General features: G+C 42.4%; 1 protein-coding gene across 1 annotated transcript; it reads right to left on the bottom strand.

The window, feature by feature from the left end:
* Positions 1-36,042: 36,042 nt before the first annotated feature.
* On the bottom strand, positions 36,043-48,700 carry RBP3 (retinol binding protein 3). The gene is made up of 4 exons (XM_018567449.1): positions 45,701-48,700; positions 42,085-42,275; positions 40,879-41,021; positions 36,043-36,371 (listed from the first exon to the last, which is right to left on the bottom strand). The coding sequence occupies exons 1-4, from the start codon at positions 48,698-48,700 to the stop codon at positions 36,043-36,045; spliced, it is 3,663 nt and encodes a 1,220-aa protein (XP_018422951.1).
* Positions 48,701-72,089: the final 23,389 nt, after the last annotated feature.

Below are 72,089 nucleotides of genomic sequence, written 5' to 3'. Positions count from 1 at the left end.
GCACTGCCGGTCAGAACGAGATCTCCCTCTGACAGGAAGTTCCGGTATTGGAGCATTTGGGTGAGTACGAGAACTCGCCCAAATACTCGGAATCTGCACCGATACTGATACTAGTATCTGTGCATCCCTAGTGCAAATCCATTTTATTGATAGTTGTCATTCAGGAGTCCCCTACATCAGGCTCAGAAATGATATTCTAGAATGTCTATATAAAGGTTGTGGTACATTTATACAATGTAATTTCTGAGCCTGATGAAGGGGACCCGGCACGGCCCTGAAAGCGCTTGTCGTTTGAATGACAACTATCAATAAAATGGATTTTGCACTAACATGGAATCTTAGTGCTGGTGACATCTGTATTGGACAATATGTACTATTGCACATAAAAGATGCCGCCACAAAAAATGTCACAAGTTACCTATGGCATTTTTGGGGGGACATGTTTTACGTGCAATATCCCCCCCCCTTCTTTTCAATTGATATTTAAATAAATGTAGTAAATACCTGTTAAGATGCAGTCCCAGATGAAAGCGCTTCACGCCAGCTGCCGGAGGATGAATTCTCCCTCTCTTCTCTCTCTATGATGTTACTTCCCCCGACTCACCCAGCTCCAGCAGCGGAGGAGAAACAGAGGAAGAGAGAGTCAAGGGACTGAAAACAACGGTACCCGGCGCCCGCCACGAGTTACTAGCCACAAGTCCGGTTTGTATAATGTGTCCGGCTGTGAGGTGGGCTCACACCCGGACACAGGTTTCCAAACCCGGACTGTCCGGGTGAATACCCTACTGTGGGAGGTTAACCCCTTGATGACCCATGGCAGGATAATTCCATCATGGGTCCCTAAGGGGTTAAACAGACTATGTTCATATTTGTAGAGCCGGCGACCGGCTTTACAGTAGAAGCGATTTTGGCAACTCAACTTCTATGGGCCGGTAAACTGTCCGCCCAACGCCCCCCCGGTGTCGGTGGGAAGCTAGGGAAGAGAGCGGAGAGCCTCGGTTCACCGATCTCCTCCCCGTACTATTGGACCGGGAGCGATGCAGATTACATCACTTCCGGGCCCTGAGCTGTCAGTGCTGGGCTCACGAAGTTCCCTTGCAATTGTTATTTTAAAAAAATAAATGTAATAGATACCTGTTAAGATGAAAGCGCTGCCCATGCCGAATGCTGGAGAATGACTTCTCCCTCTCTGCTCTCGGTGATGTCACTTCCTCTGACTCACACAGTTCCAGCCACGGAGGATCAAAGGAGTGAGAGAGAGGGAGAATCGAGGTACTGAAAACAGCGCCACCCGGTGCTCGCTGACTGCCGCTCTCTCCTTGCCACCCACCACTCATTATGGTGCCACCAAGTACGGGTGAGCGGCGGCCTCCCGCCCGTGCACAGTGTTCAAAACCCGTACTGTCCGGGTGATTCCCAGACGGGTGGCAGCCCTAGGGTATATTTGCATAAGTGCGTAAAAGATGTCCAAACAGGAAAATTGCATCTAAAACAGGAATGGAAAAGAAACTATATGCATTTAAACACATATGTGTTTACATGACCAGAAAAAATACATGGATATATACATTCTTACAGCCGTATGCATGTAGCCTAAAGCCCAGCTATGGCTTTTAGGCCCCCTCAGGTGCACTTCTGAGGGCCCTCAGGCAGTATTTTATATTTATTCATTCATACGTACCTTTTCCAGAGCATCCATGTCCCTTCCATCTACAGCTCAAAAGACATCAGTACATTAGTATATGCTGCTGCATTTCCAACACCTATGACTAACTTGCCCAGTAGGTCTCAGGTTGTGGGAGCTTACAAAGGTTTGAGCTTTACCTTTCAGGGTATATGCTCATAGGTCCTGTTAAGAGTTCAAGACGAACATTGTCAGGATTTTCTTCACGACCAGAGGATTAAGCGCCCAACGCACTCCAGTGAAGGCGGAAATTGCGGAAACATGGCTCTTCAGAGTACAAAGGCTCAAGTGCAGATCGAGACCACCTTGCAGAAAGTCCAGCACATGGCATACTTGAGGAAATGCCGGAGAAAAGGAGCGAAGGGCTGCAAAGTCCACGAATTTCACCCAGATTCGGTTATAGGTCCTGTTGGTGGTAGATTATCGGGCCTGCAATAGGGTACCAACAACAGCCCCTGAACACCCCAGTTCGGTCAACTGCCTCCTCTCAAGATCCAAGCCGTCAGACAGAGTTCCTCCGGGGCTGGATGCACCAGCGGGCCCTGGAACAGCAGATCTTTCGAGACCGGAAGTGGCAAGGGATCCACCACCGACATTCGGCACAGGAGAGGATACCAGGGACGCCGTGGCCAGCAGGGCAGGACTGCCAATACCGTCACCGGTTCCTGGGAGAGCTTCGTCAGAAAACCGAGGATCAGCGGAACAGGAGGAAAGGCATACGCCGTCCGGAAAGTCCAGTTCGAGGTTAGAGCGTCCATGGCTATCGCCTGGGGACACGGAAATCTGGTGACAAACCGTGGAAGCTTGGCATTCGTTGGGGAGGCAAAGAGGTCCACTTGCGGGAGAAAAGACCAGCTCGTCAGACTCCGAAAGGCCGACTGGGAGAGAGACCACTCGTTGTTGAAGTAGAACTTATTCAGCATTCCTCAAGATTACAGTATTTCATCTGAACACATAACCAACAAGATGTACCCTCAAAAGGACTTTTGCTTTTCTTGGGAGGGAGTAATCTTGGTTGTTTCAATGAACAAAGGAGGATTGTGAATTCTTCCGTCCCCGTGACATTAGATATTGGTGTGTGTGGTGAGATCTGTACCAACTCAAGGCAATAGCAGTCTCGGATGAGTGGCCTTCAATAACGCAGAGAGTGATGCTAATGTGATAACGTCAGTGTCGCTCCCTGCACCTATACACTGTGAGTGCAGATTGTGGATCCATTACACCCGCCACTTACAATATGTCTTCATTCTTCCAGGTTGAATGCCACTGCCAGAGTTTCTTTTTTCTTTTAAAACCTGCTGGGGAACATTTAGAAACTGTATCATGTGAAAATATCAGGAAGTCAGCCATTTCTGAGATTTTACAACCACAATGTCTGGTACCAATTAAGTCAATTAGCTCACAGATATATGTTTTGGTGATATATGTTTCTCTAATGTTTGGTCAAATAGCCAAAAAAGGACAACTTTGAATTCCTTGTTTCTCTACCTTACTATGTTACTCCTATAGAAGAATTAAAATTCATAAACCATTGTTTTTAATTGTATGTACAATATGCCTATTTTGAAAGGCCGTAGAGATTGTGTGACATTATAATATAAAATCAGGGCAGTGTCAACATAAAAGTGCCAGGGCCAGTGGTATGAATTCAACTCACCCTTACATTTATTTCTCCCTACAGAAAAAGATGGCATAACCTTTAAAGGCCTAAAACATGGAACCAACTTTCACAGCTTGGCAAGGGATATGGAGCAGGAGAGGACTAACTATTCAGACCATGAGAAAACAGTGTTGCTTGAGAAGACCAACCAGATGGATGAACCCAACAAGCGTGAAGAATCTTTAGCAGGATTAGAATGGAAAGGTGGGGTGTGGCGAAAAGTAAAGGCAGAAATGTCGGGACACAAACTGAGCGCGTTTAAAGAAGTTTATAGAACAAGTGGACTTCAGGGTACAGGTGGCACATGGATAAACTTGATGGGCAGCGCCTTCTCACCTGTTCCAGCAAGACTAGGAAATAGAACTAACACTTTCTTCAAATCTAGTAGGAGTTTAGGAGTCGAATCTTTTATATGTGATTCAATAAACACCACAGCAGTGAAGGTGGATCTTGCCCAGAATGATCTTCTCTTGTCTTATGATTTCTTGCGACTAGCCAATTCCTTTCTTCCCACACCTGAAATCTGGTCTAAATCTGAGGTGTCAAACCCTCCGCAGGTGCTTCCTCCTACCTTCACAACCCTTGGCTCTACAGCGCAAATATGGTGTGCGAAATGCAGACTTTCTTTCCGTATGACCTCAGATCTTGTCCTCCATATGCGATCACGACACAAGAAGGAGACTGGAGGTGCCATCGTGGGAAAAAGACCTAGGGAGCTGCAACTGTCCTGTCCCGTGTGTTATGCCTACTTTAGAGAACGTCACCACTTGTCCCGTCACATGACTTCCCACTGCTGAGGAAATACTTGCTTTATCTGTTAATTTGTAGATGGCATTCAAAGGGGTCAATAGGGGACATTTACAATGCAGTGCATACAGAGTGCTTTTACTTTTTGCATAATAATGCATAGATTTTGGACTACAAATACACAGTTACCTAGTTAACTAGGATGAAAATGAAATATATGTCTGTCAAAGAGAACCCCTCACCAACTTCAGACGTTTTGGTGCAGAGGAAGGCAGAACAACCCCTGCATTGGCAACTGTTGTCAATTTAAAGACAGAAAAATGCCTTCCTGACCCAAGTAGGCAGTCATATGCTATTCCCATATTAAAACTAAGCTAAACTTTTAGTTTAAATCAGCTGAAAACATTCAACATGCATCAAAACAAAAGGTGTGCAAAGTATTAGTTTGTTTTCCTTAGAAAGCAGTCACAGTAAAAAAGCTTGTCCCTTGGCAGCATGGTACAATGAAGGACCCTTGCTCTCTGTGTGAAAGCAGTGGTCTCTCTGCAGAGGTACAACATACCCTCCTGCTAAATCAGGCTTATAGCTCTGCAATTGATAAAGCTCATGCTCCCTGCTAATTGGGAAGCTGTAGGTTTGACTTCCATGGCAAGTGTTGGACCTCTGCAGATTTGATACAGAAAGCAAGGGTCTTTCAGCTGGCCATACACTGTTACATTTTCGTACAACAGTTCCTACAAAAAAAAAATCGTCAGAACATTCAATAATGTCATAATTTCATTTGATTTTAACATTCAGTTTTGGAATTAATTTTCCCAAATGAAAATCACAATTAATGTTAGATTTTTTTTTGTTTGACAAAAATTTTCCATACTGCTCCTGCGATTTTTTTCATCACAACAGTCAAAAATGATCGTTGATTTGACTTCATTAACTAATGGAAATTCAAATGAACATTCTGAGAATAAACATTTTCAAACAAAATATATTTGGCCAATTTAAAAGAAAAGTTCAGTTGGGCTTTAAAATAAAACCATACCATTCTTAGGAAATTTTTACTGGGAATTTAATTTGTTGCAAAGCAGTCATCAAGTCATTTTATTCAATTTTGTTATTGAATTTTGCATTACTACCACACGCAGGAGGGCAGCTTAAGCACTCTTTGTTCACATACTTATGGTTTAAACTCGTATGTAACTGATGTCCTAATGTCCTCAATAAAGCCCTTGGGATAATAGAAGATAACTTGGTAAATCTTTAAAGTGTATATATTGAAACTAATTAAGTTAGCTTTAACCCTTTCGCTGCCAAGCCCTCCGGAACGCTTTACACCTCAGCTGGCAACACCATTTTTGCAATTTTCCCTATTGTTTTGATTTTCTAACCCCCAAACCATATATGTTCTGAAAGCGCAGGCCCAAAAGAATAAAAAGATGGTGCTACTGAATTTGTAGGTAATTGCACAAATCTTTATCAAATCAATATTAAACTGATAGAAATACACAACTCAATTGATAAAGCACACTAAAATCATTATCAGTGCAAGAAAATACTTTTCAGACTAAATCTAAAAGATAAAACTATTGTGGTAATAAATAACAAATATTTGTACATTTTTAATTGCACCTTTTTGCGAAACGGTAAAAAAAATGAAGGAATGCAGAACTTATGTTAAAAATCCACAATGCACAAACACCAATACGGTTTGTGCACTGTCTTTGTGTTTGTGTTGTGATAAAATGATACAGGCGTACATTTATTGGCAACACAGCGTATCAACGCACTGAAATGAATCACAATGTTTTGCCATGCGCTGCCACAGTTATATTAATGTTATTTTAAAAATAAAAAAATCAAGCACTACGATGCGTTCTAACAACACAGCGCATATGCATGGTGTACACCACAATATGGTGCACATGTATGTTATGTGTGTGAGGGGGGACAGGGGGTTTGTGTTTTATTGTATTATTTTATTAATTCTTTAATTTTTTTAAAATGTTGTACTGTTGGGGGGGGTCGAGGAAATACTAGGGGTCTGAACAGGGTCTTTTTCTATTTTTGAAATAGAAAAAGAAAATGGGTACACAGAGTCCTTAATCTCTTTTATCTCTTTTTCTGCAGCCTCTGTTTTAAATGAATGGAAAGCACTCAGTACAGAGGCTTCCCATTCATTCAGAAACTGTTGATAGTAAAACATTTACTAACAACCAGTTTCTGAATGAGGAGAAGCCTCATGAATGAACAGGAAGTGATGTAAAACACTTCCTGTTCATTCATAACTGGGAACACAGTACTATGTGTCCCCAGTTGTTTACAAACATTGGAGTAATCAGATGATCACTCCAGTGTTTGCTCTGCACAGAGGATCGGTAAATATTGCACATATTTACCGATTATCCTGCTTAGCCATCCGAACCGCTCGGCCCCTCACAGATGACACAGCCGCCGGCGATCCTATGATTGACAGCCAGCAGCTCTAATCTCCTCACCGCCATCCTGAACTTTCGGCTCCCTCCTCTGCCAGCCGTTGATGACAGGTATTAATTTAAAGGGGACTGTCAGGGGAACCGTTCTGCTATAAGTTCATGGTCACTAAAGCGACCATGAGCTTATAGCAGAACGGTAAAGGCCACCGACGTATGGCATACTGATGTGGCCAGCTGGGAACAGTTGTGTTCCGCCGAATGCCATACGTCGGTGGCAGGGAAAGGGTTGATGTCCAATTCCAGGCAGGATTACCTTCACTGTTTTCAAGCAGGCACATCTCCTCATTCCTCAGTAGCACGCACTCACGAAGGCATATTCTATGTCTTGCAAATTATTTCATTTATATGCTGGATTCATTGTATTTTCTTTACTGCTTAAACTGTTAGACGTCAGCTTTGCGATCGTATTTCTTACCCCCTCTCATCTCTTACCATTTACAAAACACATAGCCCCAGGTCTATGAGACCTTTAATGCTATACCCTTTGTTACCAGAAGTAGCGGGAGATGGACTTCCCCCATCATATAACATAAATGATTTGCAGGACACAGAATATGCCTTCATGAGTGCCTCCCAATAGCCGGCCAAAAATGTGTTTCATTTCGGATTTTTCGTTATTTAATTTTTCGGGATTCAGGTGCGAAAGTCAATTAGTTTTGTTATTTGGATGTGGACAAATTAAAATTTTCGTTTTAATTTCGAATGAGTTAAGCGATAATTACGAGCAAACATTCGCTGCAGAAAAGTGACATTAAATGTTTACTTTTTTATTTGACATTTTTGACAGTCCATAGGTACAATTTTTTTAAAAAAACAGCGTGCACCCCCCCCCACACCAATTTTAGGGGGACACCCCACGCTTTTTTGTTTTTTTGCCATTGGGATCCCCCCTAAAATTCCTACCCGGTCTGGTATTATTTTTTATTTTTTTACTATGTTTTTTCACTATTGTACTGTTTTTTGGTAAATGAGTAGGGGGTAACAACTAACCCTTACTCATTCACAAGGTGGGGCGGTATCTGAGTGTCCCCTTTATGAAACAGAGAACCCAGATTCAGATAAGCCCCCTGCCCACAGACCCCCAACAACCACCGGGCCGGGGCTGTGGGGAAGACTCCCTTGTCCTCATCAACATAGGGACAAGGTTCTTTACAGGGACCCCCTTGTAAAGCACCCTCTCCATGTTGAGGGCATGTGGCCTGGTATGGTGCAGGGGGACACGACCCCCCCTTTCCTGCTCTGCCAGGCTGCTTGAATCAAGGGTCTGGTAAGGGATTTTAAGGGGGTAAAAAAGGGGGGGGGGATCAGAAGGGTCTGGCATGAATTGGGGAGGGGACTCCATGCTGTTTTTTGAACATCAGTTTATTCTGAATAGAATTCGGAAATCATTTTGGATATATCTGAATTTTCTAAATTCGGATATGTTCGGATTCATTATTTATTTCATTCAGAAATTTGGATGCATCTGAATATGCCGATATTTGTCCGAATTTCAATTCGGAACGACACTAATCTTACATGTCTACCTCCCAAGAAAAAAACAGTTTTTTCAAAAAGAAAACAAATCTAATTTTTCAAATATTACACATCATGTTGTTTAATGCCATTGCACATTTTCTGAAAGAAACCAAGTACCGGAATACTGAGGGGAAAAAAAACAAACATACGCATTTTTTCAGCAGCCGCTGTCAAAATACAGTGCAAACGGCATTCCTCCATCGACACACTCGTAGTATTGATGGAGGAATCTGCTCTATGTTACTTGTTGAATGAGAAAAATAGATCAGTGTATGGCCAGCTTTCCTCTGGGGATTTATCCAATTGACACTAGAGGTCAGGGAGGACTTTTTTTCTCTGTTTTAAAATCAGATCACACATTTGAAAAATGATCCTCTTCTTTCATTGTTAATTGGTTGGTGAGCATGAAAATATTTTTTGTCTTTTTCCAACTGAAATAGTTTTGAAACTGCAATGCAGTAGAGAGTGATTGTCTTACTGTACATAACCTTCCATTCTCAATTAAAATTGTTTAGTGCCAAGGATGAGGAGGGATAATAAAAAGAATATTTCAGACACTTATGCTGAGAGCATTTGAAAAAGGGTATCCCTTTCGCTTTGCTGGAACTCCATCCATTTTGCTCTAAAATGACGAGAGATTACATTTTTGACTTACTTTTAAATATAGTGGGAGATTATTTGGTACTACATTGCTCACAAGCAAGTCATTTAAAGGGTTTTATTGATGGACACTTGTTGCTAAATGTGTTTTTGAGAAATAGTTGAATATCAGTTTGTCCGCAGTTTAAGCCTAATTGTTTTATGTACAGTTTATGTAGTAGTAACCATGCTTGTCTAAACAGGAGTTTGATTTGAACACATGCTCGGATACATACATACATACATACATACATACTCGATAGAAGATGATCATGTACAAAAAGTGCTGTAACCATTATGAATATCTGCAATAAATCATCATATTGTAATATCCATATTCCTGTTTTAAGAAATATAAAACAAATCTTTTGCTAATAGTGTGTACAGTTGTTCTGTGTGTGTTAGTATAAGCGCCAATCTATAGGACTTGTTCAAAAAGGCAATGAAAGACCAGACCAGTAAATAGGTGCTAGTTTCCTGACTATGTCTTTTTTCAATACTTATGAGTCTCAGGCCTGAAATTAGCATGCAGCAAATTACATAGTTACAGTCAGGTTGAAAAAAGTTCAAACTATAGTGAAGAAAAAAAATAAGAATAAAAACTTCCAAAAAACAGAACGCTATGCCCACAGTTACCCACGCTTGATCCAGAGAAAGGCAAAACAAAACCCTATAAAGCATGCTTCAATTTTCTCCCAATGACTGGTACAAGACAACAGAAGGGCAACAGTGCAGTGTCAGATTCCTTGCATCACCTTTCAACATCTCATGGAGTCATTAGTGTGGATGGGAGCAATTTGCTAGTTTTTTCTTTCAGTCTACCACAAGCTAAAGGAAAAAAAAAACAATGAATGTATGGCCAGCTTAAAAACTAGCAATTTGAAAATTAGATGTCAGCAATGACAGCCTCCTTTTTTCTCTCACATGAGGTTTCCTACAATCTAGTATAGGGTTCCAATAAATCTAGTAAAAATAAAAAAAATGGTTGTTGCTTATCTGTAAAATTGTTTCATTTTCTTTGCTAATCTTTCTCGCTTCTAAAATGCCCTACATGATCCATAAGTGCATTGTTCTAAAGAGTGACCCCATATTTTCCGATCCTGCAATTTTTTTTATGTAGTTCATTCCCCACCTTCAAGAGCCACTCTAACTTGAAAAGTGAAATCACTCTTTTAAGCTGGGTAAACTCTCTATGAACTGTTGTTGCTTGTTTCTCTATGCAAGTGTAGCGCTCACCCTCGAAGAGGCCATTGGAATATGCCTGGTTCATCATCACTTGTCTATCTAGGGGTATGATCTTCAGCCGCCCCATTAGCATTAACTGTCCTTCCGCTAGTGCCCACAAAGCTGCTGTCCATTCCAGTAATGCAATGTTGAATAACTTTTATTAAACATCTTCACACTGGGAGAGAGGGTAAAGGGATCCCAGAATTTCAGCGTGTAACAGACATAGACTCCAGACTGAAATTGTATATCAAGAAGCGCCAGAGGCAATCATTCATTGTCCCTCATAGAGAACTGATGTTTAGGCATCTATGCAGGATGCAGCCCCAATACAGTCAAGGAGACTGAGACAACTGAAAGACAAAACAAGAAGGGGTGCCTTTCCTGGTGCAGATCAATTTATTCAACAAATAGGTAAATTGTAAGCTAACAGGTACTCACAAAAGTGGATTATCAACGAGCATTAGGACAGTAGAGAGACCGGACCGGAGATATACGTGTGATACGTCCTATGTACAGATCAGTATAGAGGAGTGTCGATGCGTTTCCGGGGCACGCCATCCCCATTATGGACTTGAGTTCCACCATGTTCCTTAGTGAACACAGAGTTGAAGAAAGTATTTAATAGATTTTCCTTCTCTTTGTCCCCAATTAACAACAGTTATCTTGCAAGGGAACTACATGCTTAGACCTGACCTTTTTACTATTAAAGGAGAACTATGAGGTGAGTGCTTTTCACTCACCTCATAGTTCTAGCCGACCTGTGACAATGAGACTGTCACAGGTCGGCTCAGTAGATCGGGAGGTGAGCGAACACATACCGGCGTTCGCTCACCTCTCGATCCTGTCATGGCTCTCTGCCGTGACAGGGGAGGGGCTGGATTCCCCCCCTCCCCGCTCCGATCCGCCAGCGCTGACTGGCGGAACGGACGGGGGAGGGGGTGGGTACAGCTGGCTCTGCCTCTAGATAGGCAGAGCCAGCTGTCAGTCACGCAGCTGGGCGGATCCCGGCATAATTGTCGGGATCCGCTTCAGCGGTGTCATCTTAGTATACCGCGAGCTACAGCTCGCAGTGTACTGAGCCTAGGGTGCCGGGAGGATGCTAGTTTGTGTCCTCCCGTTACCCTAAGGAGAACTATGGGGAAAAGCCTTAACCCCATAGTTCTCCTTTAATATACTTAAAGGATTTGTTTGGGTTTGTCATGCATTCTTTTGCAACCTGTCATTCGTTTTGAATCTTTGCAAATTTAGGTCCTTTTTACATATTTTGTTATATTCTTTGTGGCTTTCAAACGACGACAGTGTTCCTTTATTTTAATTTTTTTTAAATATTTTTAGATTCATGATTTTTTAAAATATTTTGTTTAGAATGACTGTTCCTTGGAATAGCCCAGATTCCCCTCCAGCTAAGGTCACCATGCAATTACCCAACTACCAACACCTATTATTCCTACTTTACGTGCAGGCTCATCACTATGCATGATGCTGCAAAGGAGTGCTATATATGAAAACTAGATCAGCTTTTGGGAGTATTACAATTACAGCTTGCAGATCTGGATAGGAACCTTGGCAATGTATCAGCTGCCTGCTAAGTTCCTTTAACAACATTATAATTAAGTATAAGAAAGATGGCATGTTTCATACTATTAGTAAAATAGCATCATGATTGTATTCCTGATTATCTAGCAATTTGGCCAGAAGCCAAAGCTATATGCTACATTAATCCACTGGTAATCTGCAGAAGCCTGTGTTTTAATAAAAAAAAAAAGATGAACTGTGCTTCCAACGCCTAATAACTTCAAAATTACACAACTGAAATCAATTTCGAAGACTGTCCATCAGAGAATTCCCCAACACCACTAAGGTAGTTACATAATTGTATTATAAATGGATGATAAGAAAATTATTCCTAACAAAGTAATGAACAGACAAATTAGAACTGTGCTTTGTTATATGAGGTAGTATGATGAATAAAGCATGATTATCTCAAAGTGAAATTCCAGTTATTTTATTTTGGATAGGTTGGAGAAGGATTGGAACTTCTATAAGTTTTTTATTGCTTGTTGTTTTACCATTTAGAAGATTTTTCCTTAACATCCATCAGCAAAGCCATTCATCATCTTATCAGTGTTGTCTTTGTTGATAATCACCATCCTTGAGCTTTTTTTGATACTGTAGGGAATATTTTCTTGGTGAAAAATGAAAATGTCCTGTTTCAGTGAATAGATTGTGTATTATATTCCAATAGGTGGACGGTAGAGAGCTACAATGCTAGAAGCAAGTGACAATACTAAATGTACCTCCAAAACAAAAAAAACATTGATATGTTAGACATGTAAGATTTATCTCGTTGCAAATCGATATTTGGACAAATATCAGCATATTTGGAAATTCGGATACATACACATTTCTGAATGGGAAAAAATAACAAATTAAAGTGCATACGAATTTTGCGCTACTGGTACATTCTAGAAAGGAGCTGTCAGTTGCGGCTGGTGTTAGTCGGGTGACATCACTGACTTGCTCCAAATTTACATTCTGGAGCACAGCTGTCACTTTCAGCAAGACTTTGTCGGGTGCGGACATGGTGTTGGGCAACAGGGATTTTTTTCTTTTGTTGAGTCAGCAAGTGGCAGGTATCATGATTGATGAGGATCTACATCGCTGAATGATGTGATTGACGATGGATTTACATTGTGGGACTTTTTCCTTTGTGTGCAAAGTCGTGACTAGCTAAAACAGCATCTTCAGGCAGTGATGGTGGTAGTTAAGGACTATGGAGTAAAATTTTTAGACTGGTGGATTTGGTCACATTCTAGGCCACATTATTTTCATAAAGGTCATCCTCTTAAATACTTTGGCATGCTTTTGGGTGATGATACAACCCATGGGAGCTGGGCACTGCCATGGGGGACATGTACCAATGCAAAAACTATTTTAAGAAATACCATTCAGCTGGAAGAGGGCTCTCTATTTATGAAATTTTAAGGGTGAATTAGGAAAAATATAAATCCTTCAAATTACATGCTTGGGAGATGCCTTGAGGTTGCATGTGGTGTATTGGAACAGTATGGTTCTTATGTGTACATTGTCAATAGTGTGGGAGGCTGCACTATTCAGAGTAAGAAACTTTTGTACTTCCCTAGCCAACCTACTAGGTTTGTTACTAGTGGTGCATGCTGGGAGAGAGTATTCACAGGAGTGAACTTGCAAAGTCAGTCTCCCCCTGGGCTGTGGCCTGGGGGCAGGGCCGGATTAAGAGCATCACGGGTGCTGAGGATTTTGGTGGGTGTTTTTATGGAAATGGCGACAGTCACCAGGGCCCTCTTCCTCCTGTCTGGGCTGTGATTTGTAGTCTCTCTAGAGCTTGGAGTCAGTGGTAGAGTGCCAGGGCACAGTTGCAACTGCGACCCTGGTAGATCTGCAAATGTCTCCAAGCTGCTACAAATCTACAGCAATACATTTCACAGAAATGCAGAATATCACCAGCTATAGAGGACTACAAATCCCAGCAATAAATTATACAGCAATGCAGAATAATGCCGCTAACTATAGAGGACTACAAATCCCAGTAATACATTACAGAGCAATGCAGAATACCTCCAACTATAGAGGTGGGTAATTACCAGGTAATAATGAAGGTGTAGGCCGGTGGGTAGGCCTTTAGAGTATTGATGTAGCGTGTTGACGGGACAGTTATGTTGAACCCCAAAAGGAGTGTTGCATCTCCCGACTTTCGAAGTTAGGAATCAAAAGGAGTAGAGAACGGTGGAACAATTAGATTTCATAATAAAGAAATTAAATAAAGAAATATATATATATATATATATATATATATATAAATATAATAAATGAATTGTTTACATGTGTGGTATGTGGAAACTCACAGTTATGTTAAGGGTGACGCAATGTTATCAGCGAAGGTTGGTGCGATTCTCTTGGGATCCTATGTGTTGTGATGAATAGATGCAAGGCCACTCTGATCAGTTAGAAATGGATGGGGTGATGTCCAATTAGGAAGGCTGTTTGGTGTCCGAGTGGCGAGTATACCTCAACAGCTTCGGCATGGCTGTGACCTGCTCATACAGACTAAGAACCATTTTCAAGAACCAACCACACATCAGAACTCGCCACTCGGAGTGCCTAGGAAGTGTAGCCATGTGCTTGGAATGGGGGCAAGTGACTTAAACTTGCCCCCAGGAGGAGGGGCAATGGAAGAACTTGAGTTAGAAAAAAAGAAGCTGAGGAGAAGTTTGTTCTTTTATTGAATCATGGCAATTCTTTTTCAAATGTACTGGTAGCTATAACACCAAGTATTATGCAGCCAGGAGCTAAAGTGACAGATTGCCTGATTGGCTCAAAGTTTCTCTATCTGTGAAGTTAGCAAATAATACATTCTCTAAATTCGGAGTCTGCAACATTCTGGGCAAAAAAATGCCTAAAGCAGATATGATTTTTCTTTTTTTTTGCTAAATCCCCAGTGCTTGATTTCTTTCTATATGTTCTTAAGGTTCCACATCTTTAATTCATTTAGTGATGGAGTTTTTAAATCTAAAGGCCAATAGACAGCATTTTAAGGCAAGATATACAAATATAGAACAAAGAGAGAGCCAGAGCAACAGTAAAGTCCAAGTAAAGTAGTTTAGTAATAAAATGTTTGTTAACAAACTAACATGTTTCAAGAGTTATAGGGAACCCCACTCATCAGCACTATAAAATAGAAGTACAGTACATATAAAATTGTAAAATATGAAATTTAAAAATATAGACATGTGGAGAGATCTAAAAAATACAGACATTAAAATCAGAGCCTGGTAGAATGAAAACCTTCAAAAACATAGAAAACATCACCACAATACCTGTATTTCTAATACAGTTTGTTGGAATTACTGTATTTTGTGCTCCATAACATGCACCTGACCATAAGACGCGTGTAGTTCCTGACAGCTGAGACAGGTGGCGACACCTGTCTCAGTGTGATGATTCCCCTTAGGGCCGGGCCGCCTCGGTCGTGCTCGCTTCCATGGCGGATGCTCCGCGTTTCACTGTGGAACACGGAAGCCGCTCGACTTCCTGGTTGTGACGCGAGCGGCGTGCGTTCCACGGTGGAACGCGGAAGTCACTCGTTCCGGCTGGCGCCTCCTCCCACATCCTGGGGCTATTTAAAGCCCCAGCTGTAGCAGCATGGCGTTCAACAATTGGGCTCTGAACGCCTACTGACTACTGAACCTGACATCACAGGACTGTGTCTCTTGAACTACAAGAGCATCTGCCAGCTGGACCCACACCCTGCACCTCGCTGCTCTGCCACCCCTCAAACAGCAAGTATCGCTCCCCTGGGAGCCTGTTACAAACTGTCAGCTGCTTAACCATACAAAATAGTGCTGCTGTTACCATTGATAACGTGGGGAGATTCTAGTGTTGATCGGTAGACCTGTTTAACCATACTGCTTCACCAAGAAGATACATCCACCATTGACCCCTATACTATACCTTTGCTGGTGCTATGAGGAAATAGCCCATTGATTATTTTTGTTTAAACATTAGCTATGATGCAAGAGTCTCAAACTCCCCCTTAAGACTGGGAGTGACGCCTGAGACTCACGCCTGAGAAGCCAACTATCCATATTACGATTAAAGTAGACGTGACACTCAGTGATCACACAGAGCAGACGGAGTATGGACATTCTTCGTCTGCTCTACGGGCTCTATGGTGAGGTAATCAGATCAGTTGTATGAAAACGAGCAGCGGCTCCACACTATACATTTAGCTCTGCACGTCAGGAGCAGAGCTAAATGTACAAAAAAACTACTCGCCCGGCGCCCAAAACTGCATGTCCTGGCTGTCTTAGCTCTCACACATTCGCTCCATAAGACGCACTGACATTTTTGCCTGCCTTTTGGGGGGAAAAAGTGTGTCTTATGGATCGAAAAATACGGTAAACTAAAGTTTAAAATTATTGTAGAAAAAATGGTTGCAGTGTACTGTATGTACAGGTATTATCCTCAATCTCTAGAGAATGTCCCACCATTATTTTTTTCTTTTAAAGAAGCAGATTTTTTACTCTGTAACATCCAGTTTGTCACTGAAGATGAGGAAAAATCTTACAGTGAGGACATTTCTATAGTCACAACTGTCTAAAAGAGTAAGATTTCCTCCTATTATGTCTGTTTGGGCCTATTCACACTGCTGTCCTGTGGTATGTTATGCGTACTGGTTGCTGGAGCGCCATTCATTTTGAATGGCACCCCAACAAACTGAGGCAAAAGCACAGGGCTGCTTTTTATTGCAACCTGTGTTGCATTCTATAAAAAGGGTCAGGTACAGTTTTTGCCAGAATTGGGAGGGTTGCCATTTAACATGCGAACACTTTTTTTTTTTGCATTATCACACCACATAAATGTAAACGCAGCCTTCAAACCTGAAACACTATTGCACAAGTAATAATTTGTTGTGGCCACACGAATTGTAAGCTCCAGTAATATAGAATTGTTAACACAGCAAAAATGGCTGTAAGAGTGGTACATTGTCACTCTCTATATTTCAAAAGCCTCCAATTTATAACATAGTAACATAGTAGGTAAGGTTAAGTAAAGACACGGGTCCATCTAGTTCAACCTATGTGTGTGTGTGGTGTTAAAAGTCTATAATTGTGCCTCTATATAGATCGTTGGTTCGGCCACATCTGGAGTATGCGGTCCAGTTTTGGTCGCCGGTACTGAGAAGGGATGTCCTTGAACTGGAGAGAGTCCAGCGGAGGGCAACAAAACTAATTAGGGGAATGGAGGACCAGAGCTATGAGACAAGGCTTCTGACCTTAAACATGTTTACGCTGGAATTTAGGAGATTAAGGGGGGAATATGATTTTCATGTACAAGATGTTCAATGGTGACAGAAACATTGGCAACAAACTGTTTGAGATTAACTCCATTACAAAGACTAGAGGCCACCACCTAAAGTTGGTGGAGAAAAAATTCCAGCACAATGGGCGAAGAGGGTTCTTTACAGTAAGAGCGGTTAAGGTCTGGAACTCACTGCCATCGGCAGTGATTTCAGCCAAGAGTGTAGATTTGTTCAAGAAACGTTTGGACAATTTCTTGAGGGACCGTAATATCCAGGGATACCAGTATCCCTAAGAATGAGATGATGCGTGGACCTATATGGGTTGGACTTGATGGACGTATGTCTTTATTCAACCCCAAATACTATGTAACTACGTGTGTGTGTGTGTGTGTGTACAGTACTTGGCTCTAGAAGTTCCCATATCCTTGTATATTTAGTGAACTAAGAAACTCATCTAAACGTTTCTTGAATTTATCATTGCTAACAGCTGATACCACTGACTGTGGCAGGAAATTCCAAATTTTTACAGTTGTGAACACAGTTAAAACCCCTTGCACAGTCTAAGATTAAACCGTCTCTATTCTAGCCTGAAAGTAAAAGAAAATCCCAAATTTTGGGTTGTCATCAGAACAGGAACAGATGGGAAATCTTCCAATGGTGACATTAGTTCTAAGATTTTTCTCTTTTTGGAGGGATTTCCTCTCAGTTTCTGTTGTAGATATCGGAAATGAAGTGAAGGGAAATCTCCCTAATAAAGCACAGATGGCAAAAAAAAATGACAGAGGTTATAACCCTCCCTCACTCTATCCAAAACTAAAAAAAGTTTGGCTTCAGTTTTACATCAATGCATTGCAGGGACGTGCGGTCAGGGGAGGCAGGTGAGGCAGAGCCTCACCAAGTATTATGAAGAAAAAAGGTGTCGGCTTCAAGTCTGAAGCTGACAGCTTTTTCTCCATTTAGAGCGGCTTGTTACAGGTTACACAGCAGGGAAATCCTCCCCGCTGTGTAACCTTGTGTCATGGACAGAGCACTGCCTGCTAATTACAGGCAGCGCTGCATCCAGCTTTTCACAGGTAGTTAGGGTACACAGCAGCGGGCTTCCCCACTGCTTGTGTAACCTAACTTGGTGAGGCAAGAGCTGTCACAGCCTCTACTCTGTTTTAGAGGTGATAGCTCTGTGGATGGCTTGGACCAATGGCAAAGCGCCATTGGTCCAAGCTGTCCAATAAAAAAAAAACAAAAAAAAAACCCAGCGAGGACATCAAACTCAATGCCTCACCAGTGACGAGCAAGTGAGGGACAGGGAGGCTCCTCCCCACACAGCTTGGTTACCGAGTTGGGGGTGGGGCTTCGGTGGGACGGGGCTGGAGCTTCGGGTGGCTGGGGGATGCCTCACCCAGCACAGAAGGCACGGCTCGTCACCGATGCATTGTCTGATCTATGCTAACAACCTTCTTACTAGGGAGAACTAAAGGTCATTATGTTGTTAAAGAGCTCTCATGGTCCATATATGCAAGGGATTATTTTTTTTACTTTACATACCAGGATAGCAAACAACTGATAATGCTGTATGCAAGGGCGTACCCAGCCGTGATGTCACCTGGAGCGGCCACTTACCTGCTGGTGCCCATCCTGGTGCTGGACGCCGGCAAAGAGAGGAGGGGACGTTCACCCGGCGGGATAAGGTATGCCGCCGGATCCCCTCCCCTATCATGCAACTGTCAGGCTCTCAGTCCATGACCAAGTGCCCAACTTTTCATACGGGGTGATACCAAAATGACTGCAAGTCATTTTGGTGTCACCCCCTCTGATGGTGTCAGCTGGTGCGGGCCACACCCCCCTTGTGATGCCGCTGATTGTATGCATACACAGGAGCTGAAATAGCATCCAACTGTTGACTTGCTAAACCAGAAGCAGTATTTTCCACAGCCATGTGCTAACCAATTATATGTGCTTACGCACAGATCTTTATTAAGACAATGTTATCCTCATCTCCTTTATGTTGCTAAGTTCATTAAGTGTGCGTGCCAGCCAAACCAATATTTTTCATCATCATGTAGACATACAACAGGGAAAACGCTGTGCTCACACGAATGCAATGCATGCAAAAAGAGCATCATTAAGAGCAGAAATAATAATTACTCCATGCTGCCATCACACTCTTTGTGTACTCTGAAAGTGTGTACCCTGTGCATGCTTTCCCACTTTGATATGTCTATTTTCTGCCTGTGTGTGCTGTGCCTGTGTGCAGTCTGTCTTTGTGTTGTTAGCATGTGGTCTCTGTGTGCTGTGTCTGTCTCAGTGTGTGTGGTCTGTGGGATGAGATTGAGTATATGGTCTGTCTGTGATGGCTGTGTGCTGTGCAAATTGTGTGATCTGTTTGTGTGAGGCTTCTTTGCCGTGACTGAGTGTGCAGTTAGTAATAGGTTTGTGTGCTTACTTGTTGCAGTGTGTGTGCTGTTGGTGTTTGTGTGCTGTGAACAAATGTGCAGTCTGTGTGCTGTGAGTGTGCAGACTATCTGTGTGCTGTGAGTGAGTGTGCAGACTATCTTTGTGCTGTGAGTGAGTGTGCAGACTATCTGTGTGCTGCTTGTAAAACAAAAGAAAATTTGGAAAGGATGAATAAAACACTGTCATGTACCCGGATGAGACTGAGCTGATGAGGGGGCTTCTTTTGCACCTCTTGACCAACACACCTGGCAATGGTGACAGGGAATGTGAGGATACAGAGTGGCACTAGCAGGGCCGTTGGAAGGGTAAGGCAAGTGAGGCAATCGCCTCAGGCGCAACTGTGAGGGGGCACAGCCAGGGCCAGACCTGTAATCAGTGAACACAGCACTGCACTCTCTTATTTAGTAGCGCTATTATAATAACGGAGCTCCACTCCCCCCTGTGAACAGCAAACACTCTGCACTATCTGCCGTCCCTCGCTCAGTCCAATGATTCTGGGCATTCCCTGCCAACCCGCCTCCACCGATATGCAGAACCCTCTCCGGTCCTTCAGCTTACGGGAAACAGCCAGAACACAGCTAGGAGAGCCACTCCCTGCTACCGCTTCCCTTCCACCACTGCGCTCACGCTTCTCTCTCCCCAGCTTCCTTCCGTCTCCTAGCAACCGGCTGTGCATAATGTCAGGGGCAAGGCAGTACTGAAAGGGGCGGGAGGTGCCACAAGGACCAGGGGCGTGACTGAGGGGAGAGCAGTGACTGGTGACAGGAGGCGTGGCTGTGGGCGGCTCCTATACAGATCCCCATGTGCTCACATGCCATTTGTAATGTGATGTTGTCACATCTGTGTCACCAATCGATGAGCCCCCTTAAAAAAAATCATTTTTGCCACATAAATTCTTAAAGTTGTACATAACTGGGGGCTTGGCCATTGCCTAAATAGCTTGTGCTGGACGGTGTCTGATTTTCTCATTTCATAAAGTTGGAAGGTAAGTACCTGTACTGTATGGTTCCCCCTACCTGTGCTGTGTGGCCTCCCAACATGTACTGCTTGGGCCCAACTTGTGCTGGATGATTCCTTCCCGCCCTCTTTAGTTGCATGGTCCCCTCCTAACATGTACTGCATGGTTTCCTTCCCCATCCACACCAACTGCCACATTGAACATCTGAAAGTTCCACAAAAATCTAAACCCAGAATAATTAAGGGGGATTTTCCTGCTGGCAGTCAGATCAGGGTGACACTCCTGAGGGTAAGGTGGGTACAATTGATCGTTCTTGCGTAAAAAGAGCTAGCCACGTCTTTGGGCACGAGGGCTGACGTTGCAGGCAGTACCTGCTGTCGGATGCTTGGCTCTGATGGCTTAAATCCATCAGGATAAAGCAACATAAAGGAACATAGCAGCACACAATCAGGAGGCAAGAACATAGTCAGGACATGAGCCCAGGGACGATAACAGTCAAACAGCAGGGTGCCAAATCAAATGGCAGAGACGGTGTCAGGATACAATCCATCGTCAGCAACAGCCCGTTGGCAAGGTACAGACTCATAAGGCAGCGATTGTGTCAGAATGCAGGCCAAGGCCAAATCAAGAAGAAGGAAGCAAAGTCTAAAACCCAGGTTGGGGTCACAAAGGGAGAACAATATTCAGAGACAGGTCATAGCGCAGGCTGGGTCGGAAAGGCAGGTCTGGTCACAGGTTAACAGGTAGAAGCTGAAGACCACTCTGCAATTTGTTCACGTTACACTCCAGTTTATATAGGCTGTTTCGTGCCAATAGCAGTGCTTTGCATGCATGCCCATGCACACACTGCATAGTGTGCATGCTAACGTGCACATCCATGCCTGCAGTGCATGTCTGGCAGTGACCATATACACAGAGTCAGATGCCACAGCATGTGCATGCACAAGTACCTGCACTGGTCTTCTCATACTGGGTGAAAGGGAAGAGAGAGATGGAGATTGCTCACTAAGGCTGGCCATACACTTGTCTATTTTTTGCGTTCCACCCGCTGGCTGAACGGAAAAAAAAATAGACCAGATTCCTCCATTAGCACACACAGTGTGTTGATCGTGGAATCCCGCTGTACACCGTATTGGCTGCCGCTTCTGATCGATCGAAGATTTTCCGACCGGCTCCTTGGTTCAGCTGATTGAGGGATGTTGATTGAGAGGGTGCCTACAGCACTATACACTGTGCGAATTTCTTCTGGTTCCTCAAACAACAGCCGAAGTTCGAGCAGTGTATGGGCACCTTAAGAATGTAAAGCTGAATGTGGGAAAAAAAGCCAACATAGCTTTGTGTACTGGAGGGGCCATCTCATTGCTGACATAGATGCAAGAAGTTGTGGAAGGGTACGGGGTGGAGACCAATAAGCTTAGTGGGGTTTGGGTCTCATAAGTAAGGCATGCTCTGTTCTACTAAATTCAGAACAGGAATATGATCTACCAGATTTTATCAACTGTAACTCAATTGACCCTAACGGTGCACTTTGTGTATGAACAATGTTCCTCTCCGGTTAATTCAGCAGTATTTTGCTGCCCTCTTGTGTTTACAACTGTCACTGTGTTTATATATCAAACGCTCATCTGTTCTCTGTTTTTACCTTGTTTAGATTTGGGTCAACCATATAAAATCTGCCCTAAAAAACTGATATATCCAAAAGAAACGTCTTATTTCATTAACATGGATGATAGTAACTTTATTGGTATATCACATTGTTTTCTAGCCACCTGTTTCTTAAAAATGTTATCTTTAACACCCTAACCTTAACACATGACTAAAAACCTTACACTAAAATGTATATATTTTCTTTGTTTAACCTGCAGGCTGAATGAAGAAAATATAACAGATTCCTCCATTCACACTAAACAGCTATTGCTATTATATTGTGACGGTGGCCGCCAGATAATTGGCTATGCAGCATTTGGCACCAAATTTTCCAACATGTTCCTTTAGCAAAAGTCGATCTAATTATCAACTTCTGCCGAGGAAATAGGGTCACCAATGCAGCAGGTGTGCCCAGCCTAACTGTAACCCTTATGTTTGAGCTAATACTTAACCCTTTTATATCCTAAACTAATCCCTAACATTAACATTTAAGGCTTTGTAATTATGTCAGCCAGTAAGGTAACCCCATGGTTTCTGTTACAAGGAAATTGCGGTGTCATCTGTAACAGTAGCGGCCGGTCCGAACCAACAGTATGTCACCACCACCTGACTATACACAGTCCCGATCCAACCTAACCGTCACAAGGGCATGATAATACCACTCTCAGCCTCACCCTGCACAGAGATTTTCCAGCCCGCAGGACAACAATCTCAGGCCACCAGACTGAGAGCGACTGTCACTGGGGTTGGTTAACACCTCAGTTAACCCTTTTCACAACTTGCTGTGACAATTCAGAAACTTAAACAATGCCTGTAATGCTACTGTCCCTTCAGAAAGGAATCTACAATACGGTAGCACTCTTCACAGAGACAAGGATACTTTAAGTTCTGGTGCAGTTTCGGGCCCCGGGCGAATAGTTTTTTTGTACATTTAGCCCTGCTTCAGGCAAGCAAAGCTAAATGTACAGCGGGGAGCCGCTGCACGTTTTATACAAGTGATCCGACCCCCCGTGCCGTGGTTTTTTCGGGGTCGTCTGTCTCAGCTGTCAGGAACTGCACAGAACATATGTTCTGTGTTGGAGGGCAGGTTCCATAAAGAGAACATGTCACCCCCAAATTGTCACATAGCGGATCTTAAGCCCCTATGTGATAGGAATAAAATTAAGTTAAAAAAGTAAAAAAAAATAATAAATTAAAATTAAAACAATTAAAAAGTTTTAAAAAAAGTAAAAAATAATAAAATATATTTAAATTGAAAAAACAAAAGTGATAAAGTAAAAAATTACATTAAAAACATCTCCGCTGTCCCCGCCATCTGCATGCAAATAAACACACGCGTAGGACATTGTGTGTGCGTTGAGTGCTGCCGCCATTCCACTGTGTGCCATATTGTGGTAGCCGGGCAGCAGAACTCTCTCACACACACAATGAGGGGGATTGAACAAAACTGGAGCAGACAGAATCTTCCCGGCCAATCAACATCGAGCCGGCTTCCTGGCTAATCTGGTCATTACTTGCCGCCTGGCTTCCTGATTGGACAGGAAGCTGGCTCAACTCTGACTGGCTGGGAAGCCAGTTTCCCCGGACAATCTCAATTTAGCCAGCCAAACAACATGGAGACGGCTTCCCTGACAATCAGGAAGCCAGGTGGCATGTCATTAGCCACTGCTTGGCTTCCTGATTGCCCGAGAAGCCTGCTCCATGCCAGTGGAAGCACTGTTATCGGTACTCGGTATCGGCGAGTACCAAAAGCAAAATATCGGTACTCATACTCGATACCAAAAAACGGTATCAGTGCATCCCTAGTTTTGATTAAAACAATTTTTTTGTACTGGGACAAGTAGATTGTCATGAGGGACAAGTAGATTTGTCCCCCGCTTTAGCCCTTGGATAAGTAGTTTTTTTTTTAAAAATTCCTCACCCCTGAAAAGAGACAGTGCAGGAAAAATGTACAGAAAAAAAGATGTTACAAAAGAGCACCACTAGTAGCACCAGTACAACCAAGAAGAGAAAATAAACTGGAATAAAAATGAGAATACTTAACAAGTCCTGTTTTTTTGTGAGTTCTAGCAGAGCCCAGACAATAAAACAGAAGAAAGATCTGGATAAGGCTCTTGATCAAGTAAGGCTTGCAAAGGTTCCTTCTTGATGTTAAAGGGGAACTCCTTGATGGTATATTAGCCACTTCTTTTCATGTTACAACAAGAGCTTCCTAGCTGCCTTCTGCAGCAGACTTTTTGTGGACCCTCTAGGAGGTATCCCTGAGCTGCCCCTAATCCAATCAAGAAGAATCAAAGAGAAGGGCAGAGCATTTAAGACCTTCTTCACTGCCCCTCCCAAACTGTCCATTTTATATTAATAAACATATGTCTATATTTTCATATCTTACCACCAGATAAACTACCGTTCAATGTGTGTTATGAAATTATCTTTAACCCTTCTGAGGCAGCCATAACCCACAAAGTGGTAATGTGTGTTTTTAGGCCTCTGGATCTCCTAAACCACGCATTTTTAGTATGTGCAGATCTCATTTGAAGAGACTATATACATATTTATTAATAAGATAGTACCCCAGGTTTGCAATTATAAATATTGTGTTAGATTGGAACTTAAGTTTTTTTTAGCCTAGGGTAGGCACCAGGTATTCCTTTGTTATCAGGCCGGGCAATCTATAGGGGATGAGCTGAATCTGTCAAGTGTGCCAGCGCTTAACTTTTAATTAATGTTTTATGACGATACCAATAATCAGCTAGGCCTGGGCCAATTCATGTTAGCCATATAGGGAGGCCTAAATACACAACTATGCTGTCGTGGTCATTTGGGTGAATTGAAGCTTTGACTCTCTTAAACAGACACATATTTGATGGTAAATTAAAGCTTTGAAGACTCTTTAACAGAACAGCTATTTGCTGGGTGATCTGATTGACTTATGTTTTAATTCATATTTAAATGTCCAGACCAGTGGCCTCAGCCTGGGGTGGCCCAGCACAGTTGCCAGCCACTGGATAGCACTGGATCGGTATCCAGCGGCCGGCGGGCCGCCAGTCTCTGCGCTGACACTCCCGGCCAGTGGCGCCTGCGAGGGGGGCGCAGGTGCGAACTGACCGTGCGGCCGTCACCACAGCTCCCGGTCAGCCCGCCTGCATCAGACCCGGCTCTCTAATCGGCCGCCACTTGCTCCTCAAGTGGGTCCTTTGGAGGCCCCCGCTGCGGCCCTCTACAGTGCCTGTTTAGAAGGCTGCGTCTGCCTGATCCAGCCAGTATGCGGTTCGGGCTGGCTGGATCAGGCAGATGCAGCCCTCTAAACAGGCACTGTAGAGGGCCGCAGCGGGGGCCTCCAAAGGACCCACTTGAGGAGCAAGTGGCGGCCGATTAGAGAGCCGGGTCTGATGCAGGCGGGCTGACCGGGAGCTGTGGTGACGGCCGCACGGTCAGTTCGCCCCTGCGCCCCCCTCGCAGGCGCCACTGGCCGGGAGTGTCGGATGTGCAGAAAGGTGGCAGAGGGATGGAGCAGCTGCGGCCACAACAGACCCCTCACAACCAGGGTCCAGGGAGCCTCATTGACCACCAGGCTAAGGTAAGGTGACATTTTTAAAATAAAATCCCGGGACATTTTTAAATGTTTTATTATTTTATGTTCTCGAGACATTTTTAAATGAAATGGAGGGCCCGTCCGCTGGTCGAGATAGTATGGGGCCCGCCAGCTGCTGTGAGGAGGGAGCCGCGGAACAAGGAGGCACTGAAGATGGCCCTGCAGGCACATCATGGGGCCTCGGACGGCAGTAAGGACCCAGCAAACAGAACACACACAGGAAACAGCTGAAGATAGAAGAGGTAAGGGTAAATAATTCATTAAAATAATAATTATTTTTAGCCTAATGTGGTATAAAGTACTGTTGCAGAATGGTACCCTCTATAGAGGACTACAAATCTCAGCAGTACTTTATACAGAAATGCTATTGTCATATAAAGTATTCCTGGGATGTGTAGTCCTCTATAGTATATAGTCCTCTATATAGTCCTGTGCCATTCTGCATTGCTGTAAATATTAGGGATGCACAGATATATCAGCCGCCAAAACATATCGGCCGAAAATTGCACTTTTGGCTAAATGCCAAAAGTGACATTTTTCTGCCGATACAGCAACGCATCCCTGCTTTCTTTCCTCCCGCTGGGCGCTGCTCTGTGTCCCAGCGGGGAGGAGAGAAAGTGACAGCCGGCCGAGCGCTGTGGGAGGAGTGCCCTGTGTTTGTGGGGTTTTTGTTTGGGGGGGGCAAAAATAAATCTTGCACCAGGGCCCTTTGTTCCTTAGGTCCGCCACTGGTCCAGACCTCATTACCGTCACTACCCAACAGTAGCCTGCTGATTGGAAAATGAAGGTGCGGCGACACCCTAATAAGTCATAGCAGTACTCACTCTGCTCTTCCTGTTGGCATTATGCAGTACGGTGTGTTAATCACATGAAACCATGCCTGAGAACTCCTTCAAGCCTGCCTTCTCTCAGACCAGAAAGGCAGAGTTATGCAGAAAGACAAAATGGGTGATTTACTAAAGGAAGTGAGGCTGTTTACTCAGCAATGTGAATGTTCATTTTACTATTTTAACTTTCGTAAATAAAGGGAAACTGTGTTCACGTCTAACAACCAATTATGCGGCAGGAAAAATACTGTTTTTTAATTTTCCTAAAACATGATTGGTTATTTTTACTATGTGAACATGCTCTACTCCTTTAATAAATGAAACCTGGGGTGTCTGGATTTGACTACAAACATACATCATCCTGACACAAAAAAATTATCTTCTCTGGCATTTAAAAAATTCCAGGAATGAAGAGTACATTGTGCATGCGTACCAGTAAGGGAGCCAAAGGACAAGACTGATTATACCAGACAGAAGAGTATAAGACACAAGTAAGATCCAAATTACAAGGCATGTTCGCGTCCTGGTTTGAATGTGAAAAAATCATTTTTGGATTACATTTCTGCTTAAAAGAAGCTGCCATCTGAGAACCTAAATCTAGTTATGTATCTGGGCTATCTTCTTTTTTTCATTCTGGTTACATCTAGTTTGCCTCTTCAGTTTCTTGGCAATCTGACACATAGAATAACCTTCATTTTGCAAAACATCAATGGACAACAAAATTGTTTCTTTCTGTTTCATTTTGGTTATTTTTGTCCCCAATTTTTTTTTTAATAATGCCGGTACCATGCAACCCAATAAAAGTTAACAAACAATGGGTTTCAGCCAGGGGTGTCCCTAGCATATTCGCCGCCTGAGGTGGGGGGGAGTCAGCTGCTCGTGGTGCACACTGGGGGAGTTGCTGATGGTGAACGTTTGGGGGGGATGGGGCTACGCCGTCCAGAGCATTACATTCAGCTCCTGGCAACCAGTGACTTCACAGAGAAAGGCCCACACCTAGGCCAAAGAGATGCCACCTGAGACAACAGCCTCAACCTGCCTCATTGTAGGGACGGCCCTGGTTTCAGCTATCCTAACACATTAACAAAGGTTTCTGAAACAGCCAATTGATTGTAAGATTTGTTTTGTTTCTAATTGAAATTTGGACGAATTTCTGTATATTCAGACATTTCTAATGCATCTGAATTTCTGAATGAAAGAAATAACCGATCTGAATGTATCCGAATTTTTGATAGTGAAAATTTTGGATGCATCTTAAATGTTTCCTGAATGTCATTCTGAATGAACTTTTGTTGTTAAAATTAAAAAAGATAAAACAACAGTGTGAAGTCCCCTCCCCAATTCATACCAGACCCTTTAGGTATAGGAGGAATTTAGGGGGGACCCCAACGCTAAAAAACAAAAAAAGTGCGTGCGGTCCCACTAAAAATCCCTTACCAGACCACTGATCTGAGCAGCAGCCTAGCAAACCAGGAAAGGGTAGAGGACGAACGTGTGCCCCCCCCCACACACACCATACCAGGCCACATGTCCATGTCGATGAGCCTCTTGCCCTCAACCCTGGCCTGGGGGTTGTGGGGGTCAGCGGGTATGGGGGCTCATCTGAATCTGGTCCCAGATGCCACCCCCTTCCCGGTGACCGAGTAAGGGATAGTTGTTATTGTAAACAGTATAAATTGTAAATAAACACACAACACCGTGAAAAAAAGTCCTTTATTTGAAAAAAAAACATAACACCGTAAGAAAAAGTCCTATATTAAAATAATGACAGCTCTGGACCCGAAAGGGGTGTAACAAGTCCCATGACGTCACTACTCGCTCCTCCCCTTTGTTGACATTCGGGTCAGAGCTGTCATTTTCGCCAGGATCGGTCAGGTCGGCCGGCTTCAGGTATTAGTTCTTTCGGCAAGTCGGTGGCCATCGTCCATCATGATTATCGTGGATCTACATCACTGGACGACCTAATTGATGTTTGGATTACATCGATGGCCCTTTTTTGTGGGTCTTTTTTTTAATAAAAGCTGTGTTTTTTTCACATAAAGGACTTTTGTTTACAGTGGTGTGTGTGTTTTTTTAAACAATTTTACTGTTTATTTGGTGAATGAGTAGGGGCTGTGTGGCTCCCAGAGGGAGGGCAGCTGCGGCTCTGTAAATAAAATAAGCCCTACCGTCCCGTATAACCTCAGTATATGATCCGGGCCGGTCACAATCAGGCCACTTGCTGGGGCCTCTCAGGGTCCTAGAGTGGAGCAAGCAGTCGTTTAATATGCCTGTTTGGAGGCTGCCGCTGCCTAACTTTGACAGGCACGGATCGCATACCGAGGCGATCCAGGACGGTCGGATTTATTTTCAGAGGTGGCCCGAACCTTGGCTCGCATGCCAGCATTGAGGACCCCATGTGCCCTCTCTGGCATGCGTGCCATAGCTTCGCCACCACTGTCGTCGTTTATGTTTCATTCCTAAATGCCTTCATAAGACAAATTGTCTCAAAACTGTCTCTATATTTTTCTGTCTGTAAACTGTCTCAAATTGTCTCTAAACCATTGCAAGCTTGCTTGGAACCTCCTGGATGACACAAAACACAAAAATTCCCCAGCCTCAACCTGCCAGCCAGCCTGCAACCAAACAAGTAGCCCTGTCAACAGTATGCATTAAAATCAGAGGTTTTAGTTGCACAAACTTTTGGCCAAAAATATGTTGAAATCACACTGCCGCGCCAAGGCACCTCTGCAAAGTGTGGTCCTAACTCTATGTATCCGAGTCTCCAAGTGTGAACATATTAATGAAGTTGATAAATTACAGGCAGGTGTACCTGGAGGTAGCCAACTCCTCCTAATAAGGTGCAGGGACGCACTGGAGGCCCAGCAACCAAAAATGCACGCTGGGACTCCAGTGCGTCCCCCAAACCAAAAATAGTCAAACTAGAAAAAATGGTACATGTATGAATCTATAACCAGCCTTTATAGCAGGGCGCACATTGGGAAGGCCTACAACAATTCAAAACACAAAAATTCCCCAGCCTCAACCTGCCTCCTGGATGACAGCTAAATAGCCTGATGTGGTCAGGTGACTTGATGGTATGTCATCTTTGCAATGGTTTAAGAAGCAGGAGTTATTTTATTGTTGCAAATGCTGTATAGAAATTCTGTGCAGTTCAAATATTATGCTAAACGTCACAAAACATTTGAAGTGAGTCGTTAACATTAATATGTTGCAAAAACACAGAACAGAAACAAAACTTAGCATTACATTTTAGTCTTTGCGCCTAAACATTTTGTCACAAACACGTTCAAAACTTCTCCCCACTATGCCTTGTTGTGTGCCTTTAATTCACTCATTTTATTTTTGCATCAACGCAAACTAAGAGGGTTATTCATTTAGCTGCTGAAGGCAGCTGAGTGTATAACCGTGCCGAAGTGAACTGAGCCAAACGGTGTTCGGCTATTCATTTCGGCTCAGTACGGCTGATTTCAGCCATACATCGGCTAAAATCAACTGTACATGAATGATCTGCATGTTCAGCGGAGCCGAACTGCAGAAGCCATTCGAATCAGCCGATCCAAAACCTGGATCAGTTGGGCCATAGCTCCCACATGCCCTCGGCACTGGAAGGGTGCTTTTTCCAGGGTCCCCCCTGGAAAAGCACCTTGTCCTTGTGCCGATGGGGACAAGGGCCTCTTCCCCACAAGCTCTGGGGTGTTGGCTGTGGGGTCTGCTTATTTGCATCAGGGGAAACCCAGATGCGCCCCCCCTTGTGAATGAGTAAGTGGTACTTATACCCCTACCCATTCACTAAAGGGTTAAATAAAACAGAATTAAAAAGACCAGACTTAAAGGACTTAAAGACAGATCAGACGCAGTTGTGATGTAGTCCGTTCAGTTTGGCTGCTGCAGCCAAAGTACATCACAATGCTTTTGTATGGGATTTCTGGGGCTCTATTCACACCAGTGCAGTCCGTTCCGATGCAGTAAAAAAAAATACTCGGAACGCATCAAAACGCATTAAAACCGCATGCAAATGCAGTGGCATGCACTGCAATGTGTTGCATTGCAGCTGTGTGAACTAGCCTTAATTTTTTATTTTGACCAATGGTCGCACTTTAACCTAAGACTCCAGCAATCAGCTGCAGCAGCTCTGATCTTTTTTTTTTTTTTTTTTGTAACTGACTGTTGGCTTTCGCAAACAAGTAATCAGGCAGCTGTAGAGCCCATTGATCACTTGTTTGCTGTTAAAAAGTGAATTCAGCACTGCATTAATTTTTGTACAAACATTGTCAGGGCGATCATATGATCATAAACTATTAGGGATGAGCTCAGGTGCGGACTCCAAACCCAGAAAAGAGGGAAGCTCCTTCTGTGCTGCCCAGTCAGCTGCAAGTAGGGAATTTCCCACCCACAGCTTGACGTATGCAAAGGATGCAATGATGTAATTTACCTTATTTAGCTACATGCCTATATTTGGTAAATTACATTTATGGATATGTGGTCATATAAGGTAAATAATGTCAGCACAAGTATCTACATGTACCTTTGGGTAGAGAAAGCACGGCCCATAACTGATTAGCTGGAAGTGCCCATGGCACTTCCTCTTTCAGATGAACTCAGGTTTGGACCAGGTTCTCTACTGACAAACATGATGATCACATGAGGTTTGTTTACGAACTAATCAAACTGCATTTGTCACTGTGGCTCTTTCTGTCTTTCTCTTTGCATTTACAATTAATCAAAGCTTGATTAAAAAAAATGTTTAATGCTAGTGTGTACATTAGTGGTGATAGTGGTGCTCCACAACAGTGGTTATATGAATTTTTGTGGAGATGAATTGGCTAATATTTAATCATTCTATTTTTTTCTTTCTTTTTTGTTAATCAATAGGTAGGGTGGTGTTTGTTGAGTAGTTTTATCTTGTGGTATAATATATTGCTTAAAACCCAATTCCTCAATGATGTAGAGAGTAGTGTTGATGTTATGTTATAAGTACTGTGCTCCATAGTGACATGATGATGTGTTCATCATGCCCTGGGCCCACAGGGCTTTTAACCCATAAAAGCAGGGGCACTGGACCAAAAATTGAGTACTTTCTTATGTTTGCAACAGCTGGGTTGCATTCTTTTAAGACAACTTGAATTAGGGCTTTAATGGGCTGCAAATCTATCCATCTGTTAGATCATATAGGAGCAGCCTTCTACATTCTTCTCTGCTGACGGGTGCAGCACAGCTCTTACGCAACCCCAACCTTCTCATCATCACACCTTAGTGATCAGTAGAACTGCACCTCATTGGATAGTGGGAGTGAGAAATCTTGACAATTGAGGTTCCAAAAATGAGGTTTGCTTTACTGGCTCCAACTGTTAAGTAAAGTTTCAATAACAGATCCCCTTTGAGGGGTATTCTGTTTAGCTTCTAATATATGTGCAGCCCCTATATATAAGTTGCTAGTGAAATAATCAATATTCTGCTTGTAAACAGTTAACTGACCTTGTACATTCTGTGAGGCAGAGACTTGAGTGAGTTGCAGTGCAGAGCGGGAGACTGGTGATGCTGTGTGAGATCTTTCAGACTGCAACTCCCAGGAGGTTGTGTTTCTGAAGGGGTGGTTCTGGGTTGGCGTAGCTGAGCGTGCTCAGTCCGGGAGATCCCAGCCAAGAGGACAGATCTGTGAAAGCCTGTCTGGGAGGATTTTTATGTGAGAGACAGAGCTGTGTGGCTGCCGCTGACGAAGAGGGGCTCACAGGCTCTGTGTGTACTGTCAAGGAGAGCGCAGGCTGATCAGACAGCCTCCAGAGAACCAGAGAGACTTTATTCGGTTCTGCTGTGCTTAAAGATACCTAAACAATCGCTTCAGCGAGACCCGGTGCCACTACTACAACCGGGTATATCGCGGCCTCGACGAACGGCCGAGCCAGTACTGTGAGTGATTCGATTCCAGAATGCCCAGCAATTCGAGGGGAGCCTGACGGTGTCGACAGGGAAAGCTGCACAGTGCCTTTCGGTAACCAGAGACCTTCTTCAAGAGACCCCAGATGACTTTAGCATCATCAAAAGTGTCAGCTTAAGAGAAAGGGCACGCCTGTCTTTCGCTGACTGACATCATCTCTTCTGACTGATCCTGGGAGTGGCGAGAGGCCTCTGGCCATTTGTGGTATTTTTCCATTCACATCTGCAATACCGTATGGGCCCCAACGATGGCTATCCTAGACTATTGCTACTGGCCAGTAGTATAGAAAGTCAGAGACTATTTGTGACTGAAACATTAGTATTTTTGTGTTCAAAGTCAAGGATAGTATCTGAGGTAGTTTAGTATTGCATATTTCAATATATAGACAGCCACTGCTACTGAATGTCACAATACCCACTGTATATTGCTAAGTGTTATTATCTCCAATTATTGTGTACATTATTACATTGTTTTATGCATATGCACTAATTATTTCAGTAAAGCCATTATAAAACTCTCTAAGGTCTGTTGGTGTGCTGTGGATCCTGTTTGGGCGGTACATCTGGCTTGGGGGACAGAAATACCTGTGTTACTTTGGCGGCTCCTTCGGGGGTGAGCGCTTTTAAATATGAATTAAATATGAATTAGTGAAATAAACAGACATTTTTGGAAACATTATTTTATTTGAAAAAAAAAAATGTTTCTCTATAAAAAGCCTCAGAAGTGTATGCATTCATACAGTCTCCTCAACCTCACATGGAACACAGATAATGCATGAAGGACTTGCCTAGCTAAACAGACCTTTGCACCACACGCAAAGAAATACATACACGACATAGATCATGTACTGAAATAGCTAGTTCCCCAGAACTTGAACAATACACTGGGTTCATTTTTCCTCCACTACCATGTTACATCAATGTATTTGAAACCTAAACATGTATCTAGTTTACATTGAAAGTCAAAGGGGCAAAATAGCAGACCTACTAGCCACAGACTAAAAATTAAAGGCCAACATAAATATTATTTTTGGTGGAGCACTGGTTGGCTAAACACTTGCTTTATTGCTCTGTTGGAAAGTCTAGCATCTAGAATTTCATAATGTAGCCATCTGTTATACATAGATCCCTAAATTATGTGTTTGTTCTGCATTATGGAAAATGCATAAGAAAACGGTGACACTGATATTTAGACTTCTAAGGCTGCTGCAGTTCTGGTGGGGTAATCCTAGAAATGGACTCCATAAAGCTGATCACACACCAGTCAGATTGTCCTGAGATTTGATATATGCGATTAAAAGAATTTACCAAAAACATTATAGAGTGAGGGTCTAACAAAACAGTCTATTCAATGTATGTGTAATCAGGTAGGAGCAACCAGACTGAACTACACAATTAATGATTACATTTAGTTTAGCAAAATGTAACAGTTATATGGCCAGAATAAGGAATAGGAAGCAGCTGTACGGCATCCACACAAACCTGAAATATAATTATCATGTGGAGTTGGACTTTGAATTCCCCTTCCCCATTTCATAAGAGGGAACTTGGAGGGTTGTAGCACTGTCGTGTATCATCAGCTGTACACTATTGTAATCACAGAGATGCTCAAATGCTAATGGTATAAATGTCAACTGTCCTAATCATATCTAAATGATCTAGAAAGGCTTCAGAAACACATGGTTTGCTTAAATATTCAATAGTCACACGACTAACAGCCATGCTGCGTGCACGGCCATATCGGGTCGCTCCTGGGAAGGACAGGTGCTGCAAGTGATTTGTACGCAGCAGCCTGTTCTTCTCTATGGGAGTAAGCGGCCGTATGCTCACCCGAACTGCACGTCGGTGCGGGTGTCCCTGCTTGGACGCAGACAGGATCCATCCTTTCAGCATACGAATACGGACACCCGCACGGACGTGCAGTTCGGTAGAGCGTACGGCCGCTTACTCCCATAGAGAAGAACAGGCTGCTGCGTACAAATCACACGCAGCACCTGTCCTTCCTGGGAGCGGCCTGGTATGGCCGTGCACGCAGCACAGATCTGTTAGTTGTGTGAATGAGGGCTGCTGCATGTAATAGTATCACATAAGATTACATGCAGCGTGCCGGCAGTCAAATGCAGCAGCTGACACCCGATCATTACCTTCAGCTCTCGTTCACACCTGACCGTTTTGTAGTGCGTTCTACGCTCGACGAACGCTCTACAAAACGCTCAAAAATATAAATTGCATTGTAGTCAATGGTCTCGTTCCCACCTTGCCGTATTTCCGCCCGTCCCTAACGCCCTACAAAACGGCCCACGCCTGAAAAGGTCCAGGTACTACTTTTGGCCGTTTTGTAGGGCGTTTTCCATTGGGATTCAGCCAAGTAGCCTTCGGAATCGCGCGACGGTCGCGGTCGCGAATCGCGGTAAAAAAACCGTGCGACGGTCGCGCGACAGACCTAAAAAACAATCCAGGAATAGCAGTTGCTATAGTTGTATCCTAACTGGTTCCTTTTCAACAATAGCTCCAAAATATTTGAAGTGGGTGGAGGTAGCATGGGGAGCAATGAATGTAGGGTGTAAAGTAGGTTCCCTTTAGGGTTGCCACCTGTCCAGTATTCACCCGGACAGTTTGGGTTTTGAATGCTGTGTCCGGGTTTCATGGCAGCAGAAACCCAGACACAATAGGTCAGGCAGACAGGGGCAACCAAAATCAATAAAGGGTCTACTGGTCCCCCACTGTACAGTCTCGACTGTGATATTTACATATGAATGGGTGGCGCTATTTAAATATGAATAACCCACGACTCCAAAAAAATGTCTAGGCGTCGCTAGAGTGTTCGGGTTTCGCTTGAAGAAAAGGTGGCAACCCTAGTTCCCTTCCATACTAAAGTTTTCAAATCTAGTGAAAGTTCTTGGGGTTGATTTACTAACCTTATAAACACACCACGAACATGTATACACCTCTGTAGTGTGTTCCCTCCCAGCATGATCTATGGGTGGAATCTAAACACCTTTGTAGTGTGTACACACCCAGCAGGTGTGTTGTGCAAAGCCTTGCATGAATTGCAAGGTGATGTTGTGTAAATTAGCTCTATGTTGTGTTGCTTGTGTTGATGAATGCAGGAATGTAAATGCATGAGCTAACCATTTTTGTCTAAACTGTGAAGCAGCATTATATATGCATCATGTGCATGATTTTTCCATATATGGCATTAGTGGAAATATGCTTTTAGAGACCTTGTGGTTGATAAATACGTTTTGCTGTGTGAAAATCACACGCACCTGGTGCGTGCGTGTGTTTAGGTTAGTAAATCACCCCCCTTGTCTCAGTGACTTCCAGAACTGGTGACCTTCTCTTGCCTCTATATCTATTTACCAAAAGATTTCTGTGACAGTGACAACTCCAAAAGGGTAGATGCAGGAACTAGTTGCAAGTCATGGAAGCTAGATTTTTAAGCCTTGGATCACAGGATCATAGAATGGTGGTGAGTGAATTTACACTCTAAACTCACCTCCTGTCTTTCCACATTTTTTTTGTGGAAGTTTAAAGGGCCAGTCCACATAAAACTCATATTTCATTTTGGGCAGATACTGTTGTCAATGGTACAAGTAGTGCATAAGAGATGTACTAGCAAATATATATTTTGGATATGCTTTTTTGTTTTGGTGAAACAGAAACTTTGGACATATATAGGCATATATAAAGCAGTGCAACAAACAATATTAATGTACATATAGTAGTGCAATAACTCATAGCAACTAATTCAAGAGTTACACTAGGTTACTGGACTTTGCTTTGCATTACTGAATAAGCGGGATTGTGTTAGAACTACTCATCTTATCTTTTCCCTTGTATTTGTGCACCTAGGACCTCCTTGGCTTTTAGCAGAGCTGTTTCAGATGGAACATGTAAATCAGGCAGTAACCCTTTGCCTTCCCAGGCTGCACCTGGGTCTTCAGTGGCTGATCGAGATGTAGGGATGGTGAGGTACAGGTGGGTATCATCCACATGGTAGGTTTGAGGAGGATGACATCCTCCACTTGTCTTTTCTCCAATGACATATGCCCGTCCTACTCTCTTCATGATGTACACAAATTCCTCTGCAGCACCCTCTGTCATTGAGCTGGTTAAAATCACAAGAGGTTTCTTGGAGCCAAATGAAGCACCTGCACAAGAAACAGAGTGAGACATATTAGTGCAACTGTTCACTAGTCAGTGCATGATTAGATCAACTGTTTGCTTTTTATTGTCACTTCTCAGCCTTATCAATATTCAGCCCTGGCTGGGGTTAAGGAAACTGAATTTAGTGTCACCTCACATAAGAGTGGGGGTTAGGAGTACTTCCCTTGGTCCCAGTTCCTCCTGATAGGAGTGGATCTACCTGGTCTGGTTATGGGCTGGGAGCACAGTGGCCCGTGATGCTGTGCCCCCTGGGGCTGGCATTCCTGGGCTGCCAGAAAATCACTATGGGTTTGGGAGCTCACTTGTTTCACTGGCACTAGGTCACAGCACTGTGGCTACACTTTTTGGGCAAGCCTTGTAGCTAGCCTGGAGCAATTTGTTTTTATCATGGCCGGAAGGCCTGCCTTGTCTAGCACTGGCGCTTATTCATCTATTTAGTTTTAATGCGCGACTGCACATTTTGACCCCACAGAAGATGGAAGGTATTGGGGGAGAGGTTCTGCGACTTCTCCCCACTCAGGATACTCTCTTCAGGAGAGCCCTCACCAAGTCCTTGGTGGACCAGATTCAGCAGGTCCCTACAGATCGGGGTCTGTCTGGAATCGGCCTTGGTGGAGTAGGGTTACCTTGCCCCTGTCTAAATCCTCGCAACCCAGGAGGTTCAGGGACCAAAGTGCACAAGAGGAGGACCAAAAGCTCTCTTGTGCACTTTTTTTTTTAGTGAGTTGGGATTTCACAATTCACTTTTTCTGTTCACAGGGGAAGTTTGTCTTTGATGTGTGCACCATGGGTTTAAAAAACAAACAAACTGAAAAAATGCTTTTTAGTGTGGTTTAAGGTTATGTAAACATAATTCCTTGAATGGTAAGATGCTTGTAAGTATTTCTCAGATTCATAATAGTGTCTTCTGCTTGGTTGATAATGGACAAGCATAAGTACATCAAAATGACACCATTAATTAGATCTCCATTCTGTGTGGCTGATTTATACCTGGATGCCATTCGCAAGTCACCACCACAAAAGCATGCTTTTCAGCGCCATCTAGTGGAAGTAGTGCCATGCAAAAACCACGTAACCCAGGGTTATAGCCTATGTCCTTTGGTCACTTCCTTTGGTGCTGTATATTTATATTAGTGAGTGTACTTTTAAAAATAGGTTTTTCTGTTATAATAATTAAAACAACAGCTTACTCTCCTAAACACGTCTGTGAGCAAGCAGCTGTACAGATATTCAACATAACAATATTAGCAAATAAATATATATATATAGCACTAAAAAATGTGCAAAATGGTGCACTGCAAATACTATAATTTAATATTACACAGCAGTCATCATTCCATACAACTCAAAAGAAAAGTCCAAATTCGTAGGGAACAATACATACAGGGCCAGATTTACTCTCTTTACTGCCCCAAAGCCGGGTTCTACTACTCGCCCGGCGGCTGTGCTGCCCCTCTACTCCCTGCTGCCCTAAGGCTGGGCTTTGCTGGCCTTGTGGGAAATCCGGCCCTGAATACATATAATCCCACTCTACAATAAAGTGTATAAAGTGCAATATAAATGCTTTAAAAGCTTCACTAGCTTCAACCTCGGTGGTAAATATTCACTCACCAGATAGGGAGAACACGGTTGAAATTTTGTCTGCTGAAAGGTGTCAGGTAAGCGCTGGCTCATCCAAGGGGTACATGTGCTGAACAGGACCTACTCTACAGTTTGAATAGTACAGAATGCTGGTCTGGCTTAAAGGTCCTTTATCTGATTTGAATGTAAGTAGACATATGGAGTCTGCTTTTTGGTCTTCTTGGCTATCCTGAGCCCTAACGCCAGAATCTACTTACCTAAAACAAATCTCTTTGAGCATCCCAAAGTGACCTGAATATTTCCACCCCACAAAGTCAAATATTTCCCCCTAAGTGTTCAGATGTCAGCCCAGCGAGCCACTTGGGGGACCGTAGCATCCACCCTAGAAAGGAGGTGCTATAATATTAAACCATAGGTGCAACATTACATGAAGCCACACCCATTTTATTGGCTGCATCTGCTTTACAATAAATTGGCTTGACACTGAGCTGAGGTATGATAGGGCTCCAGCAAGTTCTGATAACGTTATCTGATTGGGATTTAGGTCATGGTATCAGAACGTGCTGCAGCCCTATAATATACCCATCTCACAGCCTAGCCAATATATTGTACTGCAATCTTTTGTAATGTCTCATCATGTGTTTGATTCTTCATTTTATTCTAGTTCTATTTCTATTTTTAAAAAAAGAAAGCATATACAGCATGGGTAGGCAACCTTGGCACTCCAGCCGGTGCAGAACTACAAGTCTTGTGAGGCATTGCAAGAGTTTGACAGCCACAAGCATGACCCCCAGAGGCAGGGGCATGGTAGGATTTGCAGTTTCACCACAGCTGGAGTGCCGAGGTCACCTATCCTGATATACAACATTTCCTCTGTAAAATTATAATTATGTAATATAGTTTTGGAAAGAGGGTGGAATGGTTAGACCCCCTGTTAGGTTTTGTTCCTGTGTTCCCGCTGGCGATATTCACCCTGGTGTCCATTGTCTCCAGTACAGAAAGTGGTGGCTAATCTAAAATCTGTCACAGAAACAGAAGGGAAGGGGAGATCTTCCAATCCAAACAGCTCAAAGGAAATATACCCCGTTGCTTTCAAAAGATCTCCTCTTACTTCCTGCTGTGTCTTTGGGACTGGAAGTGAATGGGAATCTCCCTAAAGGAATACAAACCCCCCCCCAAAAAAAAACATGGCAGTAGTTTTAACCGTTCCCCACTCTATCCAAAACTTTAAAAAAAATAGGTTTGCCCTTATATGCACTTTAAAAAAAGGTTATAGTGCCCATTTAAAGATAAACTTTTCCAGATTGTCTCTATTCTTTTCAAGTGTAAAGGTTACATTAGAGATGTCTGCACGAAGAATAAACTTGCATGGTTTCTTTAACATGTTCCATTTGCTGCTTTATTGCATCCCAAAGAAGCTCCTGTACTTTTTTGGGCGTAGGGTGTTTTGCAGCGCGTTCCTACGCGCTGTAAAACGCCCAGGTGGGAACCATGCCCATAGGCAATCATTGGTTTTCACATGTTGAGCGTTTTACAGCGTGTTGGAACGCGCTGTAAAACGCCCAGGTGTGAACCAGACCTTGTTAGACATGGCACACCAAAGACGTGCGGTCAGGGGAGGCTGGTGAGGCAGAGCCTCACCTAGTATTATGGAGGGAAAAAGCTGTCAGCTTCAGGTCTGAAGCTGACAGCTTTTTCTCCATTCAGTTTGGCTTCTATCAGGTTACACAGCAGGGAAAGCCTCTCCGCTGTGTAACCAGTCATGGATGTCAACTAGGTTGGACTTGATGGACTAATGTCTTTATTCAACCTCAAATACTATGTAACTATGTAACTATGGATGGAGCGCTGCCTGTTAATTACAGGCATCGCTGCATCCGGCTTTTGACAGGTAGTTAGGTTACACAGCAGCGGGCTTCCCCACTGCTTGTGTAACCTAACTATTGAGGCAAGAGCTGTCGCAGCCTCTACTCTTTGTTAGAGGCGTGAGCTCTGTGGATGGCTTGGACCAAAGCGCCATTGGTCCAAGGTGCCCAATCTACAAAAGAAAAAAAAACCCACTGAGGCCATCGATCCTGATGCCTTTGCTAGTGGCGAGGCTGGGGAATGTCTCACCCACAACCAGAGGTACCGCACGTCACTGTGGCACACTGATGACATGCTGCTGATTTCAAACCAATTGGTCAATGGTATAATGCATGCAAGTGCTTTGTTGACACTTAGCCAAGTCAATGCAAATGGATATTAGATGGACCCTATATCTATTTTGCCTCAGACCTATGTAAAGCCAAAGCTTTTTTTTAAGTCTGTAGGGATTAGGCAAGGCCCCTTATATCCCGTCACTTCCTGTGACATGGCAGGAAGTAGAAAGAGATCTCTTCAAAGCAAGAGGATGTCCCCTCTTACACAGTTGTCAACAAAACAGGTTTTCTTCTTGGAAGATTTCTCCTCACTTCCTGTACATATGACAGCTCAAGAATGCTGGATTCTCTATAATTTTCTGTATCACTTTATGATACAGGGACAATGGTTGGCAGGCCCAATAGTGAGGACAAAACCACCCAGCAGGGGCACATACAGCAATAACTTGTTGCTTAACTGGCACCTGGGGCTATCATGCTAAATACCCCTCAGAACCCCTCCACTAATTGTATTAGTTCAGTGCAACCTTCATTCAATACAAGGCCCTGATGAAGGGGGATTGTTTGAACCCCCAAAAACACATTGGCTTTTTATGATACAAACTTTGAATAAAATGGACTTCATACGTTCTGCCTTTGCCTCATTCCTCCTTGCACACCTAGCAATAAAAACTTGACAGAGATTCTAACCCTTCCTCATTCTTTTCAAAATGAAAAGGAAAAGTTTTGACTTTACATACACTTCAGGGGTTAAACTTCTGCATCCTACCTGCAAGCAGAGGCAAGGTCCACACATCTGTAATGGCATTGGCAGTTCGGCTGTAGACTTTATCAAGGAGAACAGGGGTCCCTTCATCAAAGAAGTAAGAGCAAAGTGCTGGAATGGAGTTTGTGGGACCTCCAATGTTAAATCTATGAATAAGAAAACGTTTATTGACAATAGTTTGTAATGCATATTACTCTACCACCAGCTTTTCCCAACCAGAGATTTATTCATGTTTATTCAGAGGTTGAGCAATGAGCAATTTCTGACTCTCAGTTAGGTAACCACTGAAACCAATGATCTTTTAGCTATAGGGAGCATTCTTTCCAATAACCACCACGGTAAGGCCTCGTTCACACCAGATGCAGTGTGTTCTGGCCCGACTTTCTTGTGGAGCAGGAGGGTGCGTGGCAGGCTATAGAAGTGAATGGCACCGTAGCCACACCCTCCAGCTGCAATGCGATCAGCCGCACGGGATGGCGGGGCACATTATGCTTTCGGTCCGATCAAACTGCTGCAAGCACTATTTTTTGTGACCGGACAGAAACGCAGGCATTGATGTGCCATGCGTTTCTGTGCGGCTGATCGCATTGCGTCCGGAGGCGTGGCTGTGGTGCTATTGAGTTTAATGCACCGCCAGGCCCCCACCCGCCCTACAAAACGTGGGCTGGCCGCAATGCGATCCAGTGCGTTCTGGCCAGAATCGGACCGGAACGCACTGTGGCTGGTGTGAACTAGCCCTAAGAAGCCTTTCTCCACTGGCCATGAATATATGGAAGATTTCACTGACCACCAATGTAGGGAGTACTTTTCCACCAACCATTAATGTAAGCAGGCATTTCTTGACTGACCACCAATGTGAGAGAAAACTATAATAATTATTATTATTGTTTTATTTACAGCCCTAGGTGTCAAATGCAAAAATACAGTATATCCCTTATTCTGTTATTCATTTTTATATCTCAACCTATTGTATCGCGAGCTGTAGATATAGTAATTAGTAGGGGTTCCCCGAGACCTGGAAATTACTTAGATCTCCTATCACCCTTGAAAACAAAAGTGAGATGTCAGTCTCACCCCTAATTATACATTTTTTAACCAGGATTCACACAGGAATTGGTTATTTGCCTGTCCTTGGCTCATCAAGGGATTCATTTATGGATTAACTCAAATGTGCCCTTTTTCAACCCCTGCAACTGTGTATCTGCTCACCGCATGTCGATAATTAAGGCATCGGTGCTAACAACTTTTTTCCATACATGTTCCACCAAAAGATGTGATACTTGGTTCAGAATATCACATTCAGCAAACATATCAAAACGCATGTAACCAATATTCTTTTCAAACACATCCGTGTGGAAGGAAAACTTGATAAGGTCTTCAAACATATCAGGAGAGGGGATCTGAAAAAAAGAGAAACATTTTTTAAAGGATTAACTAGAATCTACCTATTACTTTCCTTTATGTTAAATTCCCATAGGGCCAATGATTGGGCATACCGTAGCATTGAGAGCGACCACCTAAGATTCTTCGTGGAGACTTGCTCTCTCAAGTGAAGAGAAAGGTTGTGTACATCATCCCTCTATTGTAATCAACAATCTCACCCAATGTAGGTTAGTGAACTTGTTTTTATACTGGTACCTTTCTAATCAAATTGTACTACACCATAAGAGCTCTCCTGCCTCTCCCTTGTTTATTGCATGACTGTTGCTCGATACCCTCCCATTGTTTATATAAGCCAAGGAACTGCGTGCGATTTCCATATCCAGTCACAGGCTAGGAGAGGGACAAGATATTTAACAGACATGTAAATTTAGTTTCGTTCTATATAGATATTCGTACTAATTTCATTGCATTCAGACGTGTTGAAAATGGAAATTCGATGCATCCGAATGTCTGAATTTAAACGAATCCGAATGTTCGTTTAACAAACATTCGCATCTATCCATTTTTTTGGGCTGTTGGGGGTTGTATGACAGGCACGGTTCCGTGACTTCCTGTTGTGGATCATTCCAAAACGAAAATTCGGACAGATACGAAATCTGAATAACGAACCGAATCGAATTTCGAATCTGTAATGTTAAAAACTAAAGAAATAAAAATCTGGATCAATCCGAAACTAAACACATTTTTGCAGTATTACATGTCAAATATCAAATCCGTGCTGTGGCAGAGCTGTATAAATCGAAGAAATGGATGGACATAAATATAAATCCTTTGGCAGTTAAAATAGCTTAGTTGTATTGCATTTCCTTATTGAGTAAATTATGTTCATAAGGGAACACAGAAGGGAACTGTTAAGGGGTTCAAAAGACCCTTTTACTAAGGCACTTGTACAATATCAGGACAACAACAACAGCTGTAAATACATTGTTTTCCAAATATATTTTTCACAATTCAGTTTTTCGATTCTTGCAGAAAAAGGTGTAAATATAGTCAAGACTTTTGTTTTTAGTTTTGGGTAAAGTGGAGAACAATTAGAACCCCTTTTTTATTGTCCATGTTCCATCACACTCCATCTATCCTTAAAACCACTATCAACAAGACAGAAAGTGATGGAAAATCCATCATTTTACACATGTCACCAGAGCAGGAGTTGAGGGCAAACTATCCAATAGAGACACCTGTTCTGGTGACAACTGTCCAATAAGGGAAATGTCCTCGCTTTTTAGAGATTTTCTCTCACTTCCTGTTTTGTCGGCAGGACAGGAAGTGAAAGAAAAGCTCCAACCAGGACACAATTGTTAAAAAGAAACTGGAACAGCTTTCAACCTTTCTCTACGCTATTTAAAATAAATAAAAAAATGGCTATACATCCACTTTACATTTTGAACAGAAGTGTTATAGTCACTCTTTAATTCTCTGCTGTAATCTACTGAATACAGAATTTCATATAGTTGCAGTTCCTCTCTATAGTAATAACGAAGCTCCCCATTTCATTTTATTATTTCGGTTATATGCCACAGACAATATAATAGCCTGCGCTAAAATAAGAGAGAACAATAATGATCATTGATTCAATCAAAAATAGTAATAATTTGTTATAGAAACACTCAGAATTTGTCTTTTAGCACATGGAGAAAGGGAACCTGTCATTTTGGAGCAACCATTATGCTGCAATGAAGATACAGAATACGATACAGGTTTGCCTCCAAAACCCTTGTTTTGGAGGCAAACATTGCTAGTGGTCTCTGATTTTAATACTTGAAATGGATGCACAGCCAGTGAAGTCAGAATTTCTGACCTGAACAATAGGTATAGGTCAGAGCCTCAGAAATAATTAAAGCCACACAATCAGAATAACAGCAAAATAATTATTATTTTCAGTAGTCAGTAATAGCAACTTACATAGTATCTCAACACAAGTTAATTTGAAGCCCATCTAAACCTTCATTGTTTGTATTACTGTAATGTAGTCAGGCTGCATAAACAGCAATACATGTGGGTGTCTTTTTTTAAAATTTTTTTACTATAACATACTATTGTTCTGTAGCTATTGTTAAAATGCCCTGCGCTGCCAGCAAGCTGGAGAGCACTGCAGACCACTGCTTGCCACATGGTCTGGATCACCAGTGGTCTGAAACACATCCTGCACATTACAGTAACATGCCAACTTTTTTGGAAGTTGATATGGGCTTAAGTAACAACTAAGGCCTTGTTCATACCAAATGCAAAGCAGATCCGGTCAGGTTTCTGCACACGCACCCTAGTCTTTTAGGCGCGTTTTTGACGCGTTTTTTATGCGTTCCGGGCACTTTTTGGTAAAAAAAATTATTTTATTTTTTAAAAAGTTTAAAATGGGCTTTCAGTGCGTTCCAGGCATTTGCATGTGTTTTTGATGCATTCCAGAGCAGACCCAGAGCAGGTAAAATAGGGCCTGCTGCAGTTTTTTCACCTGCTCTGGATCTGCTCTGCAACTGCACGCTGCGATGTGAACTGGAGCAAGAAATACCATTGGACGCAGTTTTGATCCGGTCTGCAACTGCTCTGCTCTGCGCTTGGTGTGAACAAGGCCTAAGTAGTACCTGCTTACCGTAAAAAATGAAGTTACATTACAGTAATAAAAAGATTTTCACTTTCAGTTGAGCTTAGTTTTTTTGTTGTCTGGAAGGTATAGTTGTATTTAAGCACCACTTTCAAAATTACCTAAGCCATAACAAAAAAACAACAACTGCGGGACCTATATTTCCTACCTTTTTTCAGATCAGGGATATAAATATAATATAAATATTATTTACCAATTCCTAAGACTTTGTGTGCGCCTGTCTGTCAAATGTCAGGCTAAATGGCAGATTTAAAACTATGAAACACTTATGTTAAAAACACCCTTTTCAGGGCCAGGGGCAATTAATTTATTTGTATCAGACCTGCATCTTTCCCAATACAAGTTAATGGGGATGAAAAAGTACCATGAAGCAGGTTTATGCATAAAAGAATGAGCTCTGAATAATAGAAGCATCTCAAACTGATCTCAAATGAAAAATGAATGCACCTTAAAGCTAACTGCATTTGCCTATTAACACAAGCCCAATGACTGTCAAATCTGGAAATGTCCCTTGACCCTGTGTTTGCTAGACTGATTGAGTTATTGGTGAGGAAAATAGACATGTGTCGTTTGTTTAGATTAAATATTCAAATCAAGCAATGTTAAAGGATGGAAAAAAAATAAAACAAATGTCATAATTTATTTTGGACTAAGCTGTTAAATATAATAAGTTTAAAATTAATCATTCTATATATTTCTTCTCTGCAGAAACACCTACTTTGCTGCCTTTTAGCAAAAGTGAGACCTACGCCATAAGCAATAATACATTAGTATGTGTATTACCTGCATTGGCACAACCCCTGGTATGCGATCCTTTGAGTTTTCCGGTATGTAGACAGCTTTGAGATGAACATCTGCTGACAGAGTCTGAAGATCGTAGTTTATTTTTTCAGCTAGTTCCATTTCAGACTTAATTGTTCTGTAGTCCCTTTTGTCCACCATGGAAAGAAGTTTTGAAGCCACTTCTGCTCCGCTTTCTTCAAAGGCATAGTTATCAGCTACTAGTTTTCCAGCAGTCTGGATAATGGAAGGAATTTTAGCGCGCAGGTTAATTATGCGTTGAGCAACGTTCATGGCCTCATTGGCTTGAATGATTACATGAGGTTCAACCCCTGATACGCTCCACACTTTGCCAGTCACGGAGCTAATCACCACTTGATTAGGAATTGAGGCATAAAGCTGACTTTCCCCAACTTTGTATATACCAACAGACAAAGACACCCCGCTAGTTGGCTCACCAATAATAGTAGCTCGATTAAGATCCTTCATTGATCTTGTGAAGGCTTCAGCTGCTGAACCAGTCATGTGACTTGTGAGTACATAAATGTCTTTGGAAGACCCATATCTTTGGCCAGCTACTACTGGAAGTGTCCATATTTCAGTACCAGTTGAGGTGCTACGATCATACACTGTGTAAAGGTGTTGTAGTGGCTCAGGATCAAAAAAATATGAACAAAAAATGGGGATGGCAGTAGAATAACCACCAGTGTTGTATCTCATGTCAATGATTAAGGTACTTGTGTCAACCAACTTATTCCAGACAAGACTAACCAATTGGGGCCCAATAGCTTTAATTATTTCTGTATCGGCCATCATGTCAAATCTCAGATATCCTACATTTCCTGGCAGAACTTCAATCTTAAATAAAGCATCAATAATGTAGCTAAGTTCTTCTGGTGAAGGGATTTTTGGAGGCTTGTCTTCCAAGACTTCTGGTTCTATGTCACTGTAAAATACATGAAGGCGATGGTCTCCTGAGATTTCCTGAATGTCTGAAGTAAGTTGAGAAGCCAAAGATTCTAGATCAACTACAGATCGGTATCCACCCTCAGACCACTTACTCTTAAGGGCATTACTCACTTTGTTAGCCAACTCTGGAATGGCATAATGGACCTCTAAGAGCACTCCAGTGCCCTTTACCAATGCAGAGACTTTTGGGTGAAAAATAATGATTTCCTTAGCTTTTTCCAAGGCTTCTTCTGCTAGAACAATAGCATCTGGCACTACTCCTCCTCCAAGCCAGCAATCACCATTATTGTCTATAAAGTTGATCACAGGCACTGTTACAGTCAATTGAGTGGAATCAAGATTTGATGACCGTGAGTGCATTAGGGTCCCTGATGTGATTTCACCAATGATTGTGGCTCTGCTCAAAGACTGCATAAGATAGGCAAATTCTTCTGCTGCTGTAGCAGTTCTGTGGCTGGTCAGTACATACACCTCTCTTTTAGAACCATATCGTTTCCCATGAAGATCGGGAAGGCTATAGAACTCCTTTGTAGTGTTTGATAGTCGGTCATACATGGTGAAGAGATGAATCCTAGACTCTGGCTCATGAAAGTAAGACAGAAGTAAGGGAATGGCAGTGGAGGGACCACCAGTATTATAACGCAAGTCTATAATGAGGTTTTCTGTGCTTGTGATTGGATCCCAAACTTTGTTAACAATGTGAGGTCCTAATTTACCGAGAACAGTGATATCAGCAAACTCATCAAATCGCAAGTACCCTATGTTCCCAGGGAGGATATTAACCTTGAAAACACTGTTGACTAAAGCTTGAAGAATATTTTCATCATCTGGTAACTCCTGCTGAGATGGAAATGTTTCTGGCAGCACTGGGGTAAAATATTTGCACCTTACAATCAGTCTGGGGTCCTCTGTCACAGATTGAAGCTCATAATTTAATTTTGCTGCAAGATCTTCTTCAGAAATGACTGAGGCATAGTCCATGTTTGAAAGATGCTTTAACAAAGTTGGGATGCGGTCAAGGAAAGCATAAAGGTTTCCCAAGATTTCATTGAGCTGTTGTAGTATACTTGGAATTTTGGAACGAACAGACAAAATGTCCAAAGCTTTATTAAGTGCATCCTCTGCATTCACAACTACACAGGGAAAAACACCAGCTACTTCCCAACTCTGCCCAGTTAGTGGACTTATTGATCGGGATACAGGAACAGTGATGTAGAAATCTGATTGTCCAATTTTAATTTTCTCTATGTCCAAAGACCCGCCTGCTGTTCTTTCTCCAACAATAATTGCCCTGTTCATATGTTTAAGAATGTAAGCAGCATCCTCAGCAATGCCTTTGGTATACCTGCTTGTTAACACTATCACATCTTTGCTTTTGCTGTATCTCTTACCTATCAATGCTGGAAGTGTCCATAACTCTGTTGTGGTGTTGGTAGGGCGGTTGTAAATGGTGTCAATATGGACTACAGGTTGAGCTTCAGTCAAGTAAGACACAACAAAGGGAATGCCAGAGACCTTACCTTGAGTACTGTGCCTTAGATCCAAAACCAGAGCAGAACTTGGCATAAGTTTTCCCCAAATGTTCTTCACAAGAAAGGGACCAATTTGTTGAACAACATCTTGACCAATTACATAGTCAATTCGAAGGTAGCCAATGTTTTCAGGCAGAACTTCATACTTAATGGAATGATCCACAAGGAACTGCAGCTGCTCAGGAGTTGGGATGGTTTCTGTCTCTTGCTTCACAGTAGGAGATGGCTCATAAGATACAATCAGTCGTGGGTCATTGAGTGAACTTTGTACCCCAGCTGTGAAAACACTAGCTAAGGTTAAAGGATCAGAAACATGCAGAACCTCCCCACTTTTTATTGCCTGTTCTATGGTCTCTTGCATTCCCACCAGGTTCTCAGGATAGCAGTAATTGTCCAACAGTACTTTGGCCATGTCCAGCACCAAGGATGGTTGAAAGACAGGGTTAGAACAGGCATTATGAAAGAGTAGCAGAAAGATCAGGGCTGGATAGCAGTTAGGCATGTTGTTTCAGAGCAGCTAAATTTCTTCTGTCCACTGCTTCTGAGAATGAAGAATTAAATGCAGGGCACAGAACAGCCAATTCTCTTATCTCCACTAAACCTTTAATCACATTAATGAAACTATAAGCATCAGCACAAGGGTATTTCTGGGAAAACATGACACTGTCTGTACTGTGAGCATCTGTTGCCTTGATTTTATTTTGTGGCTACAATTTTTGGAATGAATAGTCCTGAAACTTAGCAAGCTTGTAGTACAATTATGTATAACAAGCAATAAGATAAGTATAAAAAAACAACAGTAATAATAATAATTCAACAGAAACCGTGGTTTTAATACATTGCACTGATGATGGCCAAAACCATGAAACAGCTGTATGTAGTTTTAAAAGAATGACTCCATATTTGGGTTTATCAGTACTATACACAATTGGTTCTGATCATGGCCTTTGGGGGGGTGGGGGGGGGGGAATTAATGTTTTGTATGGCTCCACCACTATGAAGAATAATTATTTTATTTTTGGGATATGAGATAAAATTAAACTTTGAATAAATGAATGCTTTCAATTTTAAGAGGGCTCTAATGTGCTATATGTATATATTAGAAACATGTTTTTAAAGGTTATCTAAAACAAAAATATTGTTTTCCATTTTGGATAGAATAGGGAAGGGCTGGAATCTTTTATTACTGTCCGCTGGGTAGATCCACCCTCTCTATTTGTCCTGGTGACAATGGTTACCAGTGACAGCTTTGAAAGGGTCACCACACACCATATAATTTTTGTACAATCAATTTTAGATTTACCAAATCTATGAAATAGGAGGACCTACCTAATCTATCCAATCAATCTGCATCCAATTAGTCAGATCCTTGCACTACAGTTGTTTGTAAATCTAAAGGAGATTGTATAATCAGATTGTAACGTGTGTGTTGAGCTTGCATACTTTCTCTGTTTACTCCCTTTTAGATTTATCAAAACTAGGGATGCACTGATAACAGTTTTTCTGTATCGAGTACGAGTACCGATATATTTTTTTGGGTACTCGCCTATACCAGGTACCAATACCGCGGTGCTGTGTGCCCCGATTATCAGGAAGTCGGGTGGCGGATCATGACCTATCGCCTGGCTTCCTGATTGCCTGGGAAGCCAGTGTTCTATCGCAAGAGCACTGGCTACACTTGCTGTGACTGCCTGGCTTACTGACCAATCAGAAAGCTTGGAAGGGGGGGGGGTCATTACCTGCCGCCTGGCTTCCTGATTGGTTAGGGAGTCAGGCTGCCTAGTAACAAGTGAAGCCGACTTCCTAGCCAATCGGGAAGCCGGGTGGAACGCCATAACCCACCTCCCGGCTTCCTGATTGGCTAGGAAGCCGGCTAAACCATGTTCAGCACTATGGTTGAAAATTATCAATTTGACCACATTATTGTCAAATCAAATTAATGTTCCGATAACAAATTTTTTGATCAAAATTCTACTGGTATATGGCCAGCTTAACAGTACAAACCAAATATAAGCATATACTGATAAAGCTTTTACATAATAAAGAAAATCTCTTCTGCTATTTTAATCTGCTATTTTTACCATTTTGTATCAGTAGTTGAAGAGTTAAAACCACAACTTTTTCTGAGGTATGAGTAATGGTGCTATGCAAATATAAACACATACATGAATGTTGGAAGCTACTAATCATATTTAATTCAAGTAATTAGGATTTGCCTGTTTATCCCGATGCTACCTGAGGTCACAGCTGACACCATTGCTCCTGACCAATAGAATTGAGACTAGGGTTAACGCAGAGCATGAACTTTTCAACTTGTCAAGTGACACAAAGCCGATCAGAGATGCCCTGTAATCCTGTCTTCAGACCTATAGAAAATTGATGGGTTTTATATGCACACGCAGAAGAAAGGGACTGCTCAAAGGAGATCTTAAGGCAGATGTTATTCCATGTACAGTCATAAAGAAAAATAGAATTAATTCATTTTAAATTACATTATAAAAGAGAATCTGATTCTTGATTAGGGGGAAGTAAGTGTAATGCTGTGAATTACAATCAACTCTGTGGCTGTCATCCAACTTTGAATAAAGCTCACATGCTGCACACCCTGGTTTCTTGTTTTCTCTGAAAAATGTCCTGCCAGATATAAGACCAAAAAAAGTCCTAGGGCACTTTGGCAACAAAGGATCCTTGCATGTTAACTAGCTCTTAATTTGAACATCAATCTACTGTTATGTGGAGTAGGCAGAAATCTTTTTCATTTGCCGTTTATTCGAGTTTCCAGAACAATTAATAAAAAAACATGTAGGACACTATAAGAAGTGTGCACATAAACTGCCAAGTACCAACGTCTGTCCCTTGACCCCATCTCAAGCACTGCTTGTAATTAGTGTCCTGGGTTGGAAGAAGGTGTTTGCCATCTCTGTGGGTTTTACATTGTGTTAGGTCAGTGACGTAGAGCAGTGTTTTTCAACCTTTTTTGTGCAAAGGCACACTTTTTTCATGAAAAAAATCACGAGGCACACCACCATTAGAAAATTTTAAAAAAATTAAACTTTAGTGCACACTCTTCATACATTTAAGTGCTGGCCAAGGCCTGAGTATTTAAGCACCACACCCCTGGGTTGAAAGTGTAAAGTGTATACATATCTCGAATAAAAAGACATTTTTATTCAGAATTGTCTTTTGGCACCATTAAAGCCCCACTTTTTTTCTTTTTCTTTACACTAGTCAAGTGCACACTGCTGGTGTGTCATGGAAAAGAACCCCCTCACCTTCCCAGTTGCTAGGAGCGTGACAAGACCTGCAGAAAGGGGGGTCCTCTGAGGGATGCTGGCAGAATTGCCTCTATCAATGCTCCGGCTCTTTAACGGCTCAGAGCTCCTGTCACGTCACCGGCTCCTCCCCCCGAGCTGGAGACGTGACAGAACCTTTCATCGCTCCACCCCTCCGGCTCTGTCACGGCTTCATCTTTTCTCCACGCCGTCACTACTCCACGCCCCCCTGCTCTGTCACGCGGCTGCATCACCGCTCTATACCCGTCACCGCCGCTCCACGGCCCCAGCTATGTCATCGCGGCTGCTCCACGCTCCCAGCTCTCGTCGCGGCTCCATTGCCGACCCGCGTCCCCTGCTCTCGCACCGGTATGATTGGCTATTTGTGAGTCAAAGCCGCGGCACACCAGACAATATCTCACGGCACACTAGTGTGCCGCGGCACAGTGGTTGAAAAACGCTGACGTAGAGGATAGGTCAATGTCAGTTTAAATTTTACTCTGCAGTCCTTTAACCTATTCAATATAAGATATGTATGTCTATAGTTGTGTTTTAGTTTTTCCAATTGCCTTGGTCAGAAATGTTTAAGTGGGTTTCATTTTTTAAACAATCACAGGGTATCAATGCTTCTATTCTTACAATACACAGAGGTCTAGGGAAGATCTTGGCAAGCATCAGGTCTGACATAACTGGTCTCCAATGTTGTACATTTACCAAAAGCTGCATTCTTATCAAATGTGAAGATACACAATAATGATAATTTGTTTCTCTGCCTATTTTCATGCCATACGTCAGGGCCGGGCTGGGACAAAAAATAGGCCCGGGCATTTTAGACTGAGCAGCCCAATCACAAGATCCCCAAAGGCCCCGCGCCATTGTAATCCAGGGGCGGAGCCAAACACTGACATTCAATTGTTTCAGGGGCCAGCCAAAACAGTAGGGCTACAGTCAAAACACAAGCCTTGCTACAACCAGCATACAAACCTTGCCACAATATGCAAATCGAACAACAACTAATGTGCAAACCTTGCAACAATATAGGAAGTTTGCTACAGAGAACTCTTATGCTATCCTCAGCGGATCTCCTCCTCCCCAGCCGTCCTCCGCACCACGAGCATGGTGTACAGGTCAGTGCTCACAGTTCTTCAGCAACACCAGCACGATACCATCTATTCCATACACAGGCGAACCACAACACAGCTTTTAGAACTCTGCTGTGATATGTAATTTCCACTCAAAATTGAAAGCTTTATGTGTAGCAGAGAATACTGACACTCAGGTGAATGCTCGCAGAATGTAGAGTGTGTGTACAGTCCCCTATCTGATGGCAATAAAGTTAAGTGGAAAAAAAATAGGAAAAAAATTAAAGTTTCCCCCAAACAATTTAAAGTTACACATAAAAAGAATTTAAAAAAAACAATTTTTTTTTAAAAAAGTCCCCACCCATACATACATACACACATGCAAACATGCGTCAGGGGCGCAGGGACGCCGCACATGTTACATATGACCGCGAACGTGGCAGTGAGAGCAATAATTCTGTTATCAATCACTGATAACACTAAACTGATGAGCTGTAAAAGCTTTTAAAGCGTCGCCTATGGTCAATTTTGAGTATGGTAGTTTTTTGCGATTTTGCGGGTGTGCGCAATTTTTAAGCTTGACATGTTTGGTGTCTATTTACCTGACGTGACCCGATCTTTTATATTTTACCAAAATAATTGGGTAATAATAATTGTTTCCTAACATAATGTTAAAAAAAAAACGTTTTTTTTTCAAAATTTTCAGGAATTTTCCCGAAATATGGTAAAAAATCAAAACCCCAGTGGTGATTAAATACCACCAAAAGAAAGCTCTATCTATCCCCCAAAAATGGTATAAAATTAATTTCAGTACATCGTTGCATGACAGAATAAACGTCAGTCAAAGTAGCGCAGCGCTGAATACTGAACAATGGCCTGGCCAGGAAGGGGGTCTAAACACCTGGTCAGCAAGTGGTTAAAAACTGTATTTTTTTAAAGTTTTTTTTTTCATTGATTCATGTCCTCCTGGGCAGTACCCGGATCCCCATATACATTTTATGGCCAATAACATGCATACAAGCACTCTTAAAGGGGACAATTGTTTTTGAAAGTTCTAACCCCATAGACTTGCATTGAGTTCCAGTTTGAATTCAAACTTTTTGCATGTTCTAAAGTTCGAACTCGGGCCTGTTCGGCTCATCACTAATCCAGAAATGCCGCCATCTTCTCTGGGCCAAAGCTCATTTAAAATGGTCTGTCGCAAAGTGGAAAACTGTTCTGTGGTTAGATGAATCAAAATTTGACATTCTTTTTGGTAACTATGGGTGCTTGCTTTCAAGGACATTTTGAAAATAAGATAAGCGCACATTTGCAGGACTTTTTCTAAATGAAAAATAAATAAATAATATTCTCTAGAAACGCTGTCGAACAGAGAAGGTCCACATTCACTTATCTGTTATGAATGAGGTTAATAATGATAACTCAAAGACAAATGAGTATTTAAGAAGACTGTACAAGGACCCCTTACTCATTCACGAGGGGGGCATCATCTGGGTGCCCTCTTTATGAAAGTTAGTACCCAGATGCAGATGAGCCCCCCTGCCTGCAGACCCCCACACCTACTGGCCCTGGGGTGTGGGGAAGAGGCCCTTCTCCCCTTTGGCATACGGCAAGGTGCTTTTCCAAGGGGTCCCCTCCTGGAAAAGCACCGTCCCAATGCCGAGAGCATGTGGCCTTGTATGGGTAGAGGGAGGGGCACTCATTCACCCTCCCCATCCCCCCCTCTCCTGCAAATGTAAAAAAATAATTTTAAAATGGCGCGGGGTCCCTCTCCCAATCCATACCAGACCCTTTAGGTCTGGTAGGAATTTTAAGAGAAAACCCTGCCCCCACAAAAAGGGGAAAAATGTGGGTTCCCCCTAAAATTCCCAACCAGATCCTTAATCTGTGCACAGGCCTGGCAGGGCAGGAAAGTGAGGGGAGAACAAGCGAGCAGCCTTGTACCCCTACTCATTCACTAAAGCGTTAAAGTAAGAAATAAATAAAGAGCCCACATTTAACAAAAAATCCTTTAATTGAAAAAACAAAACAAAAGTTGCTGACAAATCCTTTACTAAAAAAGTAAAAATCCCAAAAATGGATTCACTGAGGTAATCCTAAGGTCAATCACGACATCCAGCGCTGTCCTCGACGACTCATCGAAATTTTTTTTTTAAATGACGCCCACTGAACCATCCGGACACAACGTGCTTTAGCCGCAAAATTAATTTTGACAAATGGAGGTCAAATGTCAACAGATAGGCGGAGCTAGCTGTGACATCACCAATGGCTCCGCCTATCTGTTGACATTTGGCCACTCCTGTCAAATCGCTATGGCAGGTCCCGGCCAAATGAAAACAAATGGGGAGAGTCAGCCGTGCTGTCACAGCTGGCTCCGCCCATTTGTTCTCACACAATGACAGGCTACTGTCCTCAGGTCATTTGAGGACAGTAGCCTGTCATTACATAGTTACATAGTATTTAAGGTTGAATAAAGACATTAGTCCATCAAGTCCAACCTATTAGGATCTCATTCTAGGAGTACCTGTACCCCTGTATATTACGGTCCCTTAAGAAATCGTCCAAAAGTTTCTTGAACAATTCCACATTATTTGCTGAAATCACCACCTGTGGCAGTGAGTTCCAGACCCTAACTGATCTTACTGTGAAGAACCCCCTTCGCCCCTTGTGCTGGAATGTTTTTTCCACCAATTTTAGGTGGTGGCCTCTAGTTTTTGAATAATGCCGCTCGGCTATTCACTCACTGCCATTCGGCCCCGTATGAGAATAGGGGCAAACAGCAGCGAGTGAAATGCCATGCATTCGACTCTGGGGGCAGTCTGGGGGATCCGACCGAGGAGGACAGATCTGTGTAGTCCTGTGTAGACTGAGACTGTGAGTAACAGAGGTGTGTGGCAGCCACTGACATAGAGGGACACACAGGCTCTGTGCATGCTAACAGAGGAGAGACTGTATTTGGATCGCTGTGCCTGGAGGCATCCGTTTGAGTGTTTTATAAGAACCCAGTGGCGCGGCTGCAGCGGGGACATCGCGGCCTGGTCGCACAGCCGATCCAGCCTTATGAGTGACCCAGCAGGCCAAGCTGAGTGAAGGGAGCCGGACAGTGTCGACAGATACCGCTGCCCAGGAAGCTGGACGAGTGGAGACCTTCCGCAAGAAACCACAGATGATTTCATCATCCTCACAAGAGTCGTCTCTTGCTGGCCGACATCCCCTCTTCTACCTTTTGACCCTGGGAGTGGTGAGAGGCCTTTGACCATTGTGACACTGTATTTCTCACACCTGCAATACAGTACGGGCCCCAACTTTGGCTAACCTAGGACGTTACTACTGGTCAGTAGTCTAAAGAGGGTAACACATACTCAGTTCAAGGGTAACATCTGAGCCAATCTGCCATTACACTTCAGTACATGCAGTAGATAGCTGTCAGAATGCCTCTGCATATCACTAAATGTTCTTTATGTAATTCTTGGGTTATTGAGTGGTCTGTTTATGCCTATACCCCGATTGATCATTAAATCTGTTATCAAACTCTTTAAAGGTGTGTTGGTGTGCTGTGGATCCAAATTTGGGCGGTACATTGGTGTGGGGAATAGAAATACCTGGGTTATTAAGCGGCTCCTTCGGGGGTGAGCACTACAAATATATATAACACCTCGTGCAAAACAAAAACGTCCCAACGTCAAACAGATTAAATAAAGTCCACAAATAGAAATTGATGTAATCTTCCAATCCTAGATCACCAAGTAAACGTGTAACCGAAGCACTTCACCCGTCCGTGTTAGTATTACAAATCCTGAGGTGGGCGGAGCATACTGGCAAACGCGGAGTGGCGTGGAGGAGGATTTCTGACGATATTTGTTTTTATTGTTTGTAAGTGTTTTAAGTTTTTAATAAATGGTATTTCTTTACATTTTTGCCCAAACACTTACAATCATCATGTTTTTAAACAGCTTGCTCCAACTCCCTCAGCTCAGCTTCCCTAAACTTCCGGTCCAGTACAAGATCACACGGGACAGAGAAGTCTATAGCAGCTGTCCATAGCTTGGAGAAGAGAGGTTGGAGGAAAGAGGAGCTGGCAGCAGGGAGCAGAGGAGTGGATTGCCTTCCTGCGCCTGTGTGTTTATGGAAACATACAGCATACTAGCACACACAAGTGTGGCTCCATAGAAACCTGCAAGGGAAAGCAGTCACTCTAAAACTGGATATCGTGGCCAGTGCTCAGGGGACCAACTGATTCTGCAGGAAACTAAAACTTAAACATCAAGGAGCAGCTTCCATTTGCAGTGATTTAACCACTTTCCGTCCGGCCGTTGAAACTAAACGACCGGACGGTGGCTTCTTAAATGAAGGTGGATGTTTTAAAATGTCCTTTCCCCACTTCCACAATGCGCACGAATGAGTGGGAAACTTGACTAATTTAAACCGACTTCAATGGTTGTTTACATACAAGCATTTGGATAGCTGTAGAGCTGCCTGATCGCTTGTATGCGGGTCCGGGACAGGCACGGCGGTTTTGTGAACGGAGATCGGCGGGAGTTCAGCACACAATCTTCCGCTGATCTCCCCTCCGGTCTCTGAATGCGGAAGTGGTGTATTACATCACTTGCGCCTTCAGCTGTTATCTCTGTGGCTTCTGTAGCCGGAGAGGAGCTGGTGAAGCAGATCTCTACTTCATCAGCTTCTTTAGAATGACATTAAATGACATTAGTCACATAAAAGAAATTAACCACTTGCTGACCAGGGTGTTTACACCCCCTTCTTGTCCAGGCCATTTTTCAGTATTCAGCACTGCAGTACTTTGACTGACGTTTATTCCGTCATGCAACGCTGTACTGAAATGACTTTAATACCATTTTTTAGGGACAGATAGAGCTTTCTTTTGGTGGTATTTAATCACCACTGGGTTTTTTTTTTTACTATATTAAGGAAAAATTACCGGAAAAAAACTATATTAAATTATAAAACATTTATTATTACCCAATTTTTTGGTAAAACATAAAAGGCGGGGTCACGTCAGGTAAAAAGACACCAAACATGTCAAAACATGCGCGAAACCTCAAAACACTACAATACCCAAAATTGGCCATAGGCGATGCTTTAAAAGCTTTTACCACTCATCAGTTTAGTGTTATCAGTGATTGATGACCCTAAAATTATTGCTCTCACTCCGACGTTCGCGACGATATGTAACATGTGTAGCGCAATTGTCGTTTTCGCGGGCTGGCGCATCTGACGCGTATTTACGTTTATATGTGCGTAAACGTGGGGGTGGGGGACTTAAAACATTTTTTGTTTTTTTTTAACTTTTTTTATATGTGACTTTTATTTTTTTTAACTTTTTTATTTGTTTTCTACACTTAATGTCATTGCTATCACATAGGGGGATAACAATCCCCCTATATAATAGCAAAGGCACACTGACAGGTCCTCTTCATGGAGACATTAGGGGTCTCTAAGACCCCTAATGTCACCTGGGGACCCCCAAAGAACGGACAGGTTTTTTCTGCCCGTGCACGCACTAGGGGGCGCTCGCGAGCAGAAAAAAAAAGCTGTCTAATTACGGCAACCCGCTCATGTGAGTTTGCCGTCCGTCCATTTTTTCACAGCGGGCGGACGGCAAGCAGTTAAAGTCACATATAGAAAAATAGAAAAAACACACAAATTTTTTTTTAAAGTCCCCCACATACGCACACATACAAACATGCGTTGGGTGTGCCTAGATGCGATGATGATTGCACACATTACGTCACACATGTTACATATGAGCTCAATCACTGATAACACTAAACTTTTAAAGCGTTGCGGGTGCACGCCATTTTAAACCTTGACATGTGTGGTGTCTATTTGATCTGATGTAATTGCCAAACCCAATAGCAGGCTGGCCCACTGAGCAGGTGCAATAGCAAGCCAGCCAGACTTTCTCTCCCAGGTCCGCTCCTCTGCTCAGTGGATGGGGTTTCAATGGGGGGGGGGGGGGGTTTGGGGGTTGCACCGTGGGAGGGGGGCTGGGTTGTGCTGGTCTTGCCTAGGGCGCAATATAGTCTAGCACCAGCCCTGGCTGCAATATATTACATTTTGTCCTTGGGTTTAGACATGTTTTACCCACATTTTCAGTTAATATTGTTATGTTTACTGTAAAGTATATTTATACATAAATATGGCAATTGTACTTGCTGTAACATATATCCATTATATCCATATATGCATATAACACGTATCCATATAGTAGATTTGTAGGTCCCCTTTCCATGGCGTCTACCTGCAGTTCAACTTAATACAACTGATGAGATCTTAACTACAAAGAGAGTGCATTGTGTTTAATCAGTCAGACCTGACTGGCATACTAACCAGTGTCAAAAGGTCTTGTTCCTCTCCTAGCCTGTGAATGGAGAGTGAAGGAAGAAGAAGCACACCGATCAGCTCATCTTTCTGCTACTTTGCTTTCCCTTCTATCAACATGTTCCTTGCACTGGGCACAACTGATTAACTCTTTGTGATGCTGCTTGTTCTACTCTAAGCTCTGTTGCACATGGGACTGCAAGAGGATGATACCAACCCAAATTTAGGTAATTACATTGCTCAAATTTAAGAGTATACATTTAAGGATGTATTATTGAATACAGAGATTAATTGATTTGTGTTTTTTACATCTGTCTATAGTTCCTTTTTCAAAGAACTTCTTTTAGTAAATCAAATAAAGAGAGTCAGATGTAAAACCAAGACCCTGCCGAATCACACTAACACCATTGTTAAACTTTGAAAAGAGGTTTTCTTTATTACTTTTTGACTGGCTTTTTTGACATTTCTTATATAAATTTGGTGGGGCTACACAGTGAATACAGGAACTTTGCCTTCTGTTGTTACCCTTTGCATACCTGGATCATATACCAAAAAGCGATTAATGAACAAATTGATTTAAAAAAAAAATTTGTCTAATCACAATGACCTGGATTCATAAATTCAGGATTCTCTGCAAATCAATCAGCTTGCATGCAATCTATTCAGGAGAATCAAAATGGTAACAGTTGCCGATTCTCCTGATTTAATCATCGCTTAAGGCCTTGTTCACACCAAGCGCGTTCCAGGAGCAGAGCAGTTACAGACCGGATCAAAACTGCATCCAATGTATTCCAATGGTATTTTGGGCTCTAGTTCACACCATGCAAACGCCCCGGAACTCACTGAAAGCCCATTTTAAACTAAAACGGTACGGAGCGCATCAAAAATGCGGCAAAAACGCGGCACAACCCACTGCACTGCGTGTGCAGATCTGGTCTGCATTTGGTGTGAACAAGCCCTTACACAAATCCTTACAAGCCCTTACACAAATCCTTGTGGGGTTGCAGAATATCTTGTTACTCCTGGTGATTGTTTTTTTTTTTTATGTGAATAAAAAGAACATAAATAAAGACATAACAATTATATCAGTGTCATTATATTAACATCACATCACCACACATAACGTTTTTGGCATATTTTATCCTCTGTAAACATATTCCTCTTGAGCCTCATGTATCAAAGAATCTAAACAATCTTTTTGTTTGTCCGTAGCGTCCTGTCATGCACTTTCAATTTCACGCTAGCAATGAATAAATGACAAGAGTGGGTTGGAGTGCTCTGTGCATTGCAGAAGGTGGTAGCTGCAAACATGAGACTCAATTCCCCTTTTCCCAGCTATTTCTTTTTATTTTCTGTGAACACGGTAAGGTGCATATGCCATGCAGTAACACTCTTGGGTCATTCACGTCATCTCTAAGATACCATGATAGTTCCTGGTGCCAGGCAGGATGTATCTCCTATGCTCATGTGCAGGAGGTATATCAGTGGACACCCAATGGCTGAAGAGGATGACTGGGAAAATAGGAGTAGCGGAAAATGGGTTAATACTAAACATGTTAAAGGCTTAATACCAAAGACAGGAAACATGGGATGCTTCCCTGCAAACCAGAGCAGGGAAAGAGCAGTGCAACAAAAAGGAGGAATGTAAGAGATGGAACATGTTCAATGAAGGTGTAAAGCTGAATAAGTTGAAGAAGCTTCTACGGCTAATGACAAGATAGAGAAAGTGTTTGTCTTTTTATATTATACAGGAGTCAGAACTAGGAAATCACAGTTGTAGAATGAAAATAGGAATCCTAGCGGTTGCTATGGGTTCTCTAAGACAGTTGGAAAAATGTGCTGCACTGGGCAAAACAATGCTTACTTTTCCAATTGAAGTGCTTGTAATATGAGGTGAGGTGGTTCACAAAAGAGGAATGCATACAGTTTGAAATACAACTACTAGCCTTGACTGAAAATCTGTAAACATCTTCCATTTACCAGAAGAGCTAACATGTCCAACAGTATTTATTGACTGATGCTTTCACTATGCTCATTTTAGTCTACTGTTACCAGTTCCAAGTACAGTACAACGATGCCAGTGATACCAATTTACATCTTATTGTTTTGGTCATGTAAGCCTAATAATGCCAAGGCAGTGTTTTAATCATATTCCCACTGTAATCCATCCTGCATTTCATATGTTCCTGTCCCAATAGTAACATTGAAATTGTCCTATTTTGCCAGGTGGCAACAATGTCAGCGTAATGTATTCCCTGAAAAACCGAGCTTAACCTTGAAATCCTTCCACAGTTTAGTACAACTGTTTAATATTTCACTGACAAGTCACAGCAACTTGTCCAGGCTTGAACATGTTACATTTTCTCCCATACAACGTGTAACAGGACTACCGGCATCCACACTCTACTACTCTCATGTCTTCGTAAATTTTGTTAATGACATGTTTATTCTTTTCCAAGTAAATAACTTGCAAGGCTTCAAGCTTGGTTGGGACACAGCAAGGGTTGTCAACATCCTTAGGCTTATTAACATGCATCAATGACTGGGCAAGTGCATGTTTTGTAGGCGTCATGCTGTCTGTTATTGGAAAGTAGCATTTCCCTACACACTGACCAGCATCATACTGTGGAGGATAAACAATAAAGGAGTCCCAGCCAATATCCTTGAACTTCACTATCAAAGATGCTTTTGTACAAAGATTGCTTCCTGTACTTCGTTTTGACCTTGTCCTGCCCTCGGTTATGGTTTTCCAAACATCGTTGTGTTCCTCAATGTGAGTAGCAGTGTTGTTTCTGAAAAATATACTGGGGTTTCTATCTTTTTCATGAAGTATCATTGGGCTTAGCTCCATCTTTGTTTCTTTCATGTGATTGCCCTGATCATCTGAAAAGATGATTAAAATTGGTGGGTGACTACTGTCAAAAGACACTCCAACCATTGCTGATTTGGGGCAAGTATTCAGACCCATCTTGGCCTTCAAGGTCATGTTTAGTTTGTGGTTTTCTGTCTTAGATTCTATCCACCGTTTAACAGCTTTGGTGACGTCAATTGTTACATATTCATTGTCTTCAACATATTTAGATGCCAAGAAGCAATTTGAGCTTTCTGATTTGTCAGATTGTTCATTGTGTACCATGTCAAATAAAGCAAGGTGTCCAAAACTCCATTTTCCTAAAGATACTTTTAGATTGAGTTCTGCCTTTGTCACTAATTCATGCTTTGGAATTGTAACATTGAACAGCAAAACATGACTGTGTGTGCAGCGTTTTTGAGGTGATGATATCAAAATTTCTGCAAGAAAGCATAACAAAGTTACATTTGCAGTATCAAGAGTACAGTCACAATAACCATCACAATAATGTTTTAATTTTTGTAAAATTTTAGAAGCTCTCAGGTTTTTATTTTTGATCTGGTTATTTACGCTCTTTAGAATGCATTTACCACATATTTGTTGATAACCCACTAAAGACAGTGTTACTTGACTAACTAGGTTGCTCTTTATACTATACATTTTTAAAATGTATTTGTAGATTTCTGGAATCAATGTGTGTTCAACTTCCACTCTGGGCAGAAAAAATAAACAAGTTCATCAAGTTCAACTAATAGACAAAAATAACTAGATTAAAAACCTGCATCTTCATAACCTTAACCCCACAGTTGATCCAAAGAAAGGCAAAAAAAACCTTATAAAAAGAGGTCCTATTTACTAAAACATGGAAAAACTCTTTCCTGACCCTCCAGGATATCCTGAATCAACAATCTACATCTAAATATTATTAGCCAGTTATGTTTCTGTGCATTTTATATTTATTTTCTTTAGTAATCTAGCAAGTTGACTAGAACTAGCTCCTGTGGAAATCTTGTCCGCATTTTAATAGTTTTTACCATATAAAAAATGGCTGCTGAAGTTCTACTTCCAAACTTAACTTTTTCTCTCTTAACGTTTGATTGTAAAATTAAAAAGCAAATCAATATTTTTGAGGTCATTACAAATGCAAGTATGTACAGTATTAGACTGACTAGCACTGACTGAAAGTGCTGCTCCTTCTTTTCCTAGTCCAATACTGCAGTGCAGGTGGTTATAAAAGGCTCATATCGAGGCCCACTCCATCACAAATAAACTTAAAAATACTATATAAATTTCACTGTTATTTTTCTGTCCATGGAAACTTGCAATAATAAGGTGATTTAAAATTTACTTCAGCTTTAAATACATTTTAAATACCAAACGTGCAACCACCTGGACACATCTACTGTAATTCCTGGGAGAAGGGAAGGCAGCATTTGCAGCCAGTCAGACAACACCAGTGTGTTGTTGGGCATATGTGCTCACAGTAAAGTGCTGGCAGAAGAAATTATCCACAATGACCACGAATATAAAGAAGCATTTTTCTTCCCACTGACCACCAATGTAAGATAGGCATTTACACTGATCACCAATATAATGGTGTTATTTACACTGGACACCAATGTGAAGTGAATTCTATACTGATCACCAATGTAATTGAGAGGTATTTACACAGACCACAAATGTAAATTGGGTATTTACACTGACTACCAATGTAAAAGGGTTTCCATTAGGGCGTTCTTATCTTTGCCACTGACCACCAATTTAAAAGGGGTAAAAATAAGAAGGATGTATAGGCCTCAACAGAAGTAAGTAGGAAGCATAAAAAGGTGTGCACTATACGCTGCTGGTCACCAATGGAAAGGAACTGGGTGCCACATAGATTTTACTGGAAAGGAGAAAGGGGGACCACCAAAATTTGCTGTGTTGCTTTAATTTGAAGTTACTCTCCTGGCTGGGATCACAATTTTTCAATTTTTATATCTGTGATAGCCAAAATTGTTTATTACAAATAGAGGCTGAGACTCCTGCTGTGTACAATGGTTGTGTTCTGCTGCTCCTCTCTGTTCAGCTGACCAAAAGCAAGGCTTTGTCTCTGAGATTGTATCTCAGTTCTTGCTCTTAGAACAGAAAAATGGAGCTCTAATTCCTGACTTGTTTTTGCCAGCTCCAGGTTTCTCAAGTTTTTTCAAGTTTTGCTACTTCAAGAGTCATTGAAACAAAACATGTATGTACATATCAGGTGTCCAACACTCCCAAGTATGCTTGTCATGTAGAGAAGCAAGGACATGAGTGACAACACTGGAGCCTATATGTTTAAACCAAGGAGGCAATGGCTGCTCCCATCCCTTTTTTTTTAAAGCTTAGATCAGCAACAGGTACTTTACACCACAAACTATTAGCACATATTAAAGCTGTTGTTTTAGAAAGTCTCCCCTCATAGCTTCTCAGAACTAGGCACATTCTTGCCCCCTTCCCTCACATGACAAAGCCCTGGCCTAATAATGGGAAGCTTGGGCACAAGGTGTTATATCACAAATAGCTCAAGCATACAATTTTTATACATTGAAAGCCCAGCTCCAGCTACATGCCCACCCCCTGCAACTTATCCACCTTAAACTATTCCCATCTCATAGTAAAGCGTTTCTCTATCTTTTTTCAGCCATGACACCCTTAAAAAGTATGCAAAATCTTGAGACACCCCAGGCTAAAATGTAAGGGGGGACCCCCCACAAAAGCACATGACAAAGTGGGATTCCATCCTTTGCAGCTAAATCCTCCCTTCAAATCAGGAGCCCCCCTTTTCCATCACAATTCTCCCTTTACATCAGATTCCCCTTTACATCAGAAGCCCCCCTTCACCTTAAAAGCCCCACCTTTTACATAAAAGTCTCTTTCAAAACAAGAGCCCCCCTTCACATTAGAAGCTTCCCTTCACATCAGATGCCCCCCTTTCACATCAGAGCCCCCCTTCATATTGAAATTCCCCATTTTACATGATATTTCCCCCTTTTTACAGAGTCCTACCCTGAGAAACTTTTAAGGCACCGCTGAGGAAGCCAGGGGTGCCACGGCACCCTGGCTGAGAAAGGCTGACATAGTACAGTTTAGGTAACATTTTCTTGCATAGCAAAGTGTTCTGACATTCTGAAAGTTAACATGCCCAAACAACACCATATTCTCATAAAGTAACAGAAGGCATATTTTGCCTTAACTGCTTAGGTATATTATATTTTTGCTTATTAATCATCATCACATGTCATATTACATAACCACAGCCATTTGTATAACGTTACACTATACAAAATTTGCATCACATTTCTTTATTAAATTTATGTTCTATATTTAAAAAATCTTGTTTAATATACCAGCAGATAGATTTTTTACAGTACACACACGCACACACAGACACACACACACACACACGTGCGCTTATATATTAAACAATGAGCGGTGAAAAATATGTAAGCATTGTGAATTATATATTTAACAGGGTTATTCACTAAAGGGTGAAGAGATTGGAGAAGGCAGGTAAAGTGAGCAATCTAGGACAACATAGCTGAACTGGAAAGTGAGCTGAATTGGATAATTTTTCCAAATCAGCTATTTTGTCCTAGATTATTCACTTCTCCTGCCTTCTCCAAACTCGTCATCCTTTTGTGAATAACCCTGTAGATAATTTTACTTATCACGTTTTGGTATCTACCTACCTTCAACATCAAAGCTCCTGATTATGTTAGCCATTGGCATTGATGTTCTGTCATCAGCATATTGGTTGTAGAGATCAATCATATACTTGGGTAGCTTCATCTTTGGCTTCGCTGGCATTGAAGCCTTTGATAGATTCCAGGTTGTTGTTGGACCCTTTATTCTCTGCTCACTTAATGAGCTCTTCAATGACTCTTCTTCATAATCCTGTTGTTCCCAATCCGGCAAAGGTTTAGGAAATGTAAGCCTTGCTAGGAGGACCAAGAAAGTGCCAAACCCTGGTATTCCGGCACACCGCATTATTGATATATTTTTTACTTTTCTTTTATGATCCAGATCCAGCAAATAGATCCAATAGTTAATAAGTTCCTCCGAGCACTGTGTGTGGGTTTGAAAGGACTAAGATGTGGTATGTCTTGGATGTTTTTTTAACCAGACCAAAATGTTCACTGCTCCATATCTTGGAGCTGGACTGCAGTGTATCAATTAGGCTTATCACATTGAACTTCTTGGTTAATGAAGATTCTGTAAACACAGAAGACTTGCGTAGGGCTTGAAGGGAGGAAGGCCCTGAATATACAGTACACAGGGGTCAAAACTTAATGATCTTAACTGTTCATGAACTAACAAGCACATACTTGATTTGTGAAATCGCCCAAAATATTACATGCCTGCCCTCATTAAAAGAAAATACAATGACATCATAGGATGTTACGCTTTGTAAACTTGTGTACTTGTATGGATAAAAATATCAGAACTAATGTAGCCAGTATATTTAGTTGGGCATGGTGAAAAAGATGAAGTATGTACAGGATGGTGCCAATATTTATATATAATGCTATGTAAAAGACTTGTAGAATGTCATTTTAATTTTTTTTTATTTTAATATTCGACTTTTAGAATGAAAGGCAGTTCTCAAACAAAAACCACACTCGCTGTTAGAATTTTGTTTGTTCAAGCAAACATTTCCATGCTGCTACTTCAATTTTTTTTTGCAACTGCGGTTGAAATCGTTCATTTTAACCCTGATAACTATTAGAAAAATTTAATTAACATTCCGAAAACAAATTTAGTCAACAAAATTTTACTGGTGTAGACAGCTTTAGTTTTTAAGGAAAATTTTCTTGTTGCCCATAGCAACCAATCAACTTTCAAGTGTTATCTATTCAGATTATGTAAAATGAAAATCTTTATCTGTCTTATTCACACGAGGGAAGGACTCAGAAGAAGAAGTTCAGAAAAGAGCAACAGACACCAATTATTTATAAATTATATACAATTTTATTGGGTCATATAAATACAAATAGCACACATCTAAACATAAAAAGACCCCATATATAAATGGAATAATAATTAATGAAAAAAATATATATAAACTTCAGTGGCTGAACCTTATTAGGGCAGTGATCCTGCCTCTCCACATAAGAGACTGTATATAGGGCTGTCCCTACACTATTCGCCACCGGATGGTGATGGGGTGCTGGTGGTGGATGCTCGTTCCTGGGGGGCCGTGTGTGTTCTGCCAGTGGATGCTCATTACCTCTGGATCTGGTGGCTCTGTCCAGCTTCCCACCCAGCTCACTGAAATCACTGGTTGCCAGGAGCTGGGTTGGGACACCAGCCAGAGCATCCTGCTCAGCTCCTGGCAACCAGTGATGTCAGTGAGCTGGGCGGGAAGCTGGACAGAGCATCACAGGTTGCTAAGAGTTCTGGCCACCCCCTCTGCACACCTGCTGCCTCCCCCCATTGACCCAATGAGATGCCGCATGAACCAAGGTGAACCAGAGATGGCCCTGACTGTATCTATTAAATGCAAAACCCAAATATATATACAGATAAATAATCTAATAGAGCATGCGGGAGTGAATTTTTTTTTACTGGCCAGCTGGACAGACACCGCTCTCCAAGCTCTCCCGGATCTGCCCATGTCTCCTGTGTGCACAGCGCTTGCATGATCAGCCCTAAGTCTGCTACTGCGCATGCGCTGACTGCCCAGCGTTTTCATTGAGAAATCCTGTGCATGCGCAGTAGCAAGCTGAGGGCCGATCACGCGGGCGCTGTGCACACAGGAGACATGGGAAATTGTGCAAATATACACTTCAATTATCCAATCATGTGAAAAGCAGATTCCTGTTTACTTTGGATACCCAATTATGTTCAGATGAAACCGGTAAACAGGAGTTTACTTTTTTTTCACCTAATTGGATAATAAAGTCCAGTTAAGATTTTCAGCTTAGTAAATCAGCCTTTCTCCCTACACAAAATTGTCAGCTCTCCCTAACAGTTCCAACACAAACTGACAAAATTGCTGCCTGCGAACCCACCTTTTATAGTAAGGAGGCTGGGTTATCCATTAATTATTGGTTCTTGTAACTCAGATAAAATGGGGCAAAGGCATAGCACTGCATTATGTTCTGCATGTAAGGCTATGTGCTGCATTCCTTATTTCTGCTGGAAACCTTAGAGGTTTTCAGGCAAGGGTTCATGATGCGCAGACTTATGGCAGTGGCGAACCCAAACTTCATACTTAATGTTTATATTTTGAATAACTTGACAACATATGTGAGAAGATAAACTGCTACCTTTTTTTCAGGAGTCCATTTGGGAGTCTAATTGGAAGTTGGAGATGGGGCAATCACTTTATGCTGTCTGGGAAGTCTTAGCAATCTTAGCAAGTCTTAGCGCTCTTATAATGCCGGGGGAGACAATCTCCTCATTTGCATGTCTCCCTAATTTATCTTGATAGTAATGTGGATTAATATATAAAATACTATTTAATGCATAATGAATTAGCTTTGTCTGGGCATATATACAGCTTTTTATTTATCTCTCCCCAGTGATGGTTTCTACTTCACCGTAGGTCAGCCTAGGTTTGCCATCCTACTTTGTTTGGTGGTTGTTATGGACTGAAGCACATTATTAGCAGTGCAAAGGTACATTATAAGGCTCTAATGAAGAGGGTGCGTCCCTTGAAATTCAACGCCTGTGACATGCACTAATGTGATGTTAAGGTGTGTTCAATTTCTTGGAACAGTGGAGTTACCCTATTGTATGCAGAACATTTGCACTAATAGAGTTGTAGAATGATTTGCTGAAAGTGTGGAACAAGAATATATTACTATGTTTTTGAGTAATTCTCAATAATTTTTTATAATTTTTATTTTTTATGAAGCAAATTCCATTTATTACACTATACTGGCACACTCTGGAGTCTATTTTGTGTTGCAGTAAAGTATATAAAGGGACCTCTTCTCTACATGTGCCTGGGCACCATACTGGTCAATTTGTCTTCAGACAGTTTCGGGACCTTTCTTAAAACATAAGATAACATAGACACCGGCACTCCAAGTAATGAATCAATGGCGTCTGTTTATTGACGCATGAAACATGGCACAATGCATCAAAAAGCAATGTTTTGGGGTCTCACAGGATCCCCTTCATCAGGCAAAATGAGTGATGAAGCACCCATCTTTTATAAGGAACAGCAGTTTTGAGTGCGATGGGTTCATGGACTGTATCCTTTCTTAAAACATGGGACAACTCATCGCAAGTCACCAAGTAGTGTTAGTGAGAACCAGCACCCACAAGACAACTTGTACAGACAAAGAACTAAAAATAAGTCGCTGGTCCCCCCACATAGTCCACCAGCATGTTTGTTTATTCCCTTTTGACCCCTGTTGCAGGCCCTCTTCTACAGAGACATACTTGTAGAGGAAAACTATGTCTATAAGGGACAGATGCAAAAAGTAAAAATGTTCCTAAATCAAAACAATTGACAAATATGTACAAACTGGGCTCAGCAATAAACTTCACTCCACAGATTCTTTATTTGCCATTACAGAAGATTACCAAAAAACCAAGCTGCTCCATTGCACTCATTTGTTTTTTTATCTGGAAAGCGTGAACCAACAAGGAAACATGAAGATCAGATTCAGAAATCAGCATGGTTGTCATATGTCTGTGAAGGTTCTCATTCATCCAGGTCATTGTATATCTGTAAAAAAATAAATCAAGGCAACTGGACCTGCTGTATTTTTCCTGAAGACTTTGCTATGGATATCTGAAGCCCTATACCCCTTCTCGCAGTTAAGCTGCTCGGCAATAAAAGCATTGAAAAAGGCACTTAAAGTGACTGGTGCACAACTTCTTAATCACATATCCCTCCACTGGATAAGGATCTGCCCCTGAGAGTGAAATGATAGGCAGAGCCCGCTGTCAATCAGTCAGCTGTGTGGATCTCGACAGTATTGTCAGGATCCGTCCAGCTGCAACGCTCTCAGCATATAGTGGGCAATAGCCAACTATATACTGAGCTTTGGGTCATGGGAGGACATTAGATTATGTCCTCCTGTGACCCTAAAGAGAACTAAGGGGGAAAAGAGCTTACCCCATAGTTCTCTTTTAAGCCCTCTCAGGAAAATGGCTTCTGGCCTTTAGTTGTCCTTTGTTCCAGTGACATCCTCTTTGGTCAAAGTTCCATCCTATTCAACTTGGGCTGCTGGTATTTATTCAGAAAACTTGATAGCCCACCTGTTGGTGTTGCCCTTAATATACTGCATCAGATTTCTATTGCATGTATATCTCTTTTTCCAACTATAGATGACAGCAGAGGATCACAAATGCCATCTAAAGTCAGTTAAATGCCAAAGGCAAGACCACTGTTGACCAGCTAGGGATGTGTTGTTGCCCCAAAACAATATCCAATTGAGAGAAAGCTAGCTACAAATAATGGAAAACAAAAACTGAATACACCATTGTGAGAAAGGTCTACACTGTTTAACTTAACAATCACATTTATTTGAGCTCACCCTTTGCCGCTATAACAGCTTCAACTCTTCTGGGAAGGCTGCCAACAAGGTTTAGGAGTGTGTCTCTGGGAATGTTTGATCATTCTTCCAGAAGTGCATTTGTGAGGTCAGGTACTGATGTTGGACAAGAAGGCCTGGCTCGCAGTCTCTGCTCTAATTCATCCCAAATGTGTTCTATCAGGTTGAGGTCAGGACTCTGCACAGGCCAGTCAAGTTTCTCCACCCCAAGATCGCTCATCCATGTCTTTATAGACCTTGCTTTGTGCACTGGTGCGCAGCCATGTTGGAACAGGAAGGGGCCATCCCCAAACTGTTCCCACAAAGTTGGGAGCATGAAATTGTCCAACATGTCTTGGTATGCTGATGCCTTAAGAGTTCCCTTCACTGGAACTAAGGGGCCAAGCCCAACCCCTGAAAAGCAACCCCAAACCATAATCCTCCTTCCACCAAACTTTACACTTGGCACAATGCAGTCAGGCAAGTACCGTTCTCCTGGCAACTACCAAACCCAGACACATCCATCGGATTACCAGACAGACACGTGATTCGTCACTCCAGAGAACACGCCTCCACTTCTCTAGATTCCAGTGCCGGCGTGCTTTACACCACTGCATCCGACGCTTTGCATTGCACTTGGTGATGTAAGGCTTGGATGCAGCTGCTCGGCCATGGAAACCCATTCCATGAAGCACTCTACGCACTGTTGTGCCAATCAGACAAAGTTTGGAGGTCTGTAGCTATTGACTCTGCAGACAGTTGGCAACTTCTGCGCACTGTGCGCTTCATCATGTGCTGACCCCGCTCTGTCATTTTACGTGGCCTACAACTTCATGGCAGAATTGTTGTTCCCAGTTGCTTCCACTTTGTTATAATACCACTAACAGGTGAGTATGGAATATTTAGTAGGAAGGACATTTCACGGATGGACTTATTGCACAGGTGGCAACCTATCACGGTACCACGCTTGAATTCACTGATGTCCTGAGAGCGACCCATAGTTACATAGTTACATAGTATTTGAGGTTGAATAAAGACATTAGTCCATCAGACCCATTCTTTTACAAATGTCTGTAGAAGCAGTCTGCATGCCTAGGTGCTTGATTTTTTACACCTGTAGCAATTGAGGTGATTGGAACACCTGAATCCAATGATTTGGAGGGGTGTCCCAATACCTTTTGGCAATATAGTGTCACGCCTGTTACGGACTGGGGTTACGTGGATCGCAGCTGCGGAGGCTTCTTAGGTATGGAACCCTGGTTTCACTCTCAACTTAACAGAGAGTTAGGGTTCTTAGCATCACAGCCTCAATTTAATTAATAAGGTGGACTGGCGAGGGTTAATCCTAAAGTAAGCTAATCAAGAAGCTGTGGAGTACAGTTAGTGAGTAATGAATTAGAAGGACTTAGATGGCAAGACACTGTTATTTGGTATTGGTACAGTTCCCCAGAAGTAGTTTAAGCTTCACAATTTGTAATTCAAAACAGTCCTGATGACAAAGTGTGCAACTGCACTCAGAATACTTGCGCTTTGGTGTTTTGGCAATGGAGGTAGCTGGGGGTCCTTTGTGGTGTCCGGTTCGGTTGAGACTGGCTTGAGGGCACAATCTGGAGGCTATGGAGGGTCCCAGGAGACAGCAGGCGTTCTGGCTCAATATTGGAATGCCATGCTGTCTCGTCTGGGCGTTTAAATAGGCCTATGATGGGGAGGAGGAGCTGAGGCACGCATCGGCGCACTTCCGCGTTCCACGGTGGAATGCACGCGGTCCCGAAACCCGGAAGTGAGGAGCGTGCGCTCCACCCTGGAACGCAATCGGCCCAGCGAAGGAGAGGCT

This window comes from Nanorana parkeri, unplaced genomic scaffold (genome assembly GCF_000935625.1).
Source record: "Nanorana parkeri isolate BGI_ZX_2015 unplaced genomic scaffold, ASM93562v1 scaffold1050, whole genome shotgun sequence".
NCBI lineage: Eukaryota > Metazoa > Chordata > Amphibia > Anura > Dicroglossidae > Nanorana > Nanorana parkeri.
The sequence above is the reverse complement of the archived record's forward strand: the minus strand, read 5'-3'. Positions and strand labels throughout refer to the sequence as shown.

Bases quoted from the DNA above. Each gene is read 5' to 3' on its own strand.
- RBP3 (XM_018567449.1), bottom strand. From the start codon at position 48,700: ATGCCTAACTGCTATCCAGCCCTGATCTTTCTGCTACTCTTTCATAAT. The intron at 42,276-45,700 runs GTAATACACATA...TCTTTTTTTCAG, and splicing joins CAGGGGTTGTGCCAATGCAG to ATCCCCTCTCCTGATATGTT. The intron at 36,372-40,878 runs GTAGGATGCAGA...TTTCTTGTGCAG, and splicing joins GACCTTGCCTCTGCTTGCAG to GTGCTTCATTTGGCTCCAAG.